This window comes from Dipteris shenzhenensis, chromosome 21, assembly GCF_047967505.1.
Source record: "Dipteris shenzhenensis isolate YYH24624 ecotype China chromosome 21, Dip_SZ_1.0, whole genome shotgun sequence".
In the NCBI taxonomy this organism is placed as follows: domain Eukaryota; kingdom Viridiplantae; phylum Streptophyta; class Polypodiopsida; order Gleicheniales; family Dipteridaceae; genus Dipteris; species Dipteris shenzhenensis.
This window is the reverse complement of record NC_141616.1, coordinates 2,618,522-2,690,610: the sequence shown is the minus strand read 5'-3', so window position 1 is coordinate 2,690,610 and position 72,089 is coordinate 2,618,522. Positions and strand designations below refer to the sequence as shown.

The 72,089-nt window shown below is 45.4% G+C and overlaps 1 protein-coding gene across 1 annotated transcript; it reads right to left on the bottom strand.

Moving 5' to 3' along the window:
• Window positions 1-33,404: 33,404 nt before the first annotated feature.
• On the bottom strand, window positions 33,405-63,938 carry LOC147888363 (uncharacterized). Its single transcript, XM_087392111.1, has 5 exons — window positions 63,443-63,938; window positions 63,215-63,366; window positions 62,787-63,101; window positions 35,921-36,031; window positions 33,405-34,203 (listed from the first exon to the last, which is right to left on the bottom strand). The coding sequence occupies exons 1-5, from the start codon at window positions 63,765-63,767 to the stop codon at window positions 33,550-33,552; spliced, it is 1,557 nt and encodes a 518-aa protein (XP_087248237.1). The 5' UTR covers window positions 63,768-63,938; the 3' UTR covers window positions 33,405-33,549.
• Between the last annotated feature and the right edge of the window lie 8,151 nt (window positions 63,939-72,089).

Here is a 72,089-nt window from a genome sequence, read left to right as displayed (position 1 = left end):
CAGTGGACAGATCAGCTTTCATGGGAATAAGGGACACATGATGATCTCAACATTCTTGCAGCAAGAGCACAGGAGGAGGGAATGATTTAAGTAATGACAACAACATGAAGGGAAATGGGCTGCATCCAGGTATGGTAAGGTGACCATCTGGATAAAAGGAGAAAGAGGAGAAAGGGATAAAAGCAACACATGATGGTGTTGGGCCTATGTGACAGGGATACGTATAGTGTGAACAAAATGAGAGCAAGAGTGAGCAAGAGAGTGAGCTAAACGTAAGTCTGCTGAATAGTGGACTGAAATGAAGTGAGTACAAAAGAGAAGTGAGGGGGTTTTGTCTAAGTGACAAAACCCTATCTTATCCACTAACCGTTGTTGGGGATTAGACTGTGGTTAGGGGGAAAAACCTCAAAGAGGGAAAAGTGCCCCTAACCCATTTATTACATTACATTGGCCACTGCCTAGAATATGATAATAATTCTAACATATAGGACAGGTTGCACGTGGCTGTATTGAATTGCAATGGTACTCAATGGTCCGATTCAGGGGGATTCCCAGAGATTTAGCTGGTCGAGATTTTATACTGAGACACACGAGAGCACTGAGAGAGGGCTACCGATAGTGACCGGATACACCTGGGAGTCTACCCACAAGAAGGAGATGAGGAGAGAAGGGTATGAGGTTTTGTGAGTGTAGCAGCACATGTGAGACGACTCATATATGTGTGGATATGAGTTCAGACATCTAACATGACCACACTCTCAATCTTCATTGGAGTGTGTTACTTCCCTCTAGATACACCGTTCTATGCGCATCAGGTCACCGCAGAGGGCCACTATCAGAGTCGTGCTTATGTGAAAGTGCAATCTCTAATTAAACATAGAAATTCAAATAGCCATTGCTTAGAAATTAATGATCACACACATATGATTCAAATTCCACACGAAGGGCACCCGAGGGGTTGGAATGAGGTACAACCCCTGCCTGGGTTGATCCCATTTATCTTTCTTTATTACATTGATGACAATGGATGCTCAAGTATGTGTGGGTGTGTGGATTTGTATGTGTAGAGTATATTTGTATACTATAGTCTACACCTACTGTTGGGTGTTGATGATGTCAGTGGAGATCTCATAGTGCTATGCGTGATGGAGTTTATGGTTTTCAATCTTATGAGTGACTATCGTGAGATTGAAACTGCACTATGTTGTGTTTTTAAGGGATGAGTTTGGGAATGTTCCTGGATTCATCACATTGATGACAATAGCATTGCAGATCTGACAGAACTCAAGGAAACATAGAAATTCTAGATATACTAGAACATGTATATATAGCTAGTAAGGGAGAGACTAAAATGAAATCTTTTAGTCTTCACAAGCAGTTGTATACAGCTTGAATGAAGAGTTTTTGGACTACCTTTTGATTAGCCTTCTCCTTTAGTGCGAGCCTTCGTCATGGTGGCTGAGTCTGCCCTTCCCCTCCGGAGTGCCGACAGAAACTCAGTATGAAGACTTTGCATAAATGGATGCTCAAGTATGTGTGGTTGTGTGGATTTGTATGTGTGAGAGCATATGCTTATACTATGGTCTACACCCACTGTTGGGCACTGATGACGTCAGTGGGGATGTCATAGTAGCTAGTCCCTGCTATGCTTGATGGAGTTTATGGTTTTCAACCTTATGAATGACTATCATGAGATTGAAACTGCATTATGTTGTGTTTTCAGAGGATGAGTTTGGGCATGTTCGTGGGCTCATCTAGGTATATACATGTATATGTAGCCAATGTATACAATGATCTCCTAATGAAAGAAAATGGGAGATGAGATCCCAAAGTGGAAGAAAACTGTAGAAACTACTGGCAGCTCCCGGAGATAATCGGTCAAGAAAAACCCAAAATCTACTGAGGTGAGCCCAATCTTGGTAAAAATATTGGGGCCAAGAGCTGTATTATCACTATCTTAGCACCAACCTATCTCTCAAACTATGAATTCAAAGTAGAAACAATTAGAGTTAGAAATTCTGGCTAGGAAATCCTTAGGAGTCAATGTTTTCAATCTGAACATGGCGAGATTCCGTAGAATTCAAAGAGAGTACGTTAGAAGTAAGTAAATTAATTTCAGAAGTGGTCGAAGGTGAAAAACGAAATTTGGGATGAGAAAAACAATTTTGAGCAATTGTTAAGCCAGGAGTTGAAAGAGCAGATTTAGGGATGTTCCTAGAAGTGATCACACATCGCCAGAATTGTGCCATAGCAGCAGGAAAATCCATCGCAATTGATCTGGGAAGGAGTCTTGCTGCTGCAAACTGTTTTCCAGCACTTCCCCCTTGCTATAGAACCTCTGTTGCAGGTCTGGCCAGGTTCAAAACATGCTCTTAAATGAATCGTGATTGAGGTAGGGACCTCATGCAGGTCTGGTCAGGTTCAAAACATGGCCAACCAGCAATTAGATGAATACAAGGTCTAGGAAGTAAGGAAATAGCAAGAATGCAGCAAGTCGACCCGGCCACACCTTGGCCAACTCTACGAATGGCTGACCCGGTCCGGGCTTTGTACAAACACTTTAAGGCCCCTTTGCCGGCCAAATTGTGCCCTGGATCTGCCCTTACATAAGGGATGCCTACCCAGCCCTCTTTGCTGTTCCAAGCATTCAGCTCCATGACCAGCACACATGACTGACCATAATGCTGCCCATGTGGCACCCATGCTGACACGACCCGAGCACTCTTGAAACCTCTAATTAGGTAGGCCATTCCAAGACCTTTTGGATATGATCCAGATCAATGCTAATACCTTCAAAAGAAATCTTGTGTCCCAAGTAAATGATATCCTTCATAAAGAAGTCACATTTACTCATCTTGGCATAGAGCTTATACTGTCTTAACATAACTAAGACAATCCGGAGGTGTCCAATGTTGATCCTCTAGCGTTCGGCTATATATCAAGCTGTCATCTAAGAATGACAACAAATTTGCCTAGAAAATATTGGAACAAATCGTTCATCATTTGCTGGAAGGTAGCAGGAGCATTGGTCAAACCAAAAGGTAATACGAGAAACTCGTAGTGGCCATACCTAGTGCGGAATGCAATTCTATCTATGTGTTTAGCATAGATACGGATTTGGTGATAACCCGTACGCAAATCAATCTTAGTGAAATACTTCGCTCCGGCCAAACGGTCTATCAAATCATCGGAACGAGGAAGAGGGTATTGATACTTAATTGTCACTTTATTCAATCGTTTATAATCTATACACATTCTCCATGAATTATCTTTCTTCATTCTTAAGAGGATAGGTGCTCCCCAAGGTGATTTACTTGGGCAAATATAGCCCATATTCAGATAATCTTGTAGCTGTGAAGGTAGCTCATCCTCCTCAAGCTGGCTCATCCTATAAGGTGGAATACTAATAGGTTGAGCCCTAGGTACTAAATCTATGCGATGATCTACTGCCCGTTCTGGAGGTAAACCTTCTGACAGTCAAGTAGGGAATACATCCATGAAATCATCCAATAATGTTCTCAATTCATGGTGTTCAAACATGCTTAAATCATTTTTGTTATTAACAGAGACAACAAATGAAGAAAGCGGAATCAAAACACACTGATACACATCATAATGAGAAGTGTTTAATATATTCCGAAGCTGCATCACAGATACAATAGGTCCCTGAGAAGAGGGAATATTATCACATTGAATACAAAATTGGGTGTCCTTATCCAAAAAAGATAGTATATGCTCTTTTTATCAAATTTGAATATCGTGGGTTTTAAACCACTCTATTCCGATTAACAAGTCCACATGTTCCAAGTGCATGACATAGCACGTAAGAGCATCTGTGTAGTCTTCAATCCAGATAGAAAGTGCTTCAATCTTGCGATCCCAAAACTGCTTCCCAGCTAGAAGTTGCACCTCGTAGGTGTGATCGCTAGGTATTGTGGACAGCCCCATCCTTTGCACAAGTTTGTAATTAACAAAATTGTGAGAGCTGCTTGGGTTAAAGAGAATGTGAACTCTTTAGTCCCTTACTTCTCCATAAACTCGGAAAAGATCATGGGAACCAAATAATGAATTATTAAAAGTGCAATTACAAGAAAGTGGGCAGATAATGACATTTACAGATATACATGTCATCGAAACTTGGTTAGCGCCCTTAGCTTTGGTACTTGGATCCACATAGAGCTTCGGTTTCGGCGCTTGCATCTGATTCTTGTGCTTAGGACAATCATTCCGAGTGTGGTCCCGCTCCTTGCAGATGAAGCAATATCCTTCTTTCTTTAACTTGAATGTACGGAGGAAACGGACACGACTATTCTTTGTTTGAGTCGAGTTCTTCTTGGAGGCGTTGTCTAAAGACTTCGACTCCCCGGTACCAGTGGTAGAGTGGAAGAACTTCCTCTTGTTCTTTCCACTCGTGTCGGCAATGGTGGTTCCCTTGGCACTGGCCATGGTATCATCATACATGCGCACATAATTCATGGCCTCTTGCAAAGTGGTACACTTGTTGTTCTTGATCTGTAGCTTGTATGAGTCAGGCAAACCATCCACCTTTGTAGCTTTGGTTTGCAAATCCCGAAACCTTTGAAGATAAACCTTAAAAGTCAAATTCAGATTGGACATATCGAGGGCTTTGAGCTTACCTATGATATCGTAATCTTCCTCCTCCTTCAGAAACTCTTTCCTGAAGACCTCTTCGACTTCTATCCATGTTGCAGGCTTGGGTCGGAGTTCCTTCCACCACAATAAAGCCTTCCCTGACATATACCTTGCTGCAAGCTGCATTTTCTTGTCATTTGGGTAAGGGTGAAACTGGAAGTGTACTTGCCACTTGTGCAACCCAAGTGTCAACCACCTCCTTGGTACGAGACTTTTGATCTCCGGGAAAAGGAGATGGAGTGATATTCGGACCTAACACTGAAGCCAAGGCATCCACATGAGTGAGCGCTTGAACAGTGCTAGTCAAAAGTGAGAGTGAAGTCTGAATCCCTTGGAGTTGATGTGTCAATCCCGTTTGATTCGTGTTAACTCGCTCGAACTTTTCATCGAGAGCAGTTGGTGAATTCACTGAAGACTGTTTTCGTAATCAAATCATCGTAGAGACTTTGGTCATCATCCGCATGGTAGTTCATATCCTGGTCTCCCATCGCAAGCCCGGGGTCTACGGAATCAGCCATGACTGAAATCTAATCTGAAAAAGAAGATAGGCTAGAGAAGAGAAACAATCAGGTGGCCTTGGAGCTAGGAGGTAGAGATGAAGTGAAAGCTGGCCAGTGAGGAGATGATGGAAGAAGGAAAGGCTGGCCGATGAAGAAGGTAGGCTGGTCCGAGCTGACGATCAGCTCGGATTCCTGGACCTGGGACTCCCGCTCCTGGCTGTCCGTATGGATTTCTGCAGCAGGCGGTACAATGTATCTGGCTCCCAAACGTGAGGACGTAGAGGGGCTGGAAGTTTGTGCAGTCCACAGGCTAGGGTAGAAGGCAAGGTGGCGGAATTTAATAAACGGGAGAGCAGGCTTTTAGTAAAGCCCTACTTTTCAAAAGCATGGTGCTTTTTAAAGCCTCTAGGCCCCCCCGAAAAGCACTTGGCCTAGATCGCGATCTAGCCCTATCTTGCTGCGCACCTTCCTATGCTCCTCTTCTACCTGCCATCACGGCCCCTAAGCCTCCAGCCACACGTAGGATCCCCCTTGGTTCGTCGCAGCTCTATGCTCTCTCACGACTCCCTTCTCACTCCTCTACCCGGACCTCACTACCTTCTCCTAACTACACCTCTCTCCCTCTTTCTCAGCCCATCACATCTTGCAACGAAATCACCGTTCTTACTTTCTCTCTCTCTCCTTCCTTCTATCCCAATCCAGTACCACTTTCCTTAAACGATGAACCAGCAATCAATTGCAAGGCATGAACATGAATTTCGAAATTGAGGCATACCTAGAGGAAAATTCGTCCAAATTTCTCACAACAGAAGTTCCTACCTCAGGAGTTGGCTCTGATACCAACTGACATGACCCCAGCACTCCTGAAGCCTCTGATCTGCAAGCAAACACAATAACACACCAAACGTGAGGAAATTGAGCAAGTTGCTCACCACCCAACCATGACATCTACGGGATGCAATCCCGAATCAGGAGATGTCCCCTCCGAGTCACGAGTTGAGCTACTGGCACGAACTCCCAACCAGATCCTAACCAGCCTGGTGTCCCATACCACCAGGTGGCATTGTGAAGCCTAGGATCTGTTGTTGGGCCTTGGGCTACGCTATGATGCAGGCGCGCGTCTGCGACTCAATCCAAGATCAGACCTAGCACCTAAGAACGAGACTTGCTCCCATCGGCTCCTTGAGAACTGAACCTTTGGGCCCCTTATATAGACTCGAGTCCCAAGCGCCAAAAATAATGAAGACCTCTAACTCGTTCGTACCCTTGCCACTCAACCCAAGAATCAAGCCTGCCTAGCCCTAAGCCTCCCTAGGCTACTTGAGCAAGTCTTGTGTACCCAATACACATCAGATACCAATCCGTGCACATGACATATGTTGCTACTTTCATAGGAGCCCACATAGAACACTCTTTCCACCTAAACCTGCCCATGTGGTACCTACATGGTGTGCCCATGTGGAAGCCTCCTACACCCATAGTTCCTACATGTGTCAAGCCCCTCGGTCATCCTTGTAAGTGGGGCTCACAGGTGGGACATCCACCCTTCTATCCCAACAATCTTCCCATGAACATTGCTTTGTGCATGCAAGCACTTTTAGTGGCATGGATTTCTTGGCTTGCCCTTGCTTCAATGCCGTCAAACCTACCTACCAAGAAGAGTTCCCAACCAGTGTCAAGATTGTTTGTAAGGACAAAATACACAAGCAACTATGTGATGGTGATCTAAAAACCAAATTGTGGCAAAACAAGATGATCCCGAGAATCGAGCCCAAAAGGAGTAATGACATGGTGGGAAAAGAATTTTCATGGGAAACACAAATATCCCACGTTGAATGTCAGGGTGTTCATGTTGGCCCCCCACACTGGCCCAAACTAGGTGCAGCCTAGGCGCCGAAGTTGCGGCAGCAAGCAGGTCCAAAACGGACCTTGAACACTGCCGAACTGGGCCGTAAAGGTTGGCTAGAGACCTGTGCTGTGGAGAGGGATGGGGACTAGCAAGCTGTGAAGGATTTTGGGTCTTGTTTGGAACTATATGAACTGTTTGGGAGTATAGCAAAAGGATGATTACTTTCAAGGGTGTTCTTAGTTCTGAGAGGTGGTGTTTGTGAGGACAAGAGATTGTAGGTAGTGTTTGTTGCAAGTTTTCTTGCTTGTCTCTTGCCAAAAGCCATGTCCTTTCTTCCTTCTTCATGCCCCTTTCTCTTATCCTCCCCTTCGATCTTCTCCTTTCATTCTACTTCCTCTTCCATTTAAAATGGCTACCCAGTCAGAGATGGTGGAGAATAAGGTGAAGATTCTGGTATTGCCCACCCTCTCGGTGATCTTCAACTAGATGGGAATAACAATGGTGTTTGGTGTGTTATGATGGAGTCTGTTTTGCAGTCATATGACTTAGCAGACTTCATTTTCGTGGGTGTCAAAAGGCCAAATCCCCTTGCAAAAAACTTAGGGATCTTCGATTAGAAGAAGGCCGAGAATTTGGCTCAGCTTTGGGATAGAGTCAATGCAAGAGTACATTCTTTCTTTTTTTTGAATTGTACTCCTCAAATTGTAAATCATGTAAAGCATATGACGGTAGCCAAAAGCATTTGGGAGCACTTGGCATCCTTTTACAACAAGACCTCTCCCATGAAGAGGGTTTCTCTCGAAGTTTAGATGAGGGTGTTGAATCCTGCAAAGTCTTCATCGATGCGGGGGCATATCAACAAGCTCCAAGAGCTTTAATAGGAGATTCTTCAGGCGGGAAAGGAGATTTCCTTTGAGGATATGGCCATTACACTGCTCTCCCACTTGTCTTCCTAGTACTCTACCTTCTATTCGTCATTGATTACTAGTAGCAAGATAAACACGTTGACTTGGGAAGAATTGATGCCGATGATGCTCGATTAGGAGGAAAGATTTCAAAGTTCTTCCCACAGCGGTGGCTCAAAAGCCTTGGCAGCTCCGCAATAGGGAAAGAATCAAGGACAACGGATCTCTGACCCAAGGATAGATGCAAAGAAGGAACCACTAAAGGTGAAGTGTTCGTGCAACCCCTTTGGCGAGAAAGGTCACTATTGGAGGAATTGTCCTCTACGGACAGCCAGTAAGGGTACCGGTTCTTCCTCTGCACTATTGAGATTCTCGATTCTCTGGCATCCTTTGTTGGAGAGGGTTGCACTTCAAACTAAAGTTTCCAAGACCTGGATCGTCGATAGTGGGGCATCTCGTAATATGAGCCATTTCCAACAGGACTCAAGGACTTTGTGAATTTTGGGAGAGATATATGTATAAGTGGCAATTCAATCATCAAAGCTCGTGGAGAAAGCAGTCTCGACATTATTCCCGACGATAGAGGAGGGATGCACACCTCCAAGGTACCACTTGTTCCCTCTCTTTGTTTCAATCTGTTCTTTGTATATGAGACCTGCAGGCTTGGCACCACTGTTCTCTTCAATGAACACGTTATGGAGGTCAGGGATAAAGTGACTGGCTAGGTAGTTCACAAGGGTATGGGGAATCATGGGCTTTATACCTTGTCCGCTCTTTCCTCAATCATGTCATCCCCTCAAGGTGATCTATGGCATTTTTTGTTTTGGTCACCTGAATGGTGAAGCACTACGTAGAGCTACCAGGAACACATGGTCCTTGGTCTACCTGATGTGGGCAGTAGGCATGGTTAGTGCCGCTCATGTATTCGAGGGAAGCAACACCGGGATGCGTTTTCGAAGCACGCCTCATGGCAGGCTTTTACCTCTCTAGAGTTGGTTCACGTAGATCTTTGTGGACCTATGACAATTCCCGTCTTGGAGGTATGCTCTATTTTATGTCGTTGGTTGATGCTTTCAGTTGGTTTATGTGGATTTATTTTCTGGCTCTGAAAGCTTTGGCTTATTCCCGGGGTCTGGCTCTTGTCAGAAATGGGTCTGGCTTGTATGTTGAAACCCTAAGGTTTGATAAAGGTGGAGAGTTTTGTTCCAACATCATTGAGAATTATGGGGTGAAGAGGGAGGTGGAAGATGTCTAGGTCCTCTAAAAATTGAAAGTCTTTGCTGAAAAAGGACATGGACAAAATAGGGTGTGCGTGGAGAGAATGACAGCACATAACATCTAATATGTCATTGGGTGGGAAGGAGTTAGTGAGGTCTAAGTGATATTGGAAAATTTTAAAATATTGAAGTGGAAGTGGAAGGTGTCTTCCACTGTGTTCGGTTCAAGATCGTGTGTGCTCAGGTCAACGGAGGCCTCCAGGACTTGATTGTACGCCTCTTCTCGCTAGCTCTCAATTTTGATCTCTTCTAGCTGGTACGTAGCCACTCCCATCTTAAGATATAACTGGTTGTACTTTTCCATCTTGGCACGGAGATCTATGTGGAGAGCCTCAATCTGCTTTTACTGAATTGTGTGGGCCTTCTCAGTAGTGGCTCGGTACTATTCTAGGGCCTCATCACTTTTGATTTTGAGCATGCCAGTGCATGTTGTCTCTGCTGAGAGCTCATTCTCGAGTGTTGTGAGCTAGTCCCTCCAGGATGTGGCCATTGCATGGTCAGTTCGAGCAGTCGCTTCAAGGACCTCTCCTACTACTTGGAGGCTGGTGACCTTGGCCTTCTCGAGCTTGAGCTCCTAAGTGAGTTGTTTGATTCTTTGTTGAAGCTTGAGAGTATTTGGTGGCCACCTCTGCGAGGGTGTCATGGCACTGCTTAAAAATATTGTGGGCCATCTGTGTGTCTTAATTCCATGAACCGGCCCTCCATAAGATCCACTTTGTCCAATGCTTCCTAAGCCGTTTATACCCTATTGGCGAGCTGTAGGCGAGGGATGCGCAGTGTCCGAGAGCTTCATGGACATCTATCCAAGTTGTGTTGGAGGGACCTATTGGTTTAGGAATGGGGGCCTTGCCCTTGAATGAGGACAGTAGCAACTCTAGCTACTTCGAGATGTTGAGAAGTGAAGCTTGGATATATTGGGGCCAGCAGAGTTGTCGAAGGAGAAGAAAATGTTGTTATAGAGCTGATCTCATGGCCCTCCTACTACCATGGTGGTTGCTATTGTTGCTGCTGGGCCGAGACTGCAGTGGCTATGATAGGTGGGGTGGTTATGTTGCTGCTGGGCTGAGACTTCAGTGGTTATGATAGGTGGGGTGAGCACTTGAGTTACGGCGAGAGAGATGGTCAATCCTTTCTTGGTTCCCGTTGCTGCTGCCCACTGCTTTTACCTTAGCCCTTTCCACCATTACTTCGGTCCATTTGGTAGCAGCTTTGGATATTTCCTATTGCCATTGGTCACTCTGCTTGTTCCTCTATTGTGGAGGGGTGGGATTATGACTAGAGCTGGTTGGAGGCGGCATGGATTGTGGTCTGCGGCTCATACTGGTTGGCAGGCCACTTTGCATCCAAGATGTGCTTTATGATTGGCATGAAGATCATTGGATTGATTATCTTTTACATGGGCTTGTGGCACTGTAGGTGTAGCTCCTTGTAAAAATAATATGCCCAGTTTGTGTGGTATTGCGCCGGATCTAACAGTTGGAGCAGCAAGTTGGGCGGAACACCATTATGGTGGTTTGCCATATTCACCTTTTTCACAAATCGTAGGACTCGAGCTAGCGTTACGAATGCTGGAACCTTAATATCGTCAAAGGGAATTCCTCCCTTCTATCTTACAACCATCCTAGTCGACCAATGATGCAATCTTTTGCTCCAGGTTGCGCACCTTTATGATTGGCTCAACCATCACAGGGAAACCAAAAATTGCCCTAGTGGCATCAATACTGAGTTGAAAATGAGGGGTCCTGCCCTCGTCACCTCTGAAGAACGTTACTCTGGTCATGTGATTGTAGTTGTTCACGAACTGAGTTACCAGTGTGAGATCGAGATAGCAGGGCAGGTGGCCCACCATGTGTGTAGTCACGACCGATTTGAGATACGGATGGACTTCAGGGTCATGGCAGGCCTGGTAGCATTCGTATAGCTGTGGTAGAACATCCTGAAGTCCAAATTAGGCTTGTAGCAAGATGAGCCATTGTTGTCCAAGAGGGGATGTATTCGTTGTAGTCACAGAGTGTTTGGTGCAGAGAGGTGCTGCTAGAATAGCTTTTTGTTTCTTGGCTAGCCTTGTTGTTGTCGATTACTATCCGAGGCTAAGACTAGGGCTCGAGCTGCACATTGAGCTCTTCTTCTGTGAGATCAGATTAGGTAGGGGAACAGAAATAGAGGGAATAACAGAGGGAGTGGGAGTGGCGGAAGAGGGAGGGGATACAGTAGTAGATACAGTATTGGAGGAGGTGGTGAAGCTGGTAGATGGGGTAGTGAGGTTGGCTATTTCCTCGTGTGAGGTCCTGGACTCCATTTGGTCGAATGCTTGATAAATCTAGGACAAGTCGCTCAGGGAATCATTTGAGATCTCGAAAATGGAATACATGCAGTGTTAGGAAGATGGGGAGGTTAGGAATCAATGTCTGGAGGCTGTGTAACTTTTTGGAAAAATTTTGGCAGAGTTTGGTTATAACGGGTAATCCAACAGATTTTCCTGGGGGCCCCTTCTTGTATAAAATAAATTTAGCGCACACGCTGAGTTAGCCTGGTTGGCACTGAATTAATAATGCAATGTGGCGCTAAATACTATCCCCACGTGGTGTTGAATTGACAACCCAGCGTGGTGCTGGGTTAACACAGTGCACGTTGGGTTAGCTAACCTGAATTGCTAACACAGTGTGCACATAATTATCCTTAATTCAATGTATTTTCTAGTTGGGTCTTTTTGGGCATTTTCTTGTCCTAGAGCTTTTGGAATGGGGAGATTGTAAGCACTTTCATACTCTTTGGGAAGCAGTAGATGCTAAGTGTATGAGAAGAAGGGCACCTCTGAAATCCTCTTAGAGTGCCATGCTCTAATGGCCAAAACCACTCACCTAGGTCCTACCTCTCGTAGGGGGTGACCCTTCCACAACCAAAGCTACCATTGAGACGAGTCTTGCCCCAAGGTGATGGGTAGTGGATTGATGGTTCATCCTCTACCAAGATGGTCCACATCTTTGATCGACTGGCACTTGAGAAAATCAAAAGCCCCATTCAATGGTGGGTCTCCCTCTGCCTATAGTAGCTGAAGTAGACCCCCTAGCCCAACTCTATAGTGCATGGCGCAGGAAGTGCCAAGGGCTCATAGAAAATAAAAGGCTTCCCACTCAGTAGTACTATAGTTACACTTGGGTGTGGGCTAGGATAGTAAATTAGATAATCTAGCCTACCATTCAATTGTGCCAAGAGGATATCAATGGCATATTTCAATGCATCAACATGAACATGGAATACTACATCCCACCTAGGTTTTCTCAAAATGGTTGTCATGATTGCTCGTTCTTTCAACACCTTGACGTCTGGGAGTTCCTTGTTCTAATGAGACTTGGTGTCTTTCTTAGTGAGCTCATAAAGAGTTGCTGCAATTCTAGGAAAGGCCTTCACAAACCTCATGTAGACACTAATGACCCAGTTCAAATGATCATAGCTATGTCGAGTTCTTGGCTTTTTGCATAAGCTCAATTTCTTAGATCTTTCTCGGATATATCCTAATCCCTTCCTTAATATAACATGGCCAAGTATACCAACATGAATACAAAAGACAAATTGGACGGACTCAAGGAGACTCAAGGAGATCCCCACTTGACTACATTTAGCAAAGACTTTCTTGATGCAAGCAAGGTGATCGTTCACTACTGAGTAGACACAAAAACATACAAATACACTGCAATGAAATCGGTTAGATACTCCATGAAAGTCTTGATCATGTATCTCTAGAACATTGATGGCACATTGGGTAGACCAAATGGCATGAATTTGAAAGCATATGCATTGCATTCACAGATGAACACAATCTTTTGTTGGTCCTCGGTGCCAATGAGATTGATTACACCCACTATACCTATCCATAATTGAGTACATCTCATGACTTGCTACAAAGTCTAGAATATTTTTGGGGAAGGGGAATGAAAATGGATTCGGTATCATCTTAGCATTGAGATTTCTATAGTCAATGCACACCCGAAGCTTCCTGTTCTTTTTGGGCACCACCATGATTAAGAATATCCAATCACACCAATCGCTTCATAGATGAAATCATCTATGATCCACTAATCAAGCTCGGCTTTAGCCTACTTGCCATAATTTTGGTTCATTTGCTATCACTACTGAGTGATGGATTGGCTTGGAATTGGGTATCAAAGGAATTTGGTGTCGACAAACCTTAAATGGCACACAATGCAAGTTGGTATATTTCCAAGAAAATACATTTGGGTATCAAAGGAATTTGGTGTTGGCAAATCTTGAGTAGCACACCATGCAAGTTAGTGTATCACTAAGCAAATAAATCGCATTATGTGTGTCCCTCATTTGTACCAAGCTTGCTTCTTGATTTAGTTTAGGATTCAAGTTCTAAGCACCAAGGTGAGTGGTTGCTTCTTTGGGCTTAGCTAGCTTACATTCTCCTATGACATCTTCAAAAAAATTCTTGTGGTGCAGATGTCTCTTCTCCTCAAGGTTATCTTTTTGTATCTTTTACTTGATCTTTGCAGCTACATAAAAGTTTTCAATCTTACCATAAGTAAGAAGTGCATCTCCATAAGTCAAGATTCAACATCCTATGGAAATTGGTCTTCAAACTCTAGGACACATGGCTTGCAACAAATTTGATTGGTACATGCTTGGGTTTGATTGGTACATGCTTGGGTTTGTTGTCAGGATCTTCACCTCATTGCCCCAGTCTTAATGGTCATATCTTCTAAACCCCAATCATGCAAGACCTTTGTGCTCTTTAGCCAAGCTAGTAGAAATGTTTATGCATTCTCTTGCATAGCAATGATGATCATGCTTATCATGCAGTTGTAATCATCACATTAGAATGCATTCCTTTGGGATCCATCCAACATACATACTCAATAGAGTTTACCAAGGTCTTTGAGATAACTTTCATGCCCAAGCCACCATTCACAATGATTTCTAAAATCTTATACTTCTTAATCTTTGTTGTGATGAGACTAAGATTACCTCGTCAACTATAAGAGTGTTGATTGCCAAAATGTGAATAAGGCTCATCCATATTCAAGCTTATCTTCATATGATAAAATAAATCCCATTCTTGGTTTACCTTGGAGCTTGGCCCATCACGTCTTAGCGTGGGGTCTGATGTGCTTGTTGAAACTTCACCCTAGCTAGTGGGGTTAGCTCAGTTGGGAGCTTGATGAGGGAGCCTTTCCCTTCAATTCCTTAGTCCTTCCAATCCATGTTTCCAATTGGAGATTGTACCATCTCGAAACTGGACAATGTCCCATGGACCAAGTAACTGAATTGATGTTAGCTGTTTCCATTACCCTAGTGCAAACTGCTTGGCATTTTGGGTCAATTTCATGTCATTTGATGTTTCTTTGAAGATCTTGATATTGCCAAAATTTCCATAGGTACTACTGCTTCACAGCCATATACCAACCTGAAGGTGTTAACCCAGTTGCAACCTTATGTGCAGTTCTAAGTGCCCATAGTAGTGAATCCAAGTGCTGATCCCAATCCTCAGGGTGATCAGCAACAACTATTCTTCTGTAGAACTTTTTCATCAATTTGTTGTAGCTCTCAGCATGCCCATTGGCTTGTGGGCAATAGATTGTAAACTTTTTATGCACAATCATATGCATTTTAGTCATCTTCCTGATTGTTTTGTTGAGGAAATGGGTTCCTCTGTCTGACACTATTTCAATAGGAACACCAAACCTGGTGACTATATTGTGATAAAGGAAATGTGCCATAGTCCTAGCCTTGCATGTTTTGAGTGCTATAGCTTGAACCCATTTTGTACAATAGTCAGTGTGGCACCCAAAATATATTGATTACCTGAAAACTTTGCTGGAGGTTTGATGGGTCCAATAAAATCCAGTCCCCATTTTTGAAAAGGTCCCAAGGAGAGAATTGGTTGATGGGGCATCCTATCACTGTCAAGTGGTCTATCATCTCTTTGACATGGCAAACATGCTTTGGCCCAATTATGAGCATCTTTTAAAAACCATAAACCAGCTTGCAAAATCTTCTTACCTGTAATGTCTCCAGAACTGTTGGTCCTCCATGGGCTTCAGCTAGTAGGATAGCTTTTTGCTCATGATCTTGGATACATCTTCTGATTACCTGGTCAATTCCTCTTCTATACAAAATACCAACAATGACGAGGAAAGGTCTGCTCTGTAAACCAAGTTTCTTTCTCTAATCCCCAGATAATGTTTCAGGGATCAAACCATCAGTCAGAAAGAATCACATTTTATCATACCAATTTGGTGGTTCTTCAATTCTTACCATAAAATGCTTGCATCAAGAAGTTCATTTGGTATGCCTGTTGGAGCTTCTCCTGATAGCAATCGGCTCAAGTAATCCGGCTCCAGTAATCAACAATTGCATGTTGCTTTCTAGGCCTATGCACAATGCTATTGTCAAATTCCTACAGCAAGAGCATCCATTTGGCCAATCTTCCTGTTAATTGCAGTTTATTCACTAAGTAAATGAGAGCTTGATGATCCACATGAAAATGCACCTTGTTGCCCAATAAATATGTCTGAATTTGTGTAATGCATGGATCATTCCAAGTTCTTCCCTTTCTGTGATTGCATAGTTCCTCTCATGCTTAGTTAAGATTCGACTGGCATAATAAACTGGTCTGAACCACTTTGGTGTTTTTTGCTACATAAGTACTACACCTACTGCTGCATCAAAAACATCAACAAAAACCTCAAATGGAAGTGTCCAGTCAAGGAGTTGTAGGATAGGTGTTATCGTCAACATTTTCTTTAGGATATTAAAAGCATATTGTTGTGCATCACCCCAAATGTATGGCTCTATTTCCTGTGTGAGTTTTGTGAGAGGATAGCAAATGTCAGCAAGGTATTTAAGAAATCTGCAGTGCCATTTAATCTGTCCTATAAATCTTGATGTTTTTGGGTGGTTTAGCTAGTTGAATGGCTGAAACTTTGTTTGGATCTATTTCCATTCCATCTTGTGAGATAATGTGCCCTAGTAGAATTCCTCTACTTACAGCAAATGCACATTTGGTTGGGTTTGAGCTTAGACCAGCCATTCTACACTTGGCAAAGCATAAACTCAAGTGTTGTAGATGCTCCACTTTTTTCCCAAATATTGAAAAATCATCAAGGAAGACTTTCATGAAAGATGTAAGATATTCAGCAAATACCTCCTGGATGTACTTTTGAAAGGTTGGAGGAGCATTCTTAAGACCAAATGTCATGAAATTAGAAGCAAAGACTCCCCATTCAGTGACAAATGTTGTCTTGTCTTTATCTTCAGGTGCCATTCTTACCTAGTTGTAACCACTAAAACCATCAAGAAAACTATAGATTTCATGACCTACTACAGCATCTAGTAAGGAATCACAAAATGGTAGAGGAAAAGGGTCAGTAATGGTGGCAGCATTGAGCTTTCTGTAGTCCACACATATTCTGAGTTTTCCATTCTTTTTGGGCACAATCACAATAGGTGAAAGCCATGTAACATGGGTGAGAGGATATATAAAACCAACTCTCAATAGCTTATCGATTTCTTCTTTGACTTGCTTTGCATAGTTGGGATTCATTCTGTATCTTCCTTGTATCACTGGGACAGCATCTCTTGCTTTAAGTTGATCCTGTGTTGACAAAACTTAGGGTCTACTCCCTTCATATCAGTATAATGCCAAGAAAAGACGTCCTTATACTCTGTCAATAAGTCTTTTAAAGCCATTTTGAAAGGTGGAGGGAGACCTGTACTTACCAAAATTGTCTTGGGGTTGTGGGGGTCTCCAAGGTTCATCTCCTCCAAGTCATCCTGTTAGACTCTAGCACCCTTTTGCATATGCTCTTCAAATTGAGCTTCAACTTCTAGGATGGACGGTGCAGCTGATTTTTGATTGTCTTTATGTAATGCATCATACAGGTGGGCTTGATTGTCACTTGTGATACTGAGCTTGATAGAATCTGCTTCCGATCGTGTTCCATTCCACCGTGGTCGGATAGCTTTGTTTGTTGATTTGAGCATGTATATTGATGAATAATTTTGATTACATCAATTTCAAATATGGGGAAAACAGTAGGATTTCTCCTAAGGAAAATTTCCTCCTCATCTTCTTCAAATTCAGCTATTATATTAATGCGCTCTACTTGTAGTAGTGGTTGAGCTTGTTTTGGGAAGCCTCTCTTTGAAGAGAGATTGATTTTAAACTTCTTTTTGCCTTTCCTTATCGTAATTCTTTCTGATCCCTAGTCTTGTTTTACTTTGGCAGCTCTCAACCATGGCCTCCCCAATAACATGGAATATGCAGAATCTCTTTCCTCCATCCTGAGTACTACGAATGCAACTATGAAGGATAGTCCCATAATAGTAATTTCTTGTCCTCTTAGTATTCCAAGAGATTGTATCCTCCTTTGGTCAGCCATTCTAACCTGAAATGGTGCTGGTGCAAGTTCATTGCAACAAAAAAATTTTAATAGATCCTCAGAGAGGATGTTCACTCCTAATCCTCCATCTACCAGTACTTCGAGGATCCTTTGCCTTTTATAATCCACAGCTATGAGTGGGAGTTGATAATCCACATCTTCAATACTGGATGTGTAAATGTCAGGGGTTTTCTCTCCATCATCACTCTATGGGTAATTTGTGGGTTGAGGAGCGTCATTAAAATGCAAATTCTGACATAATTGATGCTTAAAAGCTGGAGCAATATTTAGAAGTTGATCCAACGTTATTTGAACTTTGGAATCCAAAAGCTCTTTAAAGAAGAGTGTTGGTTCATCATGTTCATGCTTGGCCTTTTCCTGTATCTGACTTCTATTCTGAAGCGTGGTGTCTGGAATTGGAACTATTTGTTCCTCTTTGATTTCTGTCAACTTGATTGTGTCACCACTTTTTTTTTGCTCTGCTGAGTCCAAGCTGGTTCCCACCAGCAAATTATTTTTATCTTTTGGAATATATCTCCGGTTGGAAGAAGTTTGTACTGTTGTTTTGTGTGTTTGGAACCTTGTTAAGTTGTTGTATCTTGCCATGCTGAAGTTGACTAGCTATAGCTTGACGTCGGACGTTCTCTGTCGGAAGACTGTTGGGCTGTGTTTGAAGTTGTTTGAGGTCGAGCTAAGCCTTACCCTTGTTTTGGAGCTGGGGATGTTCTTGCTTTTGTTGCTGCATTATTGTCAAGTATTTGCTGTGGAGCTTGATTTCTGAGGTGTGCCTGATTGAACTAGTTCATTGGTTGTGTTGTCATTCTTGGTGCGTCTCCAAGGCCGGGCATGGGCTTTGTACCTTTAGATCTGGTCACTGCCAATGCATGTATATTACCCTGACTTCTTTGAGTTTGTTGATTGTAATCCTCATTTATAGGATCCAAGTACACCATGTGAACACCTGGTGGTGGCTACTGCTGTTGCTTATTCTGGTTACCTCTTACATTATAGTTGATGATGGGAATTCCTCTTTCTCCTATGTGCTTGCACCAAAGCTCACATTGAGGTCCTTGTCTGTGGCCTTCCATGCCACAATATGTGCATGCTTGATCCTGGTTTTGTCCTTGTTGATTTCCCCAATTTTGCTGAATGGGTCTTCTTGGTTGTGGATTATTGAATCTTTATTGTCCTTGCCTGCCTATTGCAATTTGATTAGCTGCCATAGGTAGGGCTTAGTTGTTTGAGTTTTGTACATGAGGAGGAACTCTCCCCCTGTAATTGGGATTATACTAGCATCTTTCTTTCTCATGATTGTCCTTCCCACAAAATGCACAAGTAACTTTGGGTGGAGGTGGGGGTGTTTTTAAAGTTTCCAATTGCTCCTTGATCATTTGCTCTAACTTAGAGAGCTTGTTTATTTTCTTCTTGCCTTTGGATTTTTCTTTGTTCTTGCTCTGTCTTTTCTTTTTCTTTGAGGTCTCTTCCTCTTCACTCTCTTCATCTGATGTGTCATCTTCTGTAGCATCACTTTCCTCGTCTTTTGCATCAGTATCTATTTTTGTGTCAGAGTCAGAATGTCTTTTCTTCTTTTGTTTTTTGGACCTTGACTTTGTGCCAGTCTTCATTCTACTCTTTGTGCAACATCAACCATGTTTTTAAAATCATTTACTCCTCCAAGATGATCTCTGCCAACTACTGCTGTGCATAATTCCTTGTTTAGACCTTTACAAAAATAATCTCCCAACTGCTCATCAGTGGGTTGTTGATTGTTTGTCAACCTCCTGTTTAGATTTCTCAATATTTGTGCATAGTCTTCAACTAACAGATGCTTTTGCTTCATATTTCGAAGCTTCTTGACTATGTCTTCTGGAGATTTTTCTTTACGAAAATGGCTTTAAAACGCAGTTTTCAATACATCATAAGATTGAAAATGAGCTACATTATATTGCATAAGCCACATCATTGCCTTACCATTAAAAGTTGCTACAAACTGCTCTTTTTTGGTGACGTCCAAGAGTTGTCCAAATCCACTTGCAGCCCATTTGGTTTCAAATTGTCTGACATGACTGTCTGGATCTTGTCCTTTCTTGCCAGTGAATTTAGCTGATTTCACAAAAGGATTCTGCATTCTTGGCTGTTGTTGTTGTCTTTAAGGTGGAGCTTGTTGTCTCCTTTTTGGAGGTGGAGGAAGTGGATGAAGTCGAGTTTCCTTTGAGCTTGTACAAATAAGTGTGCTGGAAAATTTGTCGCAATACTCCTCTTGATAATTCTTCAGCACATGATTGCACCATCAATTGGGTAAGTTCGAGCTGTACTTCTTATTTCTATGCCATGCACAGAATTTTCAGAAGAACTTGTTCCACTCATTGTGTAATTTGGATCGTTAAAAATGTCATCTTGATCATATGTTTGTGTGCTCGCTTTCAGTCTAGCACGATTTCTTGTGAGATAGGCATAGCCAATTCGATGAGGTGAAGTTGCTCCTGAGAGTTATCTGACATGGACGAAGGTACTCGCCATGTAAGAGAAAAATAGAGTATTGTAGTCACTGGCTACTGTTGAGTTGCCTCAAGTGCATTTTCATAAGGAGTCTGCTTGCACTTTCGCGATCTTGCTACCTTTAGTAGTTGATTGTGCTTGTTGTGCTGTAGGATGCCTATCTGCTTGTTCCACACTTGTATTGTCGGATAGGAGTCAGCAGACTAGAGTCCACTTCTTGCTGATTGCGGACTTCGAGCTACAGCTTCGTAGGTTCCTCACTCATTGTAGTGTATTTACTTGTCCAGAGTGTTGTGGCGGCTATCCACCTGATTTTCGTTGGATGAAGTCGATTGCAGAAGTCTTGAAGGAATTCCGACTGTAGTCTGGCTTCAAGTGATTTCTGAATGATTTCGCTCGTTGAACGTGGTTGTGCGTCTTTTTTGCTTTGCGAGAAGAAGTCTTTGCGGACAATGCTTCGTTGTGTATTTGATTTTCTTGGACATTGTTGCATCTACTAGTCTATTTTTCTTGTGGTGTTGTAGAGCTTACAGTTTTCGCTCTTTTGCAGAATTGCTATGTAGTAGCAACAACCGGCAGTCAGAGTTTGAACGTAGTAGAGGATCGCCAATAGTGTTAGTGGTGTCTCCAAAAGACTAGAAAACACCTACACATATCCACACCAGGCAATGGAAGTGCCAAGGTCAGACTAACGTCGGAAAGATGAAAACATAACTCAAAGCATACAAAGAACTGAGATAACTATGTATACAGTATAAATGTTGCTAATAGTTTGTATTCCAGCAGACACAACAACCCTGAAACAGGAGATGAAGATCATCTTATAACATCATCCGACTTCAGTCGGGTAACAGTCAGAAACAGAAATAGTTCAAAACATGATGTGGTGGATAAGGCCACTATTATTGGTTGTTAGGGACAGTTATAACTGTCCCTACAGTTACAAAATTATCACACTACTTAGTAATGTAACTTCCCTTTACTAGGGGTGTACTAACCCTCCTTTGGTGAAGTCCACGTGGGTGGAGAGGTCACCCTCAACATGAAGTATCATATAAGTTCATATTGTATGCAAAATTTAATGGAATCGTAAGCCTTACATTTGTTAGGAATTATGATGTAAATTGAATTACCACAGAGGACTATAAGGGCATAGGGACGCCCTAGCCCTAATGGGTGATGTGTATATACTCCATTACGTCCATAACATATTTAGTGTATGGCCACTCTCCCATACTTCCTCAAAATGGTATCAAAGCGCCCGTTGTCATCATCGTGTACTCGTGCCCTACTAATTGCTATTGTGTCTATTGCCAGTTGTGTTAGCCCACACGCTCGATGATGTCCCCCACATTTTCCTCCTATGGCTTTGCATGCCACGACTATTTGACATATAACTAGCGTGTGCCATTTAGATTGCCTTTCAACCCCCTTTAGACATACTATCTACTAGAGACAACCACTCCTGCTTTTGCCATTGTCATGTCCTAATTGTCCACAACAATAGTCAATACTTTAGTAAAGAACTTGAATAATGCACCCTCAGACCTTGCACAGTCATTTTTGCTTGCCACAATAGCTCTACCATATCATTTTCACATCCAACTGCACACCTTGTCACCACATGACATGTGGTATCTACTAGTGCTACCTTAGCTACGCAAACCTCACCTTTGGATTAAGGGTAAGGTAATATTGCCATTACTTCTCATCAAAAAGGTATCTAGACAAGTAGCAAAAAGGAGAGCTGCTTGATTTTTTATACTCTTTTCAACGAACTTCTCAAAATTTAGGTTCCACCCACTCTCAGTGTAGATTTTACATCTAAAAGTCTTCATTGGAGTCCCTCCTAGTCACATTGCAGCTGCTCCAAACCCAACTACTCAAATGAATTAAGATAAAAAATACTTTGCTGCATTTTCCCCTCGATAAATGCATATCTAGGTATAGGACTATTATATCTTAGAGAAGATTGAAATCTACAAAACAAATTGAGCCCTTGCACAAAAGATTCTTGATTAGTTCCTAATTATGTCAATCTCTTCAAATCATATCATCGGTATTCACTCACCCAAATTGATACCTTAGGTAGAGGGTAGCTTCACAATTGGTGAGTCACTTGGTAGTTGGGCTCAATGACATCAAAACAGACACATAGTGGCACTCACATGCTACCTTGTAAAGTCACCACCATCACTTCATGAAAATTTCATTGGAGAATGCCATAAAGCAACTTGGTCAATTGCCTTTCAATGTCGTGGTGACAAAATTACAAAACCTGAGAGTAATGCAGAATTGAAAGTCATAGAATTTGAAGTTACTAATGTGACACAACCTTGGGGTTATATTTTTTGTCACATCTCAAACCCACATGTTGAAGAAGATGAACGAGGATTTGGTGTTAGCTGAAGAAAAATGGACACTCTTACTCTCCATTTTCCTAGATCATAATAAATATGTAGACATCAAAGTTGAGGTTGTATCCACAACAAGAAATTTGAAAGGCTCAAGGAAAGAATCAATTTGAGCTAATCAACCAGCTCCAAAAGTGAGGGCATGGCTCTACTAGAAGGAAAGATTTTGCCTCAACACGGCATGAATTGTTTTGAAAGGGATGTTGATAACGCTCATTTAGAGGGATTGGATGATTGGACCACATCATTTTCAAGAAAATAAAGATAAAAAAATTTTAGAAGATGGTTATTCCATTAAAGCATGAGAATTCCATAAAATTATATGCCATATTGAGGACTAATTTGGTGACACACACCAAAAGGGGTTCAAATGTGTAGAAAACCAACTATGGATCCCATAGGACCCTATTTTTTCCACATGCCAATTTCACATAGGAATTACAAAGGGATTCATCTTAATCCCTCAATATCCCACACTCCTCCACATGCCCTCCATGTGCTTGGCATGCTGTCTTTATATCATTTTAGGACATTTGGGAGTCCACTTAGTCGTTTGGACAACTCTAAATACATGAATGAGTTCTATTTTTTGAATATGATAACATATCACTCATATCACTCCAAGCACTCTATTCCCATACCAAGGTAGAGCAGGGAGAGGTCTTACTCATGGGGACTTCAATGCCATGACTAGGGACACATAGGTAGAGCTCTTAAATTTCCTCTACCCTTGAATTTCTAGGAAGAGGCGATAATCCTCCCACAATTAGACCTCCTAGCCAAAAATCCTATGCAAGCAAGAGCTCTAAGCATCCAATAAAGTTGTAGTTGTAATTTCATAGAATTTCATATGAAAATCTTAGAAAGGTGATCTCCATGTCCTATGTAAGACCCTACTTTTTGGAAAGCCTGCCTTGTGTTTGCATATTGCATGTATTACATGATTGGATCTTTAAGAAGGATTTTGATTATTCTTGTAAGCACTTAATTTTCCAAATTGTTACTTTAGAAGATCAAGGCTTGAATTGGGAGGTAATTTCATCCTCAATCTTTATAAGCAAGTAATCTAACGTTGGCATTTGATTAGTCCCTTGCCCTTGTCTAGCCATGATGGATACAATTAGGGGATGAATCAATCATTATTGGAGTGCATGCAATCTCTCTTTGACATATTGATAATGTATCTCAATGGGTTTCGTGCGTGCATGAAACACAAGCTTTTGTGCCATTGCAATAGCACTGATGGCTCTATAAACCAATCGCTTGAGCCATACACATTCTACTATAGTTATGAAGTTTTCACATGATGATGAGGTCACAATGGATTGTATATTTTCTTAATTGACAAATGCATGAATTGCCAACAAAGAAATACTTTTTATTGGTGGAGTGTCTGGTATCATAATCTCATATCATAGAATAGACCGAGACATGAGTATCCTACAAGTCTTTGAAAACACACTTTATGGGACTTCAATGTTGTGCACACTTGTGCAACTGGGATAAAGTGAATTGAATATGGAATCGATATTGTAAAGATAAATGAGGCATCCAATAACTTTTGTGTGAAGTTGAGTTTTAGCATTTTTAGCTTGATTGTATATAACGCCAAAAGATTCACTTGCATCATGCATAGTCAGTCTTAGCCTAGGCTCCATGGGGAGTAGAAATAGGCTTGTAGTCTTAAGAATTGAACATTTGTAACAACTCTTGCATATATTTTGACAGTTTGAACACTATGCCTTCATGTGATTGCATAAATTGAAATTTAAAACGGTGTCTCAAATGAAGCTTCAAGAGCATTCTTGAAACTTGTATTTCTCTTCACTCGCGCTTGTGAGTAGCATATCATCCAAATAAAGGATGACAATCAACAAATCCTTATTGTCCTTCTTGACATGGAGTACACTCTTAGTTCGACTATTTTGTAGGATTCATTGGTCAAATATATATGAATCTTCTCATACCAAGCCCATGGGACTTGTTTTAGCCCATAAAGTGCCTTATGCACCTTGCGTACTTCGTCTTCTTGACCCAGCATCTGAAAACCAATACGTCGACTCACAAAGGCTTCTTCATGCATGTCCCCATTGAGGAAGGTTGTTTTGATAACAAACTATTGTACTTTCTACCTTACATGAGCAACAAAAAACACATATGATGGTGATTATCTCAAAAGTTTGGGCAAGGGTCTCATCATAATCTAAGATGCTTTTGTTGAGAAAAGCCTTTTTACGTATCAATGGTATCATTGGATTTTCTTTTGGTTTTCTATACATACTCTATCCCAATAGCTATTGTTCCTCCATGGCTCTCATCCAATGCTCACGGTCTCCAGCATCCTTAAAATTGTCAAGTTCATCTGTATCTTCTAGTGAAATCATCCAAGTTGTATTAGCAGAGTTTTCTCCTCCTATTTCTCTTAAACCAACCCTTGTCCTACTAGAGAAGGGTAAAAAATTTGCTATGCGGAGTTTGTAATAGGCACTTGGATTAAGAGCATCCAAAGGTGGTTGTGCATCACATGTGTAGGCTCAATATTCTAGCAACTTCGAATTGCCTTTCGTTGCTAGTGGGAGTAACCTTTTGAACACATTCTGAGAACCTGTATGTAGCTATCTATTGAACAATCATGGACTAATTTGAGTTTTCTACAAAAAACATATCTCAATTGAAGAAATCCTTCTAGACTAAGGATTGTAGAATGACCTCTCACTATTGTAGCCAGCAAAAATGCACTTAATTACCTCATCATCCAGTTTGGTTCTCAATTGTCTAGGCATATGCACATTGGCTATACAACCAAACACCATAAGATAGTCAACCTTGGCCGTAATTCCTTTTTAAGGCCTTGGTTGGGCATCTATTCAAAATGTGTGCTGCGCATTATGGTCTCATTTCAAAATCTGTGGATCTTCTTTTCTGTTTGATCATGCACCTATCTGTTTCCATCAGAGACCTATTTTTCTCCGATTTTGTTAAGGTGTATATGGGGTTATCCATTTATGCTTAATTCCTTTATCTCTAAGAAATCTTTGAAGAACTCCCTCCCTTTGTCTATTCTCAAAGTGTGCACTTTGCACCCTCACTCATTCTCAACCATAGCCCCAAAGTTCTTGAAGCACTAAAAGACATCCGATTTTTCTTTTAAGCCAAGAGAATCTTAATAAATAATCTATAACCTCACAAAATAGAGTTGTTTCTGTCCCAAAGATGGTGCCCTCATAGGACCATACGCATCACTGTGTACGAGCTACAATTTTCTTTTAGCTTCTCTTGGAAAGGAATTCTTTGTGCATCTGTCCCAAAATGCACCCTCCACAGGCATGTTTAGCAGAAATTTCTAGAGAAGACATATTCTGTACCATCCCATGTCTTTGCAATACCTACAAATTGCCATAGTTCACATGGCCATATCTTGCATGCCATAATTTTGCATTTTTCATTGCTAAAGTAAGTGTTGGTACACATGCATTTGACACGTCGCTTCTTGTTTATCTAGTTAGGGCAAACTTTGATTTTAAGTGCGTTTATCTAATAGTATTTTTCTCTATCCTTGATAATGCACTAGCATCTTAAAAATGACATCAAAACCTCACCTTCTAAAGACCAGACTGCAATAAATTTTTTTAATCCTTGGCACATAAAGGACATCTAGAAGGCATAAATTGGTCACATTAATTGACGACATCAAAATCCTTCCAATTCCCTTCATAGTGTATAAAGAGATATTGGCTTGCCAACTCGAGTAGGCTATAAATTAACCAACAAATTCTTCCTTGAAGTGATGTGCTTGGGAGCCCCACTATGAATATACCACATTGCACCTAATGCATCACTCCATTGAGCGAGATCTCATGGTTGGCCTCATACCTAACATCATAACTATTGAAAAAAAGGAGCAATTTTCAGCCACATAATTTGTTGAAGCAGTACCTTGTGTGCCTGAATCGTGGTTTTGTGTAGGTGCTTTGTCATCTAAAAGAATGGCTCTGGGTGTGCATTTCCAGATGGGCACGTGATGATGTGCTTCACAAATAACTGAGTGCTAGTAGTATGCAGTGAAGAACAAAACGTTGAGGCAATGGGGAACATGTTGCTTAGAAATGAAATGGAAAGTAAGGAAAGAGGGCAAGGTACACAATAACTTGGAATAGCACCAAAACTATCCTTACACTCTCTAGCATGATAGCTAAATCTTCTGAGATTCATGGCCCCCATTGCCTTGCCTTATTGTTTTGCAGCAATGATCATCTGGGGTTCGGCTTGGTGAACACGATATTCACTTGTGCAAAAGTGATGTCTCTTGCTTGGCCTTGTCCTTTATCTCACACTTTGCCTAAGATGGTCCTTCCTTCCTCCACTTGTTTCTCACTGCCCAGCATTTTCCATTCATCCTAGGCCATTGTTGAACCCCCATCAGCAATGATCATTTGGGGTTCGGCTTAGTGAAGACGATGCTGACTTGTGTGCAAAAGTGACGTCTCCCACTTGTCCTTGTCCTTTGTCTCACACTTTACCCAAGATGGTCCTTTGTCTCACACTTTACCCAAGATGGTCCTTCCTTCCTCCACTTGTTTTTCACTACCCAACATTTTCCATTCATCCTAAGCCATTGTTGAATCCCCATCACTTCGGCGTGGACTTCAACTAACAACCAATCCGTGTCTTGATGGCTTGGATCTCCCGCTATTACATCATGTACCATTGGTGGGCTTTGTCCATCCCTTGGGATATTGGGGGGTTTTTGCAATTGGGAAGGAGCTCGTATAGCTGGGATGCCTCCAATTCAAAGATGTGTTGCATTTTGTAATATTGGTTCTTTGCCATCTTGAGGACAAAAATGACTTCGTGATGGCTACAAGGACTTGGTATTTGGTATTTGTTCGATGTTGTGCAGCAAAGAGGTCATGTGATTCGCTGCCACCTCCTAGATCTTCTACGGCTTTTCGATTCAGACCCTTATGGCTATTCGCTACATTTTCTTGGTGTCCAAGGGAATTCTGCGGGAGATGGGTGAGACCAACTCCCTCATTCGTACTCTGCACTCGCTTGGCTGATGTGCAAAGAGCAATGTCTATTATCCAGTCCTTGGCGATCGGCAGTGGTGGCGGCAGGAACCCTTGTGGCTCTTCCTTTAGGGAGACTTCATTTTTCTCTTGCTTCCAAAGGTCCTTGATTGGTTTCCATTCTATCATTAGATTTGTTTCTATTTCTTGCCTTTGTTGTTGTGCCCCGCCTCAGATTGCTCTGGTGCTAGTAGTCTTTTCCATGGGAGTGGCCTTGACTGATGATGTTCCAAGGGTCATCGTTGCTAAGACCCCTGCTCCTCCTCCTCCTCCTTTAGCGTCATTTTTACTATAGGGCTTCTTGTTCAGCAGGCTTTGTTGGCCTTGTCAATAGTTTCAAGAGCTCTTCAATCTTTGCATGTACTTCATCTCCTTGCCACCGTATCCTCTCAAAGATGGTGGTCCCTTCACTTGTTAGTCACACTTGGACTTCTGTCAACTTGGATCTAGAGACTGGGACCTTGTCCAAGGTGGGCTCGAATTGAGCTTAAAGTATCTCGATGCCTGTCTTCAATTCAATATTTCCTTTCAACCTAGTTGCTATTTGCTATGGCTGCTTTGGCTTGATGCTTGTGGCACTTGCTAGTGTAGCTTTGTTAACTACTCCTTCAATGCCTTAACTTCTCTTTGGCCTTTGTCTGCCTCCCAAACTGATGTAGCTCGTTGCTCCATCACCCTTGTATTCCTTTAATGCCTTAACTTCTCTTTGGGCTTCGTCTACCTCCCAAACTGCTACACCTCGTTCCTCCACCACCCTTGTAGTCTCCAATCGCCATTGCTTTTGATTTTGAAATGAGGCATAGGGTGCCCTAAGATTTTCATTCTCATTTGGTCCTAGAACTCTACCACTCCAAGAGGGGAAATTTTCTCCTAGACTTGGTAGATAATGTTGAAGCCCTGTTGGATTACTTGGGCAGATCTATAGCAATATTTTCAAAGGTCCTCATTGGTCAAGGAAATTGATTCATGGCAAGGCTAGTATCGACGCTTCATAGGGGCTCCACTCATTGATTTGAAAAAAGTCTTAAGGAACCTTATTTGACTTCTTTGTTGGCAAATGCCTTGCCCTTCTTTGGATCCCCTTCATCTTCGACAAGTCCTTCTTTGGGGATGAGGTAGTTGCTACTTCGATGCTTGTTGTTCTTGGGGTTGGGGCGGTGTTAGCCCTATGACTTTGGTTTGCTGTGGGTTAGCTCCATGGGTTGCTTAGGGTTGGGCCTTGGGGAATCATCGAAGACGCCTCTAGCACATTTTTCTATGGTGGTGGCTAGTTTGGGGAGCTCTTCACCCCTTCATGCGAGTAGGCATAGATGGGCCCCAACGTAGCCTACTCGTTGTTTGTTCATATTCAACTTTGTGAAGTGGTCCTACATCTAGATTGTCATTAGCTTCACCCCCTTCAACTTCACCCCTCCCATGGCCACGAGTGCCTTCTAGACCAATACCATGGGCATGCATTTTTAGGGTCTTTAGCTAGATGCATTTGGAGAGGAATTGGAAGAAATTTGCCTTTGTGTCCTTCGCTTGATAGTGAGATGCCCCTGCCTTGGCAACCACACATCCAATTGAATAGCTCATCGCACTCTACTACCGATGGTTTGGAGAATTCACGGTCCTTTGTTGATAGTTTGAGCATTGAGGTGACTTCGGCTTTTCTCAATACAACATATTTTCCCTTTGCAGCATCAAAGGTCTTCGTGGTGCCATCGCAAGTGTTGATGGTCTTGATGGCCGCTTCTTGGTCAAATGCCACATTCCATGATAGCTCAGAGAAATCTTATAGACTTGTGAGGTTTAACGACTTGATGGTTGCTAGTGGCCATTGCCATGTGGGTGGCGGATGTATATCAATGCCATTTGTCTTCTCAACCTTTGACTTCTTTTGTGGTGCTTCACCCTTCTTGGTGCCCTTTTGTTTTGTTGTCTTGGTGGCCATTCAGTCGGATAGTAGAGGACGTTAGAAGATGGAGGTAGTAAGAATGGAAGTTGTGGAGGCATGAGTGTTAAGTTGTCTAGAGAGATTGAATGAGAAAAGTGAGCCCAAATTTTTTGGGATGCTTATGTAGCCCATGGGGCATATAGGAATTCCTAGCTCATGGCTGCCCTTATTTCCATTTTTTTCATCATTGGATTTGTCCTCATTGTGGAATCACGACCATTTGATCTTGCATGTTTTTGGCAATTCCCTCAATCATGATTTTTCCTAATTGCACCGTTAACCTTGATTTGATGTGTAACGGTTCCTTGGAATTGGTGCCAATTGGGTGTCTCTTCATGGCTACCTCAGTGAATTCTATCCCGATGAATTGTGCTATAAGACAAAACAATTTGATCTTCATCCTTTGATTTCATTTCGGCAATTCATTTCCTTGCACATTTTCTAGGTTGACGGTTCCATTGTCAAAGCACTTCTTGATTCGATATGGTCCAAACCATACCCAATGGAGATTTTGCTTCATCGCTCTTAGTGGGGTGCTGTGCAACAACACATGCATGCCTTATTTGAATGCTCTCTTTTTGATGTGGTGGTCATGCCACTTCTTTCTCCTCCATTTAATTACGCTTTGCATCCAAGCTACCCTTAACCACAAATATACTATCTTGGACATTTCATCCCATCATTTCTAGAGGTCTTCTTCTTCTCCGTCTGTATGCTAAATGCCTACCCTTAGACTTTGTTATGTCTATGATTGGACTAACTAAGGTTTAGGATTACTAAAGCCTAAGGTTTTACTCACTTGGAATCTAAGATTAAATCTAAGGTTAGAGTGTGGTCTAACGCAAAGGTTAGGAATAACCTAGAGTTATGACCAAAACTAGCATAGGTGAGGTTTGAATCCTATGGATTGAGCTGGTGAACTAAAGGCATGGCATGGTTGCACTAAATTTGGCTAAACATGGCCACAAAGTAAAGTAAAGTTACTTTAGGCATGCATGCTAAAGTAAAGGCTTACAGCTAAAGATAGCTGGTGGGTCCTAGCTTATAAGTACAGGCCCCTGGGGCTCACTATTGGGGGTCCAAGGAGTGCGTTGCTTTGAACATAGACCTATTGGCCTGAGAGAAACAACTACAAGAAAGGGCATGTGGAATGGGACACATGTCAAGGCTAGCTAGCGCTCTGTGGTGGTCTATACCTCAAGCTCGAGGATGGATTCATGTATTGAGCCTACAGCTGGGAGGTGAGGTGCTATCTCCAACCCTTATGGGTTATTGTGGGTGTGTCACATGGTTTGTTTTGGACTCTGGATTTGAGTTGCACCTACCAGGGCTTAAAGTTTACTAGTCCTCATTTGGTATCAGAGTGGTAGGTCAGGAGGCGAGCTACTTATCTTATGGGTTGTTGCGGGTGCATTCTATGGTTTGTTTTTGACTCATGCTTGGAGTTGCACCCTACCAAGGTCTAAAGTTACAAGACCTAGTTTGGGGATGTTTCATTTGGTATCAGAGCTAGCTTCAAGCTTTGTCCAATCCAGTTGCTATATTGGAAAGCGTGAATTCCCTTGTTTGTGTTCATCAAATAAAGGTGGCAAAACCTGCTGGTAGAGAATTGAGAAAATCCTAGATGGGCATGCATGGTTTTAAAAGTATATTCATGCTTCAAGAAAAGCTATTTCAAGATGGAACTGAGCTACGATTTGTAGTAGAGGCATGTGGCAAAAATTCATGTAGTGCCCCTTGCTACTGGCACTATTTTATTTGACTTTAATAGCTCCAACAAAAGGATTATGGACCATTCAGGCTAGTATTTACTTTCCCAACTAGTGCAATTGGTAGAGAATGGAATAGGTGAATAAGATTGCTACCTAATTCGATGGTTAGAGAAGTTTAGAATAGTGAAGATATTGTTTCTCAAGGCTGGCACAAGTTGCAAATTGCTATAGCAATCTATTGGCATTAACAAGTAATACACTTTGATGGTAGGAAACGGTGGGGTTGACAAGAACATGAGCAAGATCTTCTAGACTTATTTTTCCTCTTTCATGGAAGTGGAGAATTTGTAACAAATGATTGCCCCCTCCTACTTTGTTATGTTGCCTATCTTGGGTAGATGCCCCAATTTGAGTTGTATGCACTTTGTGGGCTTGCATGAAGTTATGAACTCCAAAGATACGCCTTTGTTTATGGCTTTAAATATTAACAAGCAGAGTGCATGCACTATAATTACACATAATTATTGAAAATAGGGACATGCAGAGTAGAAGTGATGGTTGCATCTTGCATTCATTCACCGTGCATGAGAATTTATTGGCATGCAAAGTAGAATTGATGGTTGCATGTTGCATTCATTCATCGTGCACGGGGATTTATTGGCATGCACCTATGATTGGCGATTGTAAGGTATGCATGCAAGAAAAGTTAAACCAAATGTTAGCGCTAGAGGTACATAAATTCAGCTCTAAATATTTCATTCTAGTTGATTGTTGGAACATAAGCTAAATTTAGATAACCTCTTGCTAGTTTCAATCAGATTTTCTAAAGGAACGGGCCTTGAGTCCAATCCTAGCTTGGATAGCTAAACTTGGCCTTTGCTTGATTCTTTATATTTGCATGAGCTTGGGGATTTCAATACATATATGTAATCGTCTAGTTTCTTATAGACTTGTTGCTTAGCACTCCGATCAATATCTACTTATTTATTGCTTGTTGCCTACAATATAGTCTCTTATAATTGCCCAGATTTACTACCGACGACCTTGTCGACCATCGCTTATTGTGCTTAGCATCGTAATTTATCAGTAACTTGATTAAGAGTGATCAACATCTTGTTTTGACGTTTTGTTTCAGCCCTATCGTTGGTCTTGGATCCTTCTACAAGTGATTTGGTTGATTAATCATTGGCATGTACGAAATGCTACAAATTTGATATAATTGGATAGCCATACTATAGACGACTGGTTTTTTTAATGATACAAATATTATTGATTATTTGTATTTTCCCTCCATATGCATAGAAGTCTACCTCCTGTAAGATTTACCCTTGAGCTATAGAAAGATCAATTTGATTTGTTGTCCTAAACATCAAAATGATGCAAATCTTCTCAACAAGGCTCTATTAAAAAAAAAGCTTGAAGCTTTCTGCGAAGCTTTGGGCTTACTTCCCTTTGGTGATTGAGATCACTCATTGTACACCAAGACATTTTCACTACAAGGGGTGTTGAAAACATTGTAATATTTAAGGCTGTGGCCAATAATTAGCTAGGAGGGTTTTCCCCTTGTCTAAGGGTTTTGCATGTAGGTTCTAACCCTACACTCTTCCACTCTTTATTGTTGTGACTTCAGTTCATGAACTCTCTCCACGTGTTCTTCGCCGCTCTTTCTCGTAGGGACAAGCCCCATGGAATAAGTTTATATGCCAATGTGCTGACAACAAAAGATAGAAAGCTCATACCCCAAAGCTTCGATTAGCCAATTCCCGATGCCACATCAAGGGGAATACTGATTTCCTAATCAAGGGAGAGAGGAATTGCTATAAATCATTTGAAAGTGCCCAAAAGTTTGACAAGGAGAATTGAGCCGTAAATTTCCGTTCATTAAAGGTCACTCCTTTAATTGCTCATTTCTCATTTGTAAGGCCATTTGTGTCTCTGAAAACAAGAAATCTACTCGTGTAGTCCAAAAACATAGCACAAGAACATTCACTGAACAAAGGATTAACTATAAATATGCTTTTTGAAAGAGATCAGAATTGTATAAAATAATGATCTCCTGCCCAATTGACTGTCAATGTGAAACAAATGCACCTTTCTGGAATCTTAAGCCATGTATTTACTATCTACTTTGAGCATCTCTTTCTCCCCCCCCCCCCCCCCCGCCTTCTCTCTCTCTCTCTCTCTCCTTCCTTGGATCACCATTCATGAACAATGTTCAGGACTAAATTGATGCTATCCACCCCAAAAAAGACAAGAAAAACCTGGTCTTCCCTAGGATGGCAAGACTTGACTGCAAAATGCCTCTCAGCTCACAAGAAAAAATCCCTTCATTCACTTGATCCTATGTTATATGGACTATTGGGACGATTTTCCTCAGCACTGCTGGTTTTTAGCTTGCTTTTGGAACCCATATGTTTACCTTGTCTTGGGGTGCTTTCATGTGCACTGTTGCCCATCGATCCTTTGTTATCATTACGTGAAACAGCTGTATCCTTATCGACTTCCGAGTCCAAACTCATCAAGTCACCTTTATGTCCACTGAAGAACTGATTTAGCCTTTCAAAATCACTGATATCATTCTGAGGTTCTTCCAATTGTAACGTAGAAGATGCTGAAGTAGGACTGTTGAGCCAAAAATCCACCTTTTCAGGACGACTTTGAACTAGATTATTCATGGTCGGAAGCTTGCTAGACCTTTGTGACGAAATCTTGCTAGAGTGAGCTTTTGTGTCAAGAATGTTATCCTTACCCTCAGGCAACTGGCTATTGCCGCTTCTTTGGATAAAGCCTCCTAGCTTGTGAACTAACCTGTTGTAGGGTCCATCAGTAATTGTGGTTTTACCATTTGCATCATGCTTCAATGCCGTTCCCTTGTTATCCTTTCTGGGTCCTCTAGTTGGCTTATCAACTCTTTTGCCTGTCCTCTCTTTCACTAGATTTCCTAAAGCCAGAATGAGCTCCAGCTGTTTCACTTGATTTTCCTGGAAAAAAAAGAAACTAAAACATCTCATTACTCAAGAAATCCAATCCCAAATCAGCATCTCTCTTTTTGTTGATTCAATGTGTAGCTCACTTAGCCTGAATTAGATCTGAATTCTTCTGTTTAAATTAACAAAAGAGTTTAGTCACATTCCCTCTCAATATTTTTTCCCTTTCCCAGAGTCTCTGTTAGAGAACCACTATATAGCTGCACATACATCATATAGTACGTATGGGAAAAACTAACATATTGTGCAGCATAAGACTATCATTCTGTAAATCTCCAAATAGTCTTTAAGCTCTCGACTTGCAAGCCAAAGGTAGGACAGACACACCAATTAACCATTATGAAACAAGCAGACGACACTTCAACATTTGGAATGCATGAAACTACTCTCAAAAGAAGTTAGAATGAGTAAGAATATTGTCTTCACCTCTTCAGGTCTCAGAACCTGTATTTAATTACTGACTGTATTTCCAGGCCCTCCTCCACAATGAAGCTAAACCTCATACTTTTAGTTTAATTTATTACATATTTACATACATACATACACGTGTGTGCACAAAGAAAGTTTAACAACACCTACAAAAGAACTAAGGGTCTACGACACAGAAAAAAACCCAGATACAATGACAGCTGGGGCCACTAAACAGGCACCCTTACCCAAGGCTAATGTCTGATGAGAAAAAATATATACATCGCGCTGTCACTGGTGAGAGGCAAAACCCAAAAAGGGGGAACAATGAGGAGCCGCCCTTGGTCATCTACCAATCGGTCAGCTACCCATTTGAGTGACTAGACTTACGTAAACTCCACCGGTAGTGTCTGAATGGCTGAGCTGGTGCGTGTAACATGTTGAGAGCCTTACTGGCTCTCTGATGCTGCTCAAGTAGAGTGACTGAAACGGTTGCCTTTGCAGCTCCATGTTTACAACATCCACCCACTTGGAGGCCTCGTCAATGACCATCTCCATCGTGATGATCCTCTCCTTTAGCGCAGGACTGGTCCCTTGGGCTACCTCTGTACGGCGACCAAGGTCATCTACCTCCTTTCGGAGATGATCTGTGAGGAGCTGCTGTATCTACTGTTGTAGCTGCTGCAGAATGTCTGGGAGGGCCATGGTCGGCTGTGGGGAATAGGCATACAGCATGGAGGTGCTGGGCATCATATGGGCTGGAGAATACCATTCATGGTCTGGTATGGCATGGATATCTTGGGGTGAGACTGTGACAATGGGGGAGAGATTATAGGTGCATGGGTGTGCATACCCTGCCCCCAAAACTCGTCTTTGTAAAAGCAAAGAAACAAAAAGTAGATTCTTAATACTATATAAGACTACCCATAAGGTGAGTGAGTGCATGGGTGCACATACACTGCCCCTCCAAACGTCTTTGTAAAAGCAAAACAAAAAATAGATTTTTAATCTTATGCTAGGACAGCACATAAGTTCAAGCATAACAAAGACTAGATACTATGACAGCCAGACCTTACATTATTAGCAGCACAAAGTGGGTGAAGACCATTGTATAAGTCTATGCCCACACATCAGCATATATCCACATGCAGGCACACACAATATTCATGCACCAAGGTCCTCATATAAGCTTCCATCAGTGCTCCATTTATGAATAGTAGGCTCGCGTCATGATGAAGGCTACCCCGCTTTAGACATCCATGCCTCTGAGAAGAGAAGGTAACAAACAACAGTTTAGGCATACCTGCATTCCAAGAAGAACATGCTGTATCTCGTCCAAGCCTTTCTCAAGTGCATCTTCACGTACAGCCAGAGTGTTGACAGCTTCTGATGTTTTTTCAGCCAGAATAGCGGTCTGCGTATAAAAAAAGTCAACCACCTATTAAATAAATGACTCATTCAGAAACTATGTGGATGTTGTTTCCTTTAAATCAACAACAATAGACAATAAAAACCTGTGCATGTGCAGAATGTACAGAAAGAAGACAATTCAACTAATCCAAGAAGCCGAAATGCCCACATGTGGACTGTGCCATGGTGACCAAACCGTCATTGCAGTGAAGAAAACAACTAAAAAGTTTTGAGAATCACTAAATGGGAGATGCCATGGGGACAATTGGTAGAGCACTCGGTAGCAGTTTCAATAAAGAAAGATCCTCTCATAAGTTTAAATAGCTAATGATTATTTTGAAGACCCTAACATTGAAGAATGTAAGCTTCGGAAAACACCCATGGATGGCAATGATAGCTCACAACAGCTCATCATTAGTGGATACCCTAAGATATAGGCAACAATTTAGCAGCAGGCCAGCAGCCAAGGGAGCTTATTGGAGAGCAGCCAAGCAAATACTCCGGTGTCCAAAGGTACCATGAACTTTGGGCAGGTTTATACTAGAGGTGAAGATATAGATGTTCATGAGTTTACAGATGCAAAGTGAGTAAGCTTAGTGGAAGAAAGGAGATCTATTAAGCGCATTATAATGCAACTAGCATACCACAGACAAAATGAGCAGCTAGCTACATTGTTGAGGCTTCTACTAAGAGAGATTGGAATGCAACAGAATCCGTGTATCAAATGTGGAGAGCATTCCCAAATTTTATCATCGAGGACGTTGATGCCTGAAGAGGGAAGGAATGTTATGCTCAAGCTAAGATAATATGACCTTGGAGGGATCAGTGGACATTTTCCTTTAGAAGACAAATTGTCGTATTAGCGTTTCATGCAAATGGTCAATGGAATCAATGTCAAGGTCCTTGATGAGGGTCACATGGCATGGACTAGATGGGTCTAAGGCTATGGGTCTTAAATGCATTAAATGTGTAAATGTGCCTAGGGGCAAATGAAATTAATGTGATCCCAAGAGAGGGGTAAATGATGCATTTAAGAGGAACCTTAGAATGATGACATGTGGCAGAATAGATCCATCTAGGGATTTGTGGGCTTTGTGGATTAGCATGCAAGTTTGAAAAAAGCATGTGAATTCTTCACGTGAGCATGCGAACATAGAGATAGGCTGGGAGGAATATGGTAGTGCCATTACCCGTGATTGCATGAAAGATCTGAATCTGGTTTTATTGTGTCAATATGCTGGTCTGTCCTGTCATATTCCTGTGCCATTTCTGCCCACAAGCCTTGCCAAACAGCTTGCCTTGTAGGCGCCTTTCCCCCGGGATGCCCCGCCATCTTGCTGCTCATCAACAGCCTCCTGCCAGGGCATGATGCCCCTGCCACCTTCTCTGCACAAAGGTGCCATCTGATGCAGCCTCTGGAGCTCCAGGTATCTGCCCTTTTTCTCTCTGATGTCTGATCTCTGCCCCCATGGCAGCCATAGTGCTGCCCATGTGGCCTTCCATCAGTTCCTAGGTCCACCCCCCCCATGCTCTCCTCATATGGGGGCTTACAGATGGGGAGGCCTTTCCAACACCCTTCACCTGTTAGAAAAGTCATTGCCCCACCTGTGAGCCCCTGTTTTGAGGGGACAAGGGGGCAGGAGACTATAGGGGGGTAGGGGAGCAGAGAACCTACCTGGCTGGAACCCGCGCAGCAAAGGAAGAGTGGTGCGGCCTTCTAGGCACCTCATGGAACAGATATGGATGGCCTGGCCCAAGCCAGCCAGCCTGGTCGGTGGAGGGGCCCTTGAAGTCGGTGCTGCAAGCAGGGGGCCGACCCCCTGCTGGTTGGTTTTCTTCAGCCCAGCAATGGGACTTCAGCAGTCCAGATCAGCCTGCCTGGAAGGTGTACACGCAGCACTACAGTCGGAGGATTCGGTGCACCAAACGGAGTAAGGTTTGGGTACTGTTTCATCAGCTCTTTGAATTTCTCTTTTGCAATTTGCACAGCTCACTTCTCAGCTCTCTCTCAGCTTCTATTACTCTCTGACTCACGTAGCAACCCTGCATTCTGGTGGACAGCGCAAGCCTCTTCCTTGCCTTACAGGAGTCCCCTACATCGTCCGTGTGGACAGCTCAGTATTGGTTGGAGTTGCCTCTCAGGTTGTTGGGTCTGCAATACGTGTGCACAATGTACTCTTCAGAAGCACGTTTCTGTGCTCTCTCGAAGAGTGTTATTTGTATCTTTCAGTTCTCCAAGCATTAAAGCAAATTCTCCCCTGATTGGGGGAGGGGCCCTCAGTGGGTACAAGGACCCAATCGGTCGTCGTCTCTATTCTCTCTCTACCCTTATCTCCTTTCTCTCTCTATGGTGCATAACTCTAATTCCTCACTAAAGGCTTACACAAGGTCTTGATGTGATTATACAATCAGATAACCGTTTTCTGTTACATTGGTATCACAGCTTCAATCTGTATCCAACTTGACTACCGCGAGTGTATGGTCATCTTGAGATCCGGAAAGGACACACAAGCAAGCGCCATGGAAGGTTCAGGGAAAGATGTCAAATTTGAAGACTATGAAGAGAGAAAGACAACCAAAAAGAAATGTTCCCGCATAGTGCTCAAGAGATGATGGTGAATCTTCTGGAGCAGAATTGGATCCTCCTACAACAAGTTGAAGAACATGCAGAACAGCTAGAAGAAAGCAGAAGACAACCAAACCAAATAAGACGACGTCTTGAAGAAAGAGAGGCAGAAAAACATCTTGAAGAAAGAGGAACCTCATATTTTAAAAAACTGCTCTTGTTGATGCATGATGAATGCAAAAATGAGGAGGCACTGTGACGCGCAGAGCTCGCCCAGGCAGAGAGGCAATAAAAACTAGACCAAGAGGCAATACTTCTCCAGTACAAACAAATGTTAGCCACTATGCAGGCCAATTTGAGCGCGGCAACAGTCACCGCCACAGCTTCGTCATCGACAAAAGTAACCCGGCCCACACCAAATTTTGTTAAGTATGATGCTAAGTGGTCAGCTAAGTGTGACCACTTAGCTATCCTTCAATTTATTCATCAGCTCGTCGCTCACTTTCTGTTAGCACGAATTCAAGATGAGCAAGACAAAGTCCACCTTGCAGCCCTCAACTTACTTATGGGGAGGCGGTTACCTTGTGGCAACATTGGGCTAGTAAGCACATTGACCCAACAACTTATAAGACAAATTTCGTTTGGGCAACGTTTGGTACCAATCTCAAAGCTCGTTTTCTATTGCCGCAGTATATGCTTAGCCTCGAAGATGCGTTTTCTCGTCTCCGCCAAAATAGGTTGCATGTGTTGTCTTACAGCAACAAGGTCATCACACAGTCGCAGCAATTGGGCATGTTTGAAAGCGATAAGTTGAAGCAATTCATTAGGGGATTGGACAATAACATTCGTTTTCCCGTCTGAAACTTCGACCCGCCTGATTACAAGCGGGCGCTGACTCTCTAGTTGGCTCACCCCACAGCCCCCTATATAAAGGGGGGGCTGCAGCCCTCATTCCTTATTCAGTTCCAGCCTCAGTCTCCTCCAGTGCAGCTCCCCTCCAGCCCTTTGTTCAGCCCCTTGTGCACTCTAGAACAGGCCCTGAACAGCAGCAAACTTCAGCAGTCCAGATCAGCCTGCCTGGAAGGTGTACACGCAGCACTACAATCGGAGGGTTCGGAGTAGCAAACGGAGTAAGGTTTGGCTACTGTTTCATCAGCTCTTTGAAGTTCTCTTTTGCAGTTTGCACAGCTCACTTCTCAGTTCTATCTCTCAGTCATATCTCAGCTCTCTCTCTTAGCTTCTGTTACTCTCATCTTTCACTCTCTCACTCACGTGCATTCTGGTGGACAGCACAAGCCTCTTCCTTGCCTTGCAGAAGTGCCCTACATCGTCAGTGTGGACAGCATCAAGGTCTTAGTATTGGTTGGAGTTGCCTCTCAGGTTGTTGGGTCTACAATACATGTGCACAGTGTACTCCTCAGAAGCGTGTTTCTGTGCTCTCTCGAAGAGTGTTATTTGTATCTTTCAAGTCTCCAAGAACTAAAGCAAATTCTCCCCTGATTGGGGGAGGGGGCCATCAGTGGGTACAGGGACCCAATCGGTTGTCGTCTCTATTCTCTCTCTACTCTCATCTCCTTTCTCTCAACGTTGGTTGTCGGATAATGGGAGCAGTCCACAATCTTATTATATACAACGGTCTTTCCAGATGGCCGTTGTTAGGGGGGCTTACCTGCTTCCAACATGGAGGAGGATCGCGTACATTGGATTACCTCTTGGGATCCCCTTCTTTTATGTTGCATTTACATGATCTCAGTGTAACCCCCCCCCCGAGGTGCTGACCATTCCTATCTGACTTTCAGCATCTCGGCCCCCATGATGACCATTGGGCAGGGTCCACTAGCCTCCAATCAAGTCCAGGTACATTTTGACCATGCCCTTGACACAGTATACATGAGTCACCTATCTCGTGAGCTGCCAGAATCTCTTGGGGACTATGCAGACCTCACCCATGCCTTAGACACTCTAGTTTCAGTGGTTCAGAATGCTACAATCAGATCCTTCCCCACATCCCGATCTACATCATGCTTCCCAACAAGGAAGATGCCCTAGAATCCATGGTTCGATGATGTGTGCCGAGAGCTCAGAGCCCATGCAGACCTTGGGGCATCTTACGAGGACTGAGGCACAACGGATACTATGTTGAGTGACTCGCCGGAAGAGACGAGCTTTCCTCTCACATCGGATGGATGAGGTGATTAGGTCTTTTCAAGGGGGAGATCCCACCTTCACATGGGAGCTCCTCTCTGAGGGGTAAGTCACCCATTCCTATCACTGATCTAAGGGTTTGGCACACACGTGCGATTTCGATATATGATGTCCCAATGCAAACACCACCGAACTTGTCTTCCTTACCCATGCACACATGTCCTTGTTCACAGCACAAAATATACGGGTGCGTTACGCCGGCTCCACAACCGGAAAGCCATGGACCATGAGGCACATGGGCATGAGATCCTAGCTCCGATATGTTTAATCATGCGGTATGTCGTGGATTCCCTTCTACTTGGAACACCACTATCATTGTGCCGGGGGCTGTTCCACAGACCCACCTGGCCACGTGGCAGCCCGCCATAGGCACAGGCCTCTGCCTTTCTGCTGGCCCTGTGCCAGCCTTGTTGCAGGCTCCATACAAGGCCCAAAGGCCCTGCCATGCAGGCGCCTTTGGCCACTGCAGGTCCCGCCCTCTGTCAGGCTTCCAGCAGCCCCGTTCTCCATCAAAGAAGCCTCCATACAGCCCCATACAGTGGGGCCGTACCCTGCTGATGTCAGTGTGCCCTTCACAGGGCCCTGTTGCAGGCCGTACACCTGTCCTTTGCTTTGACAGCTGCCCACATGGCAGCTCATGTGCTGCCCATGTGACAGCCCCAATATCTCTAGGTCTACCTCCCCCATGCTCTCCTCATATGGGGGCTTACAGATGGGGAGGTGACCATTCCAACACCCCCTCTCACCGACACATCCAGGCCCAATGCCAACACGTCGATGACGATGCTCTAGTAACTCCCATGTCGTAGTCCTCTGGAACATTTCGATGTCGAAATATTTTCCTGGCTTTTCATCCAGTGGCTCCTGCTCCACCAGGTCTGGTTCCGCTTCCGCACACCATCCTGGTACACAGGTCCATTTTTGGTAGCACCTCCAGGCACCACCACCTTCACTCATGTCCCCGCCTTCGAACTCAAGCAATCCAGTCGTCACAATCTTCTAGTTGTCCCCCTCATAATGAGTGAACAACCTGGAGTCTTCCAGGCACCATGCTCTTAGGGTCTGTTTCAACCCGTCCTTCCTTTGGCAAGGTCTGCAACCAATGAATATTTCCAGATAACCTGGACCATGAACTCTCGCTGAGTTCTCGAGCACGTACACTTCTGGCTTCAGTACTCTTTGTCCATCACCTTCTAGCAATCTGCGTCCGAGATTTGAAGAAGCGCCAATACTTCCCCTTCTACCTTCAAAGAAGGCCAATTTCTTCCAATCTCGTATCTCCTGAGAAAAATGAAGAGCAGAGTCTCTCCACAGCATTCTATAAAGGCTCAAATGAAAAATATCAAGTCCATACTAGACTGTGGTACTGCCTGTGTGTTTGCATTAAAAGCAAACCCTGTACCTCATCGAGGCACCCACCAAGAGCCTGTGTAATCCTGTACTGTCCACTTCTGAAGTACAGCATCCATCTAACCATGAGACCCTAGGGCCCTCCATGGAATCCACCCTCGTGTCAGTGTCGACAGCCACACACTTGGAAGGTACCAAGCGCTCTATGTTGTCTTTCACCTTCACAAAGGTATCTGACTCCTCGTCGACCCACATCTCTATGTCAGACATCCTCACTGTGATTTCTTGGTCAACATATCTAACCTCGGTAACCCTCGATGATGTCACTAGGAACAACTCTTTGATTACCACATTTGCTTTGGCCTCTCTCTCTGAATCTGAGTCGGATTCCTTTTTGTTTTTCCGATCCACCTTTTCTTTTTGCAGTCCTTTGCAAAATGTCCTAGCGTATCACAATAGAAGCACTTCTTCTTCTGCTTGCTCTTCGAAGTCTCCTCGTCGTCAGAGTCGTCTTTCTTGGACTTGCCACCGTTAGGCTTGCCCTTTCCTTTGCCAACGCAATCCTTTGCCAGCATCGCCTTGTCATTTTTGTCATCGTTGTAGAGCTTCTCCCGAGCTTCCTCCTGTAGCAGTAATGGATACCAACTCCTCAAACGTCAGAGGTTTGGTCCTCTGTCCTGCTGTCACAGTTGTAACAAAGCTCTTGAAACTCCGAGGTAGTCTCCTCAGTACCATCAAGGCCAAATGGCATGGGTCTGTCTTTTGACCAACTTCTGCCAGCTGATCCCTCACCACCTTGACCTTCGTCAAGTGGCTATGTACCGTATCTCCTTCCATATCAAGATTGTAGAGTTGATGCTGAAGAACTAAAGTCCGGGAGGTGTTGTCTGTCTCGTATAGATCCTTCACAGTGACCCACGCCTCTATTGACGTCTCGGCTATATAGATATGTGGAAGAACAGAGTCCGCCGTAGTCCCTATGATTAATGATAGGGCATGGGCATCTCTATCTTCCCAAGCTTCCAGCTCCTCTCTGTCTACTACCATGATTATCTTCCCTTGCCTGTCTACCATGTCCTCCGGCTTCGCCTCCACTCCCGTTGTTAGCTTCCACAACTTCGAGCCACTAAATGGCTTCGGATTTTCACCTTCCAGATCGGGTAGTTGGTCCCGTCTAGTTTCCCAGACTCTCCGAAGTTAGAGATAGTGAATGATAAAAAACTGGGGGAGGAGAAAGGGACAGCAAGGGTTGAAGAGGCTATAGAGGTTGACATCTCTGCTGTTAATACCACACAGCAAAGTCAACCAAACTTAATTTTTAGTAGACCAGAACTCTGAACGCTTGACTGAACCTGAGTCACCCTCTTTCTCGAAAGGGCACAATCCTCCAGTCGTGGAAGTCGATTCCCAAAAGCGTCTAAATCAGGGTCGTCCTTCAGCAAGGTCCCTGCCTTCAGGCTCCCACAGCTGTGAGCCTCCTACTTGGGCTTTGATACCATGTTAGAACTGACCCAACAGAGGGTATGCACAACGGAAGACTGATAGTATTGCCCAGGAGCTCACACAGTGTGATGTGGGGAATCACAAACTTCTTAACTTTGTGCATAGATGTGCAAGCCAGTAAATAGATAATGCTCAGAGACAAATATAGAAGCAACACTTTATATTTCCGTCCGTCCGTCCAAAAACTAGGATAGGATAAAATACCAAGTTTCCTTCTACTACAAGCCTGACACTTCTAGATCTCTGAGCCCGCATGCTCCACCTCGAGCATATGTAGACTCTCTGCCTAGATCCCTTCCACCTTGCTGTCCGTAAGCCAGCCACTCTAGCTCAGTCTGCAGCTTCTCCTAGGTCACCTTGTCCTCCTGAATGTAGGCCTAAGGCTCCCCCTTTGCTGCTCCTGTCTGCTGTCCTGAGGGCTGCTCCAAGTGATGTATTATGAGGCCAAATGCCTCTCCTTTTGTAGGCCCAAGGGGCCCTGAAATGGACCAACCTGGTAGGGCCGACCCCTAGGTCTGTTTGGGCCGACCAGTCTGTCCCCTCCCAGTCTGTAAACCGACCTGGTTTGGGGGCTGTTCCACAGACCCGCCTGGCCACGTGGCAGCCCGCCATAGGCACAGGCCTCTGCCCTTCTGCTGGCCCTGTTCCAGCCTTGTTGCAGGCTCCATACAAGGCCCAAAGGCACTGCAGGCGCCTTTGGCCACTGCAGGTCCCGCCCTCTGTCAGGCTTCCAGCAGCCCCGTTCTCCATCAAAGAAGCCTCCGTACAGCCCCGTACAGTGGGGCCGTACCCTGCTGATGTCAGCGCACCCTTCACAGGGCCCTGTTGCAGGCCGTACGCCTGTCCTTTGCTTTGACAGCTGCCCACATGGCAGCTTGACACATCCCAGCACTCCTGAAACCCCTGATCTGCAAAATAACCACACACAACATCAGAACTGAGCAGGCTGCTCACCACCCAACCGTGACATCTACGGGATGTGATCCCGAATCAGAAGATGTCCCCCCGAGCCACGAGCTGAGCTACTGGCACGAACTCCCAATCAGATCCCAACCAGCCTGGTGTCCCATACCACCAGGTGGCGCTGTGAAGCCCTGGATCTGCCACTGGGCCTTGGGCTACGCTAAGATGCAGGCGCGCGTCCGCGACACAATCCAGGATCAGACCTAGCACCTGGGAACGAGACTTGCTCCCAACTGCACACTGAGAACTGAACCCCCTGGGCCTCTTTTATAGACTCGGGCCCCGGCGCCAAAAATAGCGAAGACCTATAAATAGTTCATACCCTTGCCACTCAACCCGAGAATCAAGCCTGCCTAGCTCTAAGCCTCCCCAGGCTAACCTGAGCTAGTTCTGTGTACCTAGTACACGTCAGATACGAATCCGTGCACATGACATACTCCCCCTCCTCTAAGAACTCACTCCTGAGTTCGGTAAAAAACCCGGAAATGTTCTTTGGAGGTTTTGTAATGTCTCCCATGTTGCATCCTCCTCAACACGATCCTTCCACTTAATCTTGTATTCCGTGATAGTACGATTTCGAATCTGTCTTTCACGGAATGCAAGAATAGATTCAGGTTCGTGAGGAATAAAAGTTAAATCTGTAACTTCTATAATCTCATGAGGAGAAACAATTTGATCATCTGCACCCAATACTTCTTTCAGTCTACTGACATGAAAGACTGGATGTATTTTAACATCAGGAGGCAATTCTAGTCGATATGCAACTGGTCCAATTCTTTTAATGACCTTGAATGGGCCACAGTATCTGGGGGATAATTTCGGAACCAAACCAGTACTTAGGCTCTTGGATTCCTTAGGAATTCTCAAATATACCATCGTTCCTTCAGAGAACTCTCTAGGTGAACGATGTCTATTAGCATAAAATCTGTCCCGATCTTGGGCACTTCTAATAGACTCCTTGGCAAACTGCAACATTTCTTGCATGTCTTGCAAGAAGTTCTTAGCAGCATCATTTTGAATCCCTGTTAATCCAACCATAACTGGTGACTTAGGTTGAAACCCGTACATAAGCATAAAAGGACTATAACCAACTGACACGTCCCAGCACTCCTGAAACCCCTGATCTGCAAAATAACCACACACAACATCAGAACTGAGCAGGCTGCTCACCACCCAACCGTGACATCTACGGGATGTGATCCCGAATCAGAAGATGTCCCCCCGAGCCACGAGCTGAGCTACTGGCACGAACTCCCAATCAGATCCCAACCAGCCTGGTGTCCCATACCACCAGGTGGCGCTGTGAAGCCCTGGATCTGCCACTGGGCCTTGGGCTACGCTAAGATGCAGGCGCGCGTCCGCGACACAATCCAGGATCAGACCTAGCACCTGGGAACGAGACTTGCTCCCAACTGCACACTGAGAACTGAACCCCCTGGGCCTCTTTTATAGACTCGGGCCCCGGCGCCAAAAATAGCGAAGACCTATAAATAGTTCATACCCTTGCCACTCAACCCGAGAATCAAGCCTGCCTAGCTCTAAGCCTCCCCAGGCTAACCTGAGCTAGTTCTGTGTACCTAGTACACGTCAGATACGAATCCGTGCACATGACACAGCTCATGTGCTGCCCATGTGACAGCCCCAATATCTCCAGGTCTACCTCCCCCATGCTCTCCTCATATGGGGGCTTACAGATGGGGAGGTGACCATTCCAACACTAGTGAGACCGACAGCCATGTACACCTATAGTGGAGATAGAGGAGCCTTTTCTATGCATCTGCCCAGCTTATTATGAGATCCGAGGATGCTACCACTGCTTCTATCAGGAGGGGTGCAGATTTGGACCACTCTCCTGATTGATCCAATTCCATGATCAGGTGTGTGTTGGCCTCTTTCTAATGGAGATGCGACGGCTTAGGGAGACTCTGCTAGACCAGATTAGACAGCAGGAGGAGATAGCACCATGGGACATTGATCGCACACAGAGACACGTCACTGATTTTTATGCCTTTGAGCCAGCTCTAGGACACATTGGAGTAGAGGATGAAGAGATAGCCGTCACGAGGGCAGCCTCGATCAGTGGGCAGAGATGGCACAGAGCAAAGGATAGGGAGCCACAGAGGAGGACCAGAGCACGCACAATAGAGGTTCAGTCCATCGCTACTTTACTCAGAGGAGACCGATCGACCTGAGGTGTCACCCTTGATGCTGCCCCATTGGATACAGAGGTCCCAGAGACAGAGGTCCCGGAGACCACGACCCCCACCACGACAGGAGACAGCTCGACAACTACAGTTACGTGACATCATTGCTTCTTATTGGAGAGATACCACAACTCTTGGATATGTCCTCAGAGGTTTCGCACTGCCTACTGGAGTCTCTTGTTGAGACTACTTGTTTAGCCTAGCACTCAGCAAGGGCCCAAGCGAGCCCTTTGCTTCAGCCCACGGCGGCTTGTATGAGCTATTATGTTGATTGTACTTTGTCTCATAGGCCCGTGAGGCCTCCCGAAGACGTTAATATAAGTTTCTTTCTTTCTTTCTTTCTATGGTGCATAACTCTAATTCCTCGCGAAAGGTTTTGCTGTGATTACACGATCAGATAACCGTTGCATGTTACAACTAATCTATATCACTTCACTACAACGAGTTGTCTTCTAATAACCTCTGGCAGTCTTTTGGAGAGAGAGTGAAAAACCCCCAAGCTGGGGTTCTAATATCTCCTCTATCTCCGTGCTAGCCTGTAAGCATAGCCCAACATTGGTACACAAACACACGGAAACATTGGGTGTCCACTAGTGCATCACCACCCAACTGTAGAGCCCTCGGATCACCCCCAAGCTAGAGGTCAGGCAACGTCCGACAATAGTCCATCACACGTAAGGCTACACGTTGCACACCACGCAGCCCCATCTACGCATAGATGTCATTAGGAGACACAAGCCTAAACGGGCTCTTCCTAGCTGGATATTCTTGAGAGGCCCCACTGACGAGAACAACCCAAGTCAGCAATGGCTCTCACTTATATTGATGTAGGGTATCTTAGGTGTCTCAAGCCTAAGACTCCCCCTTAGTCCATATGTCTTAAATATTCCATGGTCAGGACACATGACCATAGGCTAGCCTACCCTCCATAACACTAGCCACATTATGTCCATGGATGGACATAACATTCACCCCCCCTTATTCAGAGGTCCTCCAAGACATAAATTCTCGGAATTGGCATTGAAGAGAATCAACACTTGCTATCCTCATTCGAGCGATCTTTCCAACTAACTTTCATTCTGGAAAAATCATGTTCCTAAGAGGTTGTTCCTTATAATCTAGAGGTATTCTGGTTCATGGGGTACATAAGTGGACAAATCCTCCAACTTACGAGTTCTTCCTCAGAGAACAAGTTATCTTCAGCACCCATAACCTCTTTCAGTCTATTGACATGAAAGACTGGATTTACCTGAAATCCTTTAGGTAACTGCAGCTTGTAAACCACATCATGGGGTACATAAGTGGACAAATCCTCCAAACTTACGAGTTCTTCCTCAGAGAGCAAGTTATCTTCAGCACCCATAACCTCTTTCATGGGGTACATAAGTGGACAAATCCTCCAAACTTACGAGTTCTAGGTATTCTGGTTCATGGGGTACATAAGTGGACAAATCCTCCAAACTTACGAGTTCTTCCTCAGAGAACAATTTATCTTCAGCACCCATAACCTCTTTCAGTCTATTGACATGAAAGACTGGATTTACCTGAACTCCTTTAGGTAACTGCAGCTTGTAAACCGCATCATTGATCTTTGTAAGGATCAAAGACAGACCGCAATAGCAATGAGATACCCTGTATAATACAGGACCAGTGCGCATTATCTGAGAAACTTTTGGGATTCTCAAGTAAACCCACTGGCCTTCTAAGAAAACTCAAGGTGTCCACTTCTAATTAGCACCAAACTGTGCTCTATCTTGAGCACTTTTTATGCATTCCCTTGCCAACTGCAACAAATCATGTGGCTGTTGAACAACAAGATTTGCATGAATATTTTCAGTATTGGATTGGGCTGTGCAAAGTGTGAAAATTTATGCCATGCTTGGGCTGCATGAAGGACTAGGCTGCATTGAAAAGGTATGGCATGCAAGCCACAACTTTCCCTTCCTTATAGAACTTTCCTAAAAGGATTGGATTCCTACTCCTACATAGCCACTTGGCAACTTTAGAACTCGTGGCAGTCCACCCTTAGTTTGCATGTCAATTACGCATACATGCACATACAACGCTTGCATGACACACAACCAAAAGTGAAAAGTAGAGATTTCCAACAGTCACCGAAGCCAAAGTCACTTTCCAAGGCATGAAAGTAGGTGCATGTCAACATGCACCTCCCCTTTACCAAAAAAGTAGGACTGGAAGGGTATGTCAGCAGTTCCACTTTAGTTCTTCACCAAGCAAGCATGCATGCACCCTCCGGACTCCGGAGATCCACAAACAGCCTAGACACATCCACACCTCCAAGGCAAGCTGCCTTGCAGCCTATTTTCTGCAAACTGCAGCCCTAGAAGAGCATGGCTGCACCTTGCAACAGAGAGCAAGGAACTCAGCTCCTGCGAGCTTCCCCTCCCCCCCTCGCCGTTACCCCCTACCTCCCCTTCGCTCCCCCCCCCCCCTCGCCGCGTCCACCTCCACCCCTCCCGTCCGCCCTCGACCCCCGTCCCCTCTCCTCCCCCCCCGCCGGCACCCCGCTACCCCTCGCCTCACCTCCGCCCCTCGCTCCATCCCGCCCCTCGCCTCACCTCCGCCCCTCGCCTCACCTCCGCCCCTCGCTCCATCCCGCCCCCTCGCTCCATCCCCGCCCCTTACCTCCGCTCCATCCCGCCCCCTCGCTCCAACCCGCCCCTCGCCCTCGCTCCAACCCCCCCCCTCGCCGCCGCTCCAGCCCCCCCCTCCGCTCCATCCCGCCTCGCCTCGCCCGCCTCCGCTCCAGCCCGCCTCGCCCCGCCTCGCCCGCCTCCGCTCCATCCCGCCTCGCCTCGCCCGCCTCCGCTCCATCCTCGCCCGCCTCCGCTCCATCCCGCCTCGCCTCGCCTCGCCCCCTCCGCTCCATCCCGCCTCGCCTCGCCTCGCCCGCCTCCGCTCCATCCCGCCTCGCCTCGCCCGCCTCCGCTCCATCCTCGCCTCGCCGCCGCTCCAGCCGCCCCCTCCGCTCCAGCCGCCCCCTCCGCTCCATCCCGCCTCGCCGCCTCACCCCCAGGCTCCACCGCCGCTTCATCTCTTCTTGGGTGGCAGCCTGTTTTTCTTCATCGGAAGCTTGCAGTTAGTCTTGGCGGTATGGCGGCCCCCAGCCCGGATCCGGAGGCCCAGTCGGACCCTCCCTCTCCAGATGCCTACCGCGTTATCCTGACAGAGCAACAATCATCTCGTGTTCAGGAGGTAGCCAGTGACTTTGCTCGTACCTCTGTTTACGGTAGAGTCATTGGACACTCCCCCTCCAGGTCTACCATCAGGGACTGGCTCCAGTCCACTCTCTTGCTAGAGGATGGCCATATCGAGGAGGTGGCCCTTATGGGAAGGGGCATCTTCTGGCTCAAACTCTCCAGTGAGAAAGCTGCGAGCAATCTGATTGCCGGTTCCCCCACATCGGTGGATGGGAAGATCATCATGATAGTCCCGTGGTACCGTGGTTTCAGCGCAGCGGATTTCGACACTCGGTTCCGTATACCTCGCCACCCAGTGACACTCGTTTTTCCAGGGCTTGCTACTGAGCTGCGGCCGATTGTCAGGGACTTGGGCTCCCATTTTGGCTGGGTTATGCACGACACCTTTGCCGACGCGGTGACCACGGCAGGAGCTCCCCGAGTCCGTGTGGCTGTGGCGGATCCTGCGACTCTCCCTGCAGTGATCGAGATCGTTACAGGTGCCGGCAGTATCACCCAGAGCATGATAGTCACCGGACAGCCAGGTCAGTGCCTGCGGTGCCATGGCTTTGGGCACTTGGCGGCTACTTGTCCACGCTTTGCCAGCTCGTCTCGACCCTCCCCGCCCCCGCCCCCTCCGCCCCCACCTCCCCCCCCCGGACAGCCACGTCAGGAGGAGCCGAGGCAGTCGGAGCCTGGGCCAGAGGTAGTGGGCGGTTGGACCGAGGTTCGAAGGAAAAGAGGAAAGAATAAGAAGATTTCGGATAAAGGCAAGGAGGCAGAGGTCACCATTCCTGCAGCAGCACTCCACAGGCCTGACAGGCAGATGCCCCAGGGACCTGGGAGAGCCTCTTCTTCGACGGCAGCCCGCCCTCCACAGCCTCAGATCCTCCTCTCTCCCACCCCCCCGCCTTCTCCCCGGTTTCCCCAGTTTCCCCCCCCTTCGCCCGCCCCGCAGTTTCAGCCCCCGCCTCCTTTTCCTCAGTCCCCTCCCCCTCCCCCTCCCTCTCAGCCCCAGTTCCAGATGCATCCCCATCCCCCTCCCCCCCCTGCTCCCCTCGCCCCTCCTACAGAGTTAGCTGCACCGTCGCCTTCCCAGCCGAGTGCAGCCTCCGCTCCACCTCCTCCACCTTCTCCGCCAGTCGCCTCCGTGGAGCCCGAGTCGCCTATCCCGCAGCCTCCTCCCCCTCCTCCCCCGCTTGCAGGACACCCGGTGTCTGTACCACCAGTGGAGCAGGTTTCCCTTCCCGCTAGCCCCTCAGTGGCAGACTCAGCTGGGTCTCAGCTCCAGGAGAGAGAGCTCCCTCGAGACTTTTACAGATCTGGCCCCTGGGACTACCTGGATGTGGCCGACCTTGGGACCTTCCCGGCTTGTCTCGACATTAGTATCTTCATGCTCCGCAAAGGGGCGGATGGGAGGATTGGTGCCTTGGCTCCCAGGGATGGCCCTAGCTTCGCCTTCACGTTCCTCAGCGATGGCACCGAGACCTGGACAGACGACTCGGTGTGGGAGGCTCTCAGAGAGCAGACACACGCCCAGATTTGCTCCTGGATAGGCTCGTCCGGTGGGCAGCTCCTCGAGACTCAGTGGTCCGAGGGCGATGTGCGCTTGCGGTGGCGTTGCGCTGCCAAACGTTTCCGATTGATCGTGATCCTCAGACCCCCCCTGGCATGGCCTCTTCCCCAGGATGTCAGAGCTTGGTCCCAACAGAAACTCCGAACCTTCTACGGGATGACTGCTTCAGAGATCTCGAGCTGGCTCGAGAAAGCATTTGTTCATGGCACTAGAGGCCTCTCGCCTTTGCTGAAGGTGTTGAAGAACGGGCAGGACGACCCCGTCTCCCCCTCCAAACCTTCTCACAAGCGGCAGCGCCTCCACTCCGATCTGTCTGATTCTTCTTCGACTTCTTCTGCGAGCAGACAGCTGTTCGCAGCCCCCCATCCCTCTCCATGAGCCTACACCTCGTATCCTGGAATGTGAACGGGTTTCACTCTTCGAGTACCCGTGGTCCCAGGAAGCTCATTTTGCGTCAGGAACTTCAGCCTGCAGTGATTGGTCGATTGGATGTACTGCTGCTCCAGGAGCACAAGCTTTCTGCGGCTCATGCCCGTAGCTGCGGGAAGGTTCTCCCTGGACGCTCCTACACTTATTGGGAGCCTTCGATCGGCGCACAGGGGAGGAGCGGGGGGGTCTGTACCTCCGTGTGCGAGCAGTTAGCTCAGTCAGTTTTCGGTCACGGCACGTTGATCCCAGGCCGAGCCCTTTGGGTAGGCCTGAATTTGGAGGGATCCAAGATAGGAATCCTCAACATTTATGCTCCCACAGACCTCAGATGCAGAGCCACCTTCTGGAGGACACTTACAGGGATTCTTCCAGACATGGATTCCTGGATTGTTGGAGGAGACTTCAACAACCTGGAGACCTTGGAGGACCAGCAGGGTAGAGATCCGGAGTTCACAGGTATGGCTCAGGCAGAGCAGTCAGCTTGGGACTCTTTCATCTTCGCGACAGGAGGGAGGGACAGTTGGAGAGACCCGTCCTTCCGGCGTTGGCACGGGAGCCTGGACTTCTCTTGGGGCTTCCGCAGGGAAGGAGGCAGACTCCTGGAGCGGCTTGATAGGTTTTATGTCAGCGATTTGGCCATCAGCAGAGGTGGCCAGGCGGGCATTGTTCCAGGGACGACACTATCCGACCATGCGCCTGTGCTCCTCTCATTAGATTCGGCAGCCCAGACTCTCCCCCCCCGATCATGCAGGATTCCCGATTCCATCTTCTCGAGGGCGGACGTCCGTAGCAGCATTTGCAGTCTTTGGGACAGAGACTGGGGGGAGGGCATGGATCTGGTAGACTCGGTCGCGCAGGCTCTGCAGGAGTCCAGCCAGATCTGCCAGCTCGCAGCCCTACAGGTTCGACAGGATTGGTGGGGCAGAGAGAGAGCTCTTCGGAGGGACCTCGCCTCCATTCAGCGACTTCAGCAGTCTTCCCCGGGCTCGGAGGAGCTTCGGATCCAGGCCCTTCGAGCCAGAGCCCTCTTGGAGGAGACCCTCCAGCGTCGCTCCGAGTTCTCCTTTCACGCCTCTCTCTCCTTCTGGGCCCGGAAGGGTGACCGGATGTGCAGGGAGTTCTTCAGGACACACGGCCAGAGAGCTGCAGGTGATCAGCTACGGAGTCTCAGGACAGCGGATGGTCACATTGTTACGGACCCGGGGGAGGTCCTGGGGTTGGCCACTGACTTCTACAGGACCCTCTTCCAGCAGGAGCCACTTGCCCCTCGTGCTAGTCGTGACCGTGAGGAGGTGTGGAGGCACATTCCATCCCTGGTCCAGCCCAGCATGCAGGCGACGTTGTTGGCGCCGTTCACCGCGGATGAGATGTTGGAGGCCTTGATGGCTATTGATGGGCAGAAATGCCCAGGTGAGGATGGGCTATCCCGAGCTTTCTTCACCTCCTTCTGGGACCAGATCCATCAGCCCCTCCTTGCAGCTCTGCAGGGGATTTTCAGCAGCGGTCAGATGCCAGAGAGCCTTTCCTCGGGACTGATTTGCCTCATCCCGAAGGGAGGAGATAGACAGGAGATCCGCCAGTGGCGTCCGATCACTCTCCTTACCACTGCCTACAAAATCCTCGCCAAGATGATCAGTGCCAGAGTTCGACCTCTACTCCCAGACCTCGTCCATGACACTCAGACAGGCTTTGTCCAGGATCGCAGTATCCTGGATAATGTCTTCACCTTTTCAGAGGCGGCGGAGTGGGCTCAGTACAACGGTTCACACCTTGCCATTTTACTTCTCGACTTCGAGAAGGCCTACGATCGCGTGGATTGGTCCTTTTTGGAGGGGACTCTGGAGCGACTAGGTTTCCCGGCAGGCTGGATTCAGGGTATCTCAGCTTTGTACAGGACAGCGTCTAGCAGAGTCATCATTGGAGGCAGGATGGGTGAGCGTTTCAGCTTGGAGAGATCAGTACGTCAGGGCTGTCCCCTGGCTCCTTATCTGTTTCTCTTCTTCGCCGAGGCCATGACTTACTACCTTCGGGCGAGGTCCACAGGGCTCAGGGGTGTTCGCCTTCCACTCCGGGAGGACACGGAGCTTCTGGACTCAGAGTATGCAGATGATACAGCCCTTTATGTCCAGGACGATGAGAGGATGCTAGAGAGGGTGCGGATGGCCCTGGAGGTTTTCTGCTCGGCCGCTGGTGCGAAAATCAACTGGAACAAATCAGTTGGTTTTCTCACAGACCCGGGGGCGTGTTCTCAGTGGGGGCGATTCCTGGGCTTCAGATGGATTCCACGTGGACAGACAGCTAGATACCTTGGCTTCCAGGTTGGCCTAGACATTACGCCAGCTCAGCAGTTTCTCCCGGTGCTAGATTCCATCCGACGGAAGCTGGCTTTCTGGAGCACTGCTAAGCTGTCCCTTGCAGGTCGTGCTTTAGTAGTTAACCAGGTCCTTCTAGCCACGGCTTGGTATGTGGCTTCCTGTTGGTGCTTCTCGAGATCCAGCGTGGCACAGCTCAGGAGGTTGGTTCGGAACTTTCTTTGGTCTGGGGAGGATGGGCAGAGAGATACCAGAGCCAGGGTTGCTTGGCAGACAGTCATTCTTCCGCAGGCGGAGGGGGGTCTGGGGGTCATTGATCCAGAGCTTCAGAGTCAGGCCTTGTTAGGCAAGCTTATCATCCGCGGTTTGACCCCAGGGGGGCAGACGTGGAAGATGTTACTTCAGCAGGGAGTCGGCTCTTGTGTCCCGCGCCGAGGTGGAGAGTGGCTACCGTCCTTCAGGTGGATCTTCACTTCCGCCCCGCTCACTCAGCCCCGCTCCCCACTCGTTCGTAGCCTCCTCATGGTTTGGAGGCGGCTCCGTCTCAGTCTCATTCAGTCCCAGCCCAGCTGTCAGGAGGAGATCGATCGCCAGCCGCTCGTCTGGAATGGGCAGGTCAGAGACGCCGAGGGCCTTCAGCTGGGGGAGAGATCACATATCAGGTGGGACGGCTGGATGAGGGGGCCAGCCCGGTCCCTTCGAGTTTGGTGGGACACGTACAGACATCTGGAGATGGCCGATCTGGCAGACGCAGCGGGAGGTGCACGCGGAGTCCAGGCGAGACGCACGGAGATCGACGGTGCGATCCCAGCCGCTTGGTTGGCTCCACCTGAGCCTCAGGTCCTCATGCCTGGAGACACCCACTGGCTGGGACAGTTCACCCCCCGTGGCATCCCACTGGTGGTCGCAGGACGTTTGGATGACTCCTCTATCGCCTTCTTCGCGGTTTCAGGGGACGGACGACTCAGGAGAGAGGATGCGCTCATTGACCCCCTACTCCCATGGCAGAGGGTTAGGGTCGTAGGCCTTCTGGGGAAGGTCTGGCATACCGACCCTAGTATCGAGCAGGACCAGTTGCAGCTTTGGCGTCTTTGGCTCTGGGAGGGGCGGGCCTTGTCAGAGCTTGAGTGGGACCCAGGAGAGTGGTGGTGGCCAGAGATTGTGACAGGACAGGGGCAGACTTCCTTCTTCGCTTACAGCACGACTCTGGGCAGGCGAGTTCTCGGGAGGATGCAGAGCCGCCCCCCCACCCAGCGTCCTAGCTGGTACGCACAGGGTATTTCCAGGTTCTTTTTGCAGGCTTTCTGGAAGGCCTTGTGGGAGAGCTGGCGGCCGCGGAAGATCTCATACTTCCTGTGGCTTCTTACCCACAAAGGTCTTCCAGTGGGGAGCTGGTTGAGGCAGATAGGCCAGGACGGTTGCTGTCAGATTTGCCATGCGGATGAGGAGTCACCAAAACACTGCCTGTGGAGCTGCATGCGCGCCCAGGAAGTGTGGAGGTGGACTTTCGGGCTTCTTACTCGTGCAGCACCAGAGCTAGGAGTGATCACTTGGGGCGCGTTCTGTTGGTGCAGCACCGCACCTGGTCTTCATCACTTGTTCGAGGCATGCCAGCAGGACCCCACTTTCCTTATCACACAGGGGACGTGGGGGCCGCTCGAGGGTGTCCCACAGCACCTAGCAGAGGCTGATACAGGAGTTCGGGAGAGGCAGCCAGTCTGGGAGATTATCAGCAGCATTACAGGATGGCACATCTGGACCTCGCGCTGCGCGCAGATCCTCGGTGGCACCTCCTTATCGACTGCCCAGATCATGGCGGAGATTTGGAGTGAGATTATTCATACCCTCAGAGGCCAGTGGGACCAGATTCAGGGAGACTCCCGGGCTGGTCAGGAGAAGCGGAGACGCTTCCTCCAGGCTTGGGATTCACAGAGCCTCTTCTTCGAGCAGACTACGCAGGGCCTTCGGTGGCACTACTCACCACCCCGATGGCTGTTCATTCACACTCAGCATATTCCTCCGTGAGAGTATGATTTATTATGCTACCTTTTGGGCTGCGTCCGGTTTGTGAACGCAGCCCGTCAGCTATAAGCTGACCTCTTGTATCTTGTTCTCGAAGTAATATAATTAGAACTGTTTTTTCGGCAAAAAAAAATAGAAGAGCATGGCTGCCCAAATCAGCACAAACAGGCGCAAATCAGATGTTATTCTGCTCAGCTAGCCCTGGAACAGTATTGCGACTGTTCCAGGCTGCTGTACAAACTGAAAACAGCAGGCATCCTCCATGTTAGGCACCAAATCTGGCATTGAGCTTGCAGAGAACTGCTCCAGCAGATTCGTCTGCCTTCCCATGCAAGTGTCAACAGCCAAAACTACTTGCTGCTGCTGCGAATACACTCCCAGCTCCTATCTCGACCTACTTCTACCCTTGCAGACTATACAAAATACAGCCTGAGGAATCAAAAACGAAATTCCAAAACAGTTCGCCATATCTCCAAGCAAAACCACAACATTCAAGCACCAAGGATTCTCTTCTCCTTCCTCTAGCACACAATCAACTACAAGCAATTGCAACAGCCAAACAGATCATTCAAAGCTCTAGAATCAGGAAGATAGACTCGGCTCTGATACCAAATGAAACAATCCCCAAGATGGGGTTCTATGTTCTCCCCTATCTCCGTCCTAACCTGCAAGCATAGCCCAACATCAGTATCCAGACACAGGTGTCGTCTTATGCGTCACCACCCAACCGTAGATCCCTTAGGATCACCCCGAGCTCTAGGTCAAGCAACCTCTGACCGTAGTCCATCCAAGGTAAGACTAGCGTCCCATACCATGTAGCCCCATCTGTGAATAGACGTCATAAGGGAGACACAGGCCTGGACGCGGCCCTCAACCTAGCTGGGTATCCTCCCACTTCCAACCTAAGTGCACAATGGATCTCACTTATATAGATATAGGGTTCTTAAGTATCTCAAGCCTAAGACTCCCCCTTAGTGTACCAAAGGTACCATGTGTCATAACTGTCCCATGGTTAGGACACATGACCATAGGCTAACCTGACCTCCATAAAAACTGAATTTGACATAGGGACCTAGTGACAGAGGGAATCAGGATTGGTCGTACCCTAGCTGTTAGAAATGACCCAACAGAGGGTACGCACAGCGGAAGACTGATAGTATTGCCCAGGAACTCACACAGTGTGGTGTGGGGTGTAGAATCACAAACGACTTAACTTAAAGGGCATAGATGTGCAAGCCAGTAAATAGAGAATCCTCAAAGACAAGTTTAGAAGCAACACTTTATATTTCCGTCCGTCCACAAAGTAGGACAAGATACAATACCAACAAGTTCTCCTACTAACAACAGCCGACCTTGCTGGTCGGTTTGTTGCAGACCAGGTCGGCCTTGGTGGTCGGCCACCTACCGCCCCTCTAGTCGGTTCATTTAGGGCCGGGGGCACGCAGCGATGCCAAGCACTTCTAGATCTCTGAGCCCGCGTGCTCCACCTCGAGCAAATGTAGACTCTGTTGGAAAGGTCACTCCCCATCTGTAAGCCCCCAAATGAGGAGAGCGTGGGGGAGGGAGACCTAGGGCAGGATGTGCCCAAAGAGAGATTACCTGGATGTGTGGATCTGGGACAGATCTGGAGCATTCATGGTTGGTGGGGTATCCCAAGGATGAAAGGCTGCATCAGGAGCAGCTCATGTGCAAGAAGATGGCGGGGACACAGTGTCTTGGATTAGGCCTGGCATGAGGCACTCAGTGGACTGCAGCAGGACCCTATGAAAGGCGCGCTGACATCAGCATGTGTATGGAGCAGGGTACAAAGCTGTACGGATCTGTACAGGCTGCTGCAGGGCAGTGTACGGAAGAGGTATGGCCAGGACAAGGCGCCGGCAAAGGGCTGCAGCAAGGCGCAGTATAGTGGGGGTCTATGGGCAGGTCTATGGCTTGCAAGCAGGGCTGGCAGGTGGCAGGACAGCAGCAAAGGAGCTGGACCCTGCATGGAACAAAGGGCCAGCAAAGGGCCCTTATATAGGGCTGGTTGGGCTGAGCCAACCAGGTCGGTTGGGCCAGCCGACCTAGTCTGTCCAGTCGGCCCAGTCAGGGCAGACTGGTCGGTATTTTTGCCAGGCCTCAGACCCCTATAAAAGGAGAGGCTCTTGCCTCATTTTAATATCCAACATCCAGCAGCAAAAGCAGGAGCAGACACGAGCAGCCAGGAGCCACTCCCTTGGGCCTCACACTGGGGATGAAGGAGAGTTGAAGGTGAGCTGCAGACTGAGTTCCTAGAGGCTGGACCTTGGCTGTCTACTAGGGCAGCAAGGAGTTGTGATCATCATACCTTCTGGAGCAGCCATTCACAAGCAGGTTGGAGCAATGGAACAGGGACCTGTGTGCTGCAGACAAAGCTTGGCAGGGGCTGCCCACCTAGGCTGATTCACAGGCAGTAAGGTGGAGAAGAACACACTAGACGGAAAGTCTACAGACGCTCGAGGTGGAGCACGCGGACTCGAGTCTAGAGATAGCCAGCAGATAGGAGAAGGACCTTGTGGTAAGATCAGAGGACCACATCATTGGTGGGACTTTGGATCTGTCTCTTTTGTATTGTGTCCATAGTTGTGGACGGAAATATATATTTTGGTGGTTTCTCTATCTGGTTGGTTCATTGTCTATTGATGAGTCTGCACACCTATTGTACGCACATAAGTAAAGAAGTTTGTGATTCCACACCCACACCGCACACTGTGTGAGCTCCTAGGCATTACTATAAGTCTTCCGTTGCGTGTACCCTCTGTTGGGTATCTTTTCTAACAGACTCTCTGTCTAGAGTGATCCTCTCCACCTTGCTGTCTGGAAACCAGCCTAGGTGGGCAGCCCTCTGAGTGAGCTAAGTCTGCACGTCTCCAGCCAAGCTCACCTCAAGGATGAGGCCCAATTGCTTCTGCTCCGCTGCTCCAGATGATGTGATCTCAGCACCCTTCTGCCCTAGAAGACAGTCTAGGTTCAGCCTCTCCCTGGAGCTAAGTCTGCAGCAACACCTCTCTCCTTCACTTCCTGTGTAGAGGCCCAAGGATGGTGGATATGCTGCTCCTTTCTGCTCCTCGCAAAGCTGCTAGGCTGGATATGAATTGAGGCCCAGGGCCTCTCCTTTTATAGGGAACAAGGCCCCCTTGAACCAACCGACCAGCCAGCCCTAAATGGGCCGACTGGCTGGTCTGTTTGGGCCGACCAGTCTGCCCCCCCCCAGTCTGTAAACCAACCTGGTTGGGGGCTGTTCTTCAGACCCGGTGGCCACGTGGCAGCCCACCATGGGCCCAGGCACTCTGCCCACCTGCTGGCCCTGTTCCCGACCTGTTGCAGGCTCTATACAAGGCCCAAAGACCCTGCCATGCAGGCGCCTTTGGCCTCTCCAGATCCCGCCATCAGCCAGGACACCAACAGCCCTGTCCTTTCTCTGGTAGGCCTCCGTACAGCCCCGTACAGTGGGGCCGTACCCTGCTTTGTGCTGCCCACGTAGCAGCCTAATCATGCCTTGGTCTACCTGCCCCATGCTCTCCTCATTTGGGGGCTTACAGATGGGGAGGTGACCATTCCAACACCCCCTCTCACAGACACATCCAAGCCCAATGCCAACACGTCGATGATGATGTTCCAATAACTCCCCGGTCGTAGTCCTTTGGAACTTTCCGATGTCGAAATCTTTTCCTGGCTTTTCATCCAGTGGCTCCTGCTCCACCAGGTCTAGTTTTGCTTCCGCACACCATCTTGGTACACACGTCCATCTCTCGTAGCACCTCCTGGCACCACCTCCTTCAGTCACGTTCCCGCCTTCGAACTCGAGCAATCTAGCCGTCACGATCTTCCAGTTGTCGCCCTCATAATGAGTGAACAACATGGAGTCTTCCAGGCACCATGCTCTGAGGGTCTATTTCAACCCGTCCTTCCTTTGGCAAGGTCCACAATAAAAGAACATCTCTAGATAACCTGGACCACGAACTCTAAACGCAACTGACTGAACCTGAGTCACCCTCCTTCTCGCAAGGGCACTATCCTCCAGTCGTGGAAGTCGATTCCCAAGAGCTTCTAAATCAGGGTCATCCTTCAGCAAGGTCCCTGCCTTCAGGCTCCCACACTTGTGAGCCTCCTACTTGGGCTCTGATACCATGTTAGAAATGACCCAACAAAGGGTACGCACAGCGGAAGACTGATAGTATTGCCCAGGAGCTCACAGTGTGGTGTGGGGTGTAGAACATTTCCGTCCGTCCACAATGTAGGATAGGATACAATACCAACAGGTTCTCCTACTAGATGCCAAGCACTTCTATATCTCTGAGCCTGCATGCTCCACCTCGAGCAAATGTAGAATTTGTGTCTAGAGTGATCCTCTCCACCTTGCTGTCTGGAAACCAGCCTAGGTGGGCAGCCCTCTGAGTGAGCTAAGTCTGCACATCTCGAGCCAAGTTCACCTCCCGGATGAGGCCCAACTGCTGCTGCTGGTGCTGCTCCTTTCTGCTCCTCAAAAGCTGCTCCCGATGATGTGATCTCGGCAACCTTCTGCCCTAGAAGACAGTCTAGGTTCAGCCTCTCCCTGGAGCTAAGTCTGCAGCAACACCTCTCTCCTTCACTTCCTATGTAGAGGCCCAAGGATGGTGGATATGCTGCTCCTTTCTGCTCCTCCCAAAGCTGCTAGGCTGGATATGAAATGAGGCCCAGGGCCTCTCCTTTTATAGGGCACACGGCCCCCTTGAACCAACCGACCAGCCATCCCTAAATGGGCCGACCAGTCTGCCCCCCCCCCCCCCCCAGTCTGTAAACCAACCTGGTTGGGGGCTGTTCTTCATACCCGCCTGGCCATGGGCCCAGGCACTCTGCCCACCTGCTGGCTCTGTTTCCGAACCTGTTGCAGGTTCTATACAAGGCCCAAAGACCCTGCCATGCAGGCGCCTTTGGCCTCTGCAGATCCCGCCATCAGCCAGGACACCAACAGCCCTGTCCTTTCTCCGGTAGGCCTCCATACAGCCCCGTACAGTGGGGCCGTACCCTGCTGATGTCATTGCGCCCTTCACAGGGCCCTGTTGCAGGCCATACGCCTGCCATGAAGCTCTGTCTTGCCATGCCAGATCAAGGGCTACATGCCCCCGCCATCTTTCCTGCACAAGGTCTTCTTTGTCTGCCCATGTAGCAGCCTAATCATGCCTTGGTCTACCTCCCCCATGCTCTCCTCATTTGGGGGCTTACAGATGGGGAGGTGACCATTCCAACACTAGCTACTTAATAGAGGCATGAAGTATACATTCAAGTAATCGAGCATAGTCAAGCAGTGCCTAATCACACTGAGGGGTCTATTTGTATATGGCACTATTCTCTTTTGCCAGCTTATGGTTGTGTTGACTGTCACTCAAATCTGAAGTATTGGCTCACCCCCCCAAAGCCATGCTTACATTGGGATGTGCTATCCCAGCTATTTAGTGACTCTATTGTTCAAGTGCTGAGTGGAGGTATGATTATCCCTAGTCATTATATGAGGTCACCGAACCTAGCTCAAGCCACCTAACCTGAACGAGTCACCAGGCATAGCAACAGGATTTGTGTCCCAAGTTAACCCCAGCTTCTCAGCTGCACATCTAGTTACAGCCTTGTTAGAGGTTAGCATTCTTGACCACACCCAGCTATTTGAGCAATAAATATTTACCTGAACAAGGAGACATGCTTTTGTCTGGTGCAGAGTTTGTTACAAGCACACAACACAAACTACGGATGCTTGGGAATCATCAACAGAGCCAAGGAAACGATGCACACATTAATAAAAAAGGAGGGATCGATGAAAACTGGCGCAGAGATATGAGCAATTCAAGGGAATGCAATAACTACTTCGGAAATCTCCATAATTTCAAAAACGTGGTGCACCTTCAATAGGCATGGTTTGAGTTGAGACCTCTATGAGAAAAACCAGACGGAAAATAAGGAAAAATGCACACGCCATCAACAACAATGTCCTTGCGAGGACGCTAAAATCACATGAGCAGAAAACAAAATAAACTCTCAATAGGCTAATTAGAAAAGACAGTAAAAGGAAGGAGTGGCCAAAAAACAATATAGTTCACATATTCAAAGGACGTAGCCGATAGCAAGAATGATAGAATTCTACATAAGATAAGTCTTGGAACACAATGGGAGGTCTTGAACCAGGCACAGACCCTGGGAAGATTGGTTAGAAACATCAGCAGATGATAAATACGCAGCTCACAGCTATGAATCGAGCTGTAAATTATAATCTTTGAAATAAGACCATCCTTGGTTTAATAGATCCTGTTGGGTCTCCCTTGGAGATTAAGAATATCCTTTGCCAAATAGAACCTGTTGGGCCTCCTTTCTAGATCTAAAAACATAAGGTTCGTATATGCAAGAAAACCTTCGGTGCCCCAACTAAAAAAACCAACATACCTCCTGTATAGGATCCCGCAGAGTCTGTCTGGTCACTCTAAAGCGTACTCCCAACTTCTCCAACTGTTTCGATAGTACCCGAATTATTGTGACAGCACTTCCAACCTCTTCTTCCAGCTTTCTTATGCGTTCTTCAAAACCAGAATCAGCACCGGCAAACTTGTTGGTTTTATTCCGAAAATGACCCATACTTTGCCATTGCCTCGCTCTCAGGATGGCATTTATTAGAAGTGCTGCCAGCACAAAAAAGTTTTGCCATACAGGAAAGTTCTGAAACCTCGTATTCGCCAACGGTTCCGAAGTCGAAGATGCAACCTGCAATCTCAAAGATTTCCTGATTAGACTACTAGTAAATGTGGCGGACATCCTAAAGTTGTAAAGATAGAAGCAAATTGAATAGATTTTAACTACAAGTAGGGACAACCTACAAGACGGGCCTCCTGCGAGCTGTGATTCATTAAGTAAACTAAGCAGGCGGCAGCGGACGCGACAATGCACACCCCTTCCCCGACTACAAGAACCCTGTCCATCTTCCATGCTCCATCAGGAATTGCGCGTTGCTCGTGTACATAATGAGGGCCTGACAAATAGTTAAGCGACGTCAGGTCAAGACAAGCACCCAAACCTCAATCATGGCACCACCACGAGGCTCTTACCTGTAAGAATGTCTTTGTTTGAATAAGCGGATGCATTGAGAATAAGATGCCTAAGGTTCTTCCTGCGAGCTGCCTTGAGCAACTTCTTCCTACCGATCGCAATCCAGTTGAAAGGTTGGCACGTGATGTTCAATCTAAAAGGAGTGAAAGCCTGCAAAGCAGTAATGGTGGGCAATCGAGAGCAATGAAAGGAGCAGCCACAATGTGAAGAAGCAATCGGAAAGGAGGTCGACAAGAAGGTAACAGGAAGATGAGAGGGGAGGCAGGGAGCCATAACTAAGAAGGAGGAGGCTGAATGATGATGAGAGGCGAGGCAGGGAGCCATAGCTAAGGAGGAGGAGGTTGAGAGATGGATGGACTCAAAGCGAGAAAGCAGCAGATGCGAGCTCCAATTCAAGCGCCATAGCTACAGAGCTTGAAGCATCGAAAAAGCTTTGGAATTGCAATGGATCAAACACAAGGGCAAAGACGAAGAAGAAGGAACTTCTCCGGATGTCCCAATGCTCATGTGGCTTTTAGCGTTTAATCTAGCGGTCATCATGGTACTAGTTTAAGTCATCAATGTATGATTAGTCTAAGAGTTGGAGTAAATGGAATGGACCAATCATGTAGCGTTTGAGGAGTAGTGGAATGACGCCGTCATGCATCAGGCTGTGACATCAAACAATGACATCAGGCTCTGAATGACTATGAACAACTAAGGCTAATTGCTATTCAACTCAGATGATGGCATCGGCTATGAAATCCAACTCTAACTGCTGAAATGAGAGGGCAAAGAGCCAATGGACAAAGTTTAGATGGGTAGAGAGCATGAGAAGATGACACATGCCAAACGATGCACACTCGAACTTAAAGAATGTGAGAGTTTTTTGGAAATCCACCCAATGATCCAAGATGGTGGTATGGAGGTCAAATGGACTAGGGGTGTGTGGGGCCTCTTAGCAACATGCCTCCCTTCCACAGTTTGATGTCAGCAAACAATTTGCCTGCCCAGTCTTCCTTGACTCACAAATGCATGCGGACTTACATCTAAACCTTCATATGGCCATTTCACCTTGAAACAATCGTGCATGTGGTTGTGCGCGCTAATCCTGATTTTTATTGGCCATGGCAGTTCTTGTGAGGCACACTAACTGGATTACTATCAAAAGAAGTCATCAAAGAGAAATCAAGATTGGGCTTGATGTGTGCAAGAGGGGACTACATCAAGGAGAGCTTAAGATTGGGCTTGATGCTTGCAAGAGGGTAGTGCACAAAAATGGCAAAAGCAATGGGAGCTTGTACATGAAGGCAGCTACTTCGTGCAACGAGATTTTGGGATTGTGAACGGTACTGTTTTGTGATTGTGAACAGTACTATTTTGTGTCTAACATGCACATAATATCTGTCTAGGTTAAGAAAGCACAAGGTTTTTCTCCCACTTTAGAACATGATTTCTTTCTTTCCTTCATCATCCCTCTATGTTCGGTTTTGCCCACCAAAATGAAAGGTTCCAACGTGCAACCTTGGAAACCACAAAGGCATGGGGATCTTCTCTAAGGGTTATTAATGTTTAAGGATGGCATATCATAGTCTCCACAATTATGGCAGTTGGTTGCTCTCACTCCCAGTGAGATGGTCTTTGGAGGAGAGGTAGATGTGTGCAGTCAAGCTTCTTGTGTGTTGGCTGGCTTGAAGACCATATTGGTTGAAATGAGTGTCATTCTAAGGATTGAAGACCCTTTGGGTAGCTCCTCCCTTTGTGATATTTGTTGCTTACTCATTGCTCTACTACAGAGCAGTGTAGGCCATGGGCAGCAGTTTCAAGTTTTTCTATTCTGAGTTGGACCCATTTTTGTACTCTAGTCTTTTTGGGGGTGGTCGACCATCCACGCCCCCCTAGAATAAAGAAGAACATGGCCAAATGCCACTTATATGATGGATGGAGTGTATTGTCATGTTCTTGCAATGGGGCAACTAATGATAACCCATTCCTTCCATAATACTCACTAATTTTGCTATTGTTTGCACTTAGTGCCCCCTTGCTTGTACTTTTGGCCCACCTTAAGCATGCAGAACATTGCTTTGTCTACCATGCACTACTTAATCATGTTGGCACAAATGTGTGCATAGTTAATAGTTATTCAATAAAGGAAATGCTTTAACAAAAAATAGATCTCTAATGACAAGTAAAATGGTTTTATACGTATATACAAAAAGCAATGGCAAAATGAAACTCCTTTGCAAAATGCTTGTTATAAATGTTCACAAACAAGAAAAGAGTTTGCAAGCAACAAGATGACTAGTGAGCTTCATAAGCAGCAACATAATCAACTTTGAGGGATGTCTCTAGATACCTGCCATCATCCAATAAAAACATGGGTGAGAGAACAAAGGGAAGAGAGGAGAAGGGAGGAGGAGAGGGGGGATGGCGAGTGAAGAGGAAGGTAAGGAAAGTGAAGTATTAAATAGAAGATGAGGCAGCAACATAGGAAATAGAAGTCTAAGGAGGGAATTTGAAATGGTTAATGAAATGCATAAGAGTGTATTTCTCAAAAACAAAAAGTAAATAACAAAACAATTGAATATTTAAAGAATTGAATGTTTTGAAAATTGGATATTTTGAGAATTGATGAGAAGAAGGGAGGTAATGCCAAGTATATGGGAAAAAGTGTGAGAAAAGAGAGGAATGAGTAGAAGGGGAGGAAATCGAGGCAGTTGTTACAAAGGGAAGGATGCTATAATGATGTAATGGTTGTCAAATGGAGGTTTATTATCATGGTTGGATCAATCTCTCCATCTTCATAGACCCTAACTAGGAGTTTAGTGACTACCTCCAGCTAGACTAGCTAGTTGATGAGCTCTCCCGACGATACACCCAAGGGATCATTTTGTTTTAACAAGTAGAGTCTCTACAAATGAGGATATACCCAAGGGATCATTCTCATTTGACAAATAGAGCCTCTACAAATGAGGACTCTATAAGCTTTTGGAGAGAAAGTTGGAAGCGAGAGTGGTTTTCAAATGTAAGGAAAGGCACAAGAGAACTTCCATGTGGAAGATCAGTGGTTGGACACACATACCACTCTTGGGCTGGGTAGTGTAGGACCATGCTCCATGAGGAGAATCACCTATTTGTTGCCATGGTATGTGATGCATGTCATTATCAGTGGCTCGTGATCAAAGGTTCATTATACCCTAGAATAGCTATACAACCACAACTCTTGTCGTAAGAGTACATACTTGATGCTCCTTTGATGGAGATGGCTATCCCCCATAATTATGACATCACCACAACAAACCAACAAAGTTGGGAATGTGAATCCATAAGTCATGTGGGAAAGAGTCGGGTGCTAGATGATCATTCTCAACTAATTTGAATGATGACAAAGTCCCAAATTGACTACAAGTGTTGGTAGACTTGATGGAAAGGTTTGATCCACCCAGCACTCTAAGTAAGATACTAGTGAAGGGAACTAAATTTTGTAAGTGGCTTACCATGTAGGCTTGCCATTGGTGCAAGAGGTATCACTTGTTGTGATGTAGCTAGAGGGTTTAACATGTGGGAGCTATCTGATCATTATAGAAGATCTAGGATGTGGACTCTAGGAGGTTATGATCAAAGTATAGCAAAAGAGATCCAAGAATAGGGACCTAGAGGAGGTTATAGTCTACCTTTTAATGTCCAAAGTAGGTTCCTCATACTTTCCCAACACAAGGTGCAAAACATTGGGGATCTAATGTAGGTACCACATTAATAGCTTGTCAAGAAGTGGCACATCCGTTGTTACTGTGGCCTCTCAAGGAGGCAACATTGTAGGCCATGGGTAAAGGTACTCCAAAGGTGATGCGTACGGAAAGTGGTGATGCATAGTAGGTAACATTCTAGGTCATGGGGAGAGATACTTCAAAGGTGATGCATGGGGCAAGTGGTCCATTTTAGGGCGTTGGGGAAGACACCCCAAAAGTGATGCATAGGGAAGCGATCCATTTTAGGTCGTGGAAATTTCTAGAGAATATCTTTAAAGGGGATGCATTGGGAAAGTAGTAGGGAGGATTGAGGGTGAGGCCACCTCAATACATATGGAAAGACCTTCTATATGTGGATTCATTAATATGACATTCATACAAAGACACCTTAAAAAGATGCAAAGACCTACTTATGGATTCATTAGTATTGCATTCATATCAAAGGCTTGGAAGGCACTAATATTGTCAAGTTTGGTTCAGATATGTGTTCTTAAGCTCTTTGTTTTATGTCCTTTAGAGGATTATGCCCCCCACTCATTAAAAAAAATAAAATCCCTATAGTCGGGGAAGTATTACTAGTGGAAGAGAGGAGGCTGATGAGGGGATTTTGTAGAGTTGTTATGTCCATTGTTAGATTTTGTATGGTTTATCTTGTAATCATTCATGCTGAATTTAATGATAATTCAATCTTAAGTAAATGTTCATTTGTTTATTCGTTTGGTTTACTGTGAACATTCATGCTAAGTTCATTATGGGTAACCATAATTCTTAATCGTTTAAATTTTTCTATCCCACAAGAAACCATCTCGTACAGTTTTGTAAAAGGACTTGGTGAATGCTTGAATAATTGGTTACTTACCCTTTGGAGTTGTTCGCTTGATCAGTTGGTAGCTTTGATGGTACTAGGAAGGTTATAGAGTTCAAAGCATGCACCTTTGCAACTACAAAGGAGAGGTGGTCATCAGATTTTCCAACCTTCTTCTCTTTGTCACACCTTTTTCTCTTCATCACATCATATCTTTCCCATCCTCTTTGCTTCATCTTCTTCTCCTTAGCCCTATAGTTTGTTGGAGGATTGGGGGGAGAGAGTGGAATTCACAAGATAGTTAACTATACACTATGTTGTATTGAACATAAACATGAATATATACATGGGTTAGGGTTTGATCCTATGGACTATATCTATGGAGCAATTTACACCATCATAAACACCCCCTCTTAAATTGCACTAGGTAAATAGAGGTAGCACGTAAAAAGCCTTTTCTAGATTTTGTTTGGTATATATGATAGCCTAAAAAAAAAGAAAGCCTTAAAAGTCGAGTATGTGCATGTGTGAACATAGTGACTATGTGGCAAAAGTTTGTACAATGAGTACACAACTTAGCAAATCTTGTACATAAGGTTGATTTCCCCCCCTTAAGTTGTCTCCTTTAGGAAATAATAGGCTAAAGGGAAGAGGCATGAAACCCAAAAGACATGGATCACAAGTTGATCAATCAAAAGATGATTGTGCGAATAATTGTATGTATGACACTGAGCTCAACATGTCAAAGTTGAGCATGCCATAAGTCTTTGGATCCTATGAAGTTGTTTTATAGAAGAATCTGCATGTGAAGCTAATCAGTGAAATTGTGAAGACAGGATTTGGAAGGTTGTGACATACACTAACCCAAAACAACTCCCAATAATGTTTGACATATGTTGCAATAGAGTAGTCTTTGTCAATGATGTAGGGTAATAGAAGACTGCACAGTCAATGTGGATAAAGACTATCAAGGGGCTGCACTAAAGTATGGGCCAGATGTGCAAAATGCAACTATGCTATGTTGAAGAGGCCCAAAATATTGACAAGGTATCATAACTTGTCAAACTTGCATGCTCAACTATCATGAGCTGAAGGTGGTCTAATGTGTGCATGGTTGAACATGTCTCAACATAGGATGTAGCATCTCATAGGCTCACAGTGGAGCTGATAATATAAAGGCCTAGAAGCTTCAAATACATCAAAAAATGCATAGGATGTCCTGAGGTGTTGAATACTAATATAGGATGGATCTTAAGTCCTAGATCTAACTGCTAATTTGCATCAAGTATGGGCTGTATACGACATACATCCATATATGAATGTTGAAACACTAAGGCTCCCTAGGTTTCCCTATGGTCAAACTTGGTAATGTCCACTACATTGGGATAGGACTACACTAATGAAAAATGTCTTCATGCTAAGGAATGATCTATTGTTCTCAAATGGTGGTGATGATAAGTGGATCTAAGTATGCTAGAATGTCTTGAAGTATGATTTGTCAATTTGTAATGATGGATATTGTGTCCAAGGATTGGAAATCCTTCATGTCAGAGGTGAAAGCAGCAGTGAAACATGGATTCTAAAATGAAATCACATGAGGAGCTAGATGCACTATGGCACGTATCTCCTCATGCTACTAGAGAAGTGAGAGCCTAATACTGAGGACTCACCTATTGCAAATCTGTGTGATCAAAAGGTAGAGTCTGGACACACAGGCATGGTCACTATATGCTAAACTCTTGTTGTATATCTAAATAGTCATATGTGGTAGTAGATGGTTGTACATCACTAGAATTAGTTAACGCTTATGTTTTGGTATTGTAAATGTGCCTGATTAGAATGTAGAGATTGATCTATGCTAGCACATGATATATTTGGTTGTGGTCATCTTGAGACAGTGCTGTCAGCATAATCTTTATAGTATGATCTACTAGCCTTAGCATTTTCCCAATAAGAAGTGATGATCTACCTACATCAAACTCAATTAACTTTCAAGGAAGTTTCTTTTCTTGAAGTGTCCAATCAACTTCGAGCTTTGGTCACCAACTAGTCAACCTAGTCACCAACTTCAAGCTTTGGTCACCAACTAGTCAATCTAAAATGCCCAATTCCAATTCCAATTCCAATTTAGCATATTCCAATAATGATATCTTTTAAAGTAATTGATTTTCCTTAAAGTATCCAATCAATTTCAAGCTTTGGTCACGTATTAAATCATTAATTCCTACGCAAAAGTGTCTTTCATGTCTATTCCATTTTGTTTTGATATTACTTCATCTCAAATTTTACCTTTCTATGTTAGTTAGCCATGCTAATTTGACTTCACATGTGAAGAAATCTCAAAGTCAAATCCATATTCTAACTTAGTCCACTTGGTCATTTGATCTTTCATCTCTTCTTGATTTAATTTTTTTAAAAATGATTGCTTACTTGAGCATCATAAGAATATTAAAGTCAATGTTGTAGGATTCCTAACATTCTTTTATATTTTTTGTAAGATTCCTATTATTTAAAAAAATCATATGTACTAGGGAGAGACTATGGATGAATAATTAGGTGTTTAGAATAATCATCACTATTGTCATAACATATCATTAGGTAAGAAATCGTAACCACTTTTTGTTATCCCCTTAAGCAAATTTCACATTTTTTGTAAGATTCCTATTATTAAAAAAAATCATTTGTACTATAGATGACTAATTAGGTGTCTAGAATAATCATAAGTATTGTCATAACATATCATTAGGTAAGAAATTATAATTACTTTTTGTTATCCACTTAAGGAAATTTCACTAGTCAATAAATATCCATCCTTCTGAAAGGATAATTACCAAAAGTCACTAAGTCTGTCAACTTCCATTCCACTATTTTTTATTTCATTTAGCATATTGATACTCAAAGAGGGATGTACCAAGTCTTATATGCATCTCTAAAATTAATTTGTTGGCTATGTAGCAAGAATTTTCATTTCCTTTTCAGTCAACCTACTTGAGAATCAAAACATATGACATGTACTAAAAGAGAAATTTATTTGAAAGAATATGTATGTACAATATTTCAAAATTCCTTTAGGAAAAAAAATTTGAAAATCAATCCATTGTGTCAAATTCTTGGTTTATGCCACCCCCACCCCCCAATTTGAGGTGGATAAGAAGAACTATGAGATTTGAGAATCCATCCCTATAGGTGGACAATGTAATAGTCTCCACCCGCCATTGCCTACACAGGGTGTCAATATTAATGTGGGGCAGGTGAAATCGACAAGGAAGGGAGACACTTGTGGCACACCACATTGCGATCAACTAATGTAACTTTTCTATAGCATGCAGACCCTCGTAACAATGCCACTTCTCTCACACAAAACCTTATTTCTTTGCATCTTGTACAAGCCATCCTTTAATAGGTATTATGTAAGGATGATTGATGTCTGATGAAATAATGCTTTTGTATAGTTGTTGGAAACCCAAATCCCAACCTTTTTATTTTTTATTTCTAAGATCTCAAAGGGTATAACATGCTTTAAAAATATATCAATATAAATCAATAACTGAATCTTGCATCAATTACCATACTTCCAAATAATACACTGGCATCTTAAATTTCAACCACAAATTGGTTCCCAAATTTTAAATTGCAAATCCATTCTTTAAAAAAATCTAGGAATACTCAATTTCTTATAAAACTTATCTACCCACAAGATCACTACATTCCACAAAATAAAATTTAGTTTGATAATCTTGAACCTTGATAGACAAATCTATCCCAAATTTTTGTACTAGTATCAACAAAATTGAAATCCACAGTGAATGAGGATCATAACTTACTTTCCTCCAATGGTACAGACTTGTTCTTATTGGGTGGTTCTCATAGGGATCTACCTAGTTCTTATAGTGAATGAGGGTCATAAGTTACTTTCCTCCAATGCTACAAACTCAATCTTATTGGGTGGTTCTCATAGGATCTGCCTAGGTCTTGAATGGCACAACTCTATTACAAGAATCAAAGCTACTCCCTGCAAGAAAATTTTCATATAAAACATTTACTAATTAACAAATTTTACAAAGATCTTGAGAGACTTTTGATTAAAATGATTTCAAACATTTGAACTATGGA

Coding starts and splice junctions, on each gene's coding strand:
- LOC147888363 (XM_087392111.1), bottom strand. CDS start 63,767: ATGGCTCCCTGCCTCGCCTCTCATCATCATTCAGCCTCCTCCTTCTTA. Junction 63,367..63,442: donor AAACAAAGACATTCTTACAG/GTAAGAGCCTCG, acceptor ACTATTTGTCAG/GCCCTCATTATGTACACGAG. Junction 36,032..62,786: donor TGCGGGATCCTATACAGGAG/GTATGTTGGTTT, acceptor TTTTATACGCAG/ACCGCTATTCTGGCTGAAAA.